The sequence below is a fragment of the Pempheris klunzingeri genome, chromosome 24 (assembly GCF_042242105.1).
Source record: "Pempheris klunzingeri isolate RE-2024b chromosome 24, fPemKlu1.hap1, whole genome shotgun sequence".
Classification (NCBI taxonomy): domain Eukaryota; kingdom Metazoa; phylum Chordata; class Actinopteri; order Acropomatiformes; family Pempheridae; genus Pempheris; species Pempheris klunzingeri.
This window is the reverse complement of record NC_092035.1, coordinates 3,794,520-3,857,935: the sequence shown is the minus strand read 5'-3', so window position 1 is coordinate 3,857,935 and position 63,416 is coordinate 3,794,520. Positions and strand designations below refer to the sequence as shown.

At 45.2% G+C, this 63,416-nt stretch overlaps 4 protein-coding genes and 1 long non-coding RNA gene across 6 annotated transcripts; 4 read left to right on the top strand and 1 right to left on the bottom strand.

The window, feature by feature from the left end:
• Window positions 1–3,714: 3,714 nt before the first annotated feature.
• Window positions 3,715–9,884, top strand: adamts1 (ADAM metallopeptidase with thrombospondin type 1 motif, 1). The gene is made up of 8 exons (XM_070855347.1): window positions 3,715–4,723; window positions 5,560–5,900; window positions 6,037–6,169; window positions 6,280–6,737; window positions 6,895–7,081; window positions 7,289–7,467; window positions 7,723–7,898; window positions 8,008–9,884. Exons 1-8 carry the CDS (start codon window positions 4,099–4,101, stop codon window positions 8,744–8,746), a joined length of 2,838 nt encoding a protein of 945 aa, XP_070711448.1. The 5' UTR covers window positions 3,715–4,098; the 3' UTR covers window positions 8,747–9,884.
• Window positions 9,885–12,699: 2,815 nt separating this feature from the next.
• Window positions 12,700–18,220, top strand: cyyr1 (cysteine/tyrosine-rich 1). Its single transcript, XM_070855881.1, has 4 exons — window positions 12,700–12,930; window positions 15,406–15,505; window positions 16,469–16,629; window positions 18,078–18,220. Exons 1-4 carry the CDS (start codon window positions 12,840–12,842, stop codon window positions 18,209–18,211), a joined length of 486 nt encoding a protein of 161 aa, XP_070711982.1. The 5' UTR covers window positions 12,700–12,839; the 3' UTR covers window positions 18,212–18,220.
• A 1,028-nt stretch (window positions 18,221–19,248) lies between these two features.
• Window positions 19,249–51,380, top strand: appa (amyloid beta (A4) precursor protein a). 2 transcript variants are annotated; one of them, XM_070855349.1, is made up of 17 exons: window positions 19,249–19,407; window positions 34,382–34,549; window positions 36,322–36,451; window positions 36,751–36,863; window positions 36,967–37,157; window positions 37,495–37,820; window positions 38,408–38,575; window positions 41,819–41,952; window positions 42,903–42,977; window positions 43,070–43,228; window positions 43,327–43,455; window positions 43,554–43,653; window positions 44,433–44,645; window positions 45,418–45,471; window positions 46,551–46,642; window positions 48,103–48,249; window positions 48,768–51,380. In XM_070855349.1, exons 1-17 carry the CDS (start codon window positions 19,348–19,350, stop codon window positions 48,867–48,869), a joined length of 2,361 nt encoding a protein of 786 aa, XP_070711450.1. In that variant the 5' UTR covers window positions 19,249–19,347; the 3' UTR covers window positions 48,870–51,380. The 2 variants fall into 2 exon arrangements, with proteins under 2 accessions (XP_070711450.1, XP_070711452.1); XM_070855351.1 differs by lacking the exon at window positions 38,408–38,575.
• A 741-nt stretch (window positions 51,381–52,121) lies between these two features.
• atp5pf (ATP synthase peripheral stalk subunit F6) lies at window positions 52,122–54,458 on the top strand. Its single transcript, XM_070855738.1, has 4 exons — window positions 52,122–52,171; window positions 52,595–52,764; window positions 52,908–53,032; window positions 54,360–54,458. Exons 2-4 carry the CDS (start codon window positions 52,595–52,597, stop codon window positions 54,386–54,388), a joined length of 324 nt encoding a protein of 107 aa, XP_070711839.1. The 5' UTR covers window positions 52,122–52,171; the 3' UTR covers window positions 54,389–54,458.
• A 4,550-nt stretch (window positions 54,459–59,008) lies between these two features.
• Window positions 59,009–60,261, bottom strand: LOC139223892 (uncharacterized). The gene is made up of 4 exons (XR_011586048.1): window positions 60,224–60,261; window positions 59,579–59,627; window positions 59,176–59,223; window positions 59,009–59,083 (listed from the first exon to the last, which is right to left on the bottom strand). It is a non-coding gene; the product is annotated as an uncharacterized lncRNA (long non-coding RNA).
• Between the last annotated feature and the right edge of the window lie 3,155 nt (window positions 60,262–63,416).

Here is a 63,416-nt window from a genome sequence, read left to right as displayed (position 1 = left end):
AACTATCTGCATCACTAGATAGCACTAATCTTATGTGAGGAAATTAGCTTTTTTTGTAATTTGGGTGAACTCACCCTTTAAAATCCTTCACCAAATCTCACAATAACACGCTTTAATTTGGGTATTTTATCAAGGAGACATTCAGAGAGTAGACAATGAACATTACCTCAGCTCTCCTGAATGGGCATCATGTCCCAGCATTACACACCTAATGTGCTTTTTAAAATCCCTTCCAGTTATTGTATTAACATTTCTGGCACGTTGCATTTTCCTGTGTGGCAAATCCCACCCGTCTGGCACCTATGCAGGAGCAAACAAAGCATGAGTTTTCAGATACGACACGACCCGGGTCAACATACCACTCACAAAAAGTTCTCTCTTCTTCCCACACATTCAGATTTATTTACACGATGTAGACATTTTTTTTTTTTTGTACGACGAATAGATCTTTCATTTATGTGTTAGTATACAACCATATTTACACACATTCAGACACAAACACCATTTTAACAAACCATCAGTTAAGCAGTATTTGAGTATTGTAGAACCCCCTCACATACTCCATACATACTCACACACACACACACACACACACACAACCTACTCTGACTCTTCCAGTGGGGAAACCCCTCTCGGTGAACGACAGAAACACAGCACTGAACTTGTAATTTATTGTTTGTACAACTGGTATGTGTGAATAAAAAAACAACGAGATGAGTTTTATTTATTATAGTAATTTTGTATCAAATTACTATTTAATTTAGGAATATGACTGTGCTGAATCATTCCTTTGTAAGAATATAGTGTTTCTTTTCTAGTCATCCACATGAATATATGTACATAAAATCTATATATTTAAATATCTTTTGTGTCTGTGTCGTTCATTTTGCCACAGCATCAATACAGTCATATTATATTCATCTTACATGTGTTTTAACTGTGTCAAACTATATCGCCACACACACACACACTGTGAGCTAAAGGTTGACCAGAGCGATAAAGATGATGATCTATGAATAGTGACATGCCTTTTCATGCCACTGATAATACGGCTATGTCAATATATAAGTTTACAAGTAAAGGAATTTCATTTGTGGTGGTGACTACTTTTAAAAAGGACATTTAAACTTTTCAGCAGAAACTTGTAAGTGTCTCAGTCACTTCACACAATCCCAAATGTCAGTTTCCTTGCAACTACTTTCTACCGAAGAAATAGTTCCCATGGCTGTGGCTCGTGATGATTCAAAGAACGTTTTCTGAAATACACGTGTTTGCTTTCTTGCTGAGAAACTCTCGTGTCTGTCCTTTAAACATGAAGTTATGAAAATGATCAGCATAGCTTAGCATAAAGACTTGAAGCAAAGGGAAACGACTAGCCTGGCTCCGTCCAAAGACTAAAACAAATACGACCAACAGCACCGCTTGAGTTAATTCATTAACACACCATATTGTCTGTTTATTCTGTACAGAAATGTGTAAAAATGGCACTTTGGCCATTGGTAGTCTTAATGCCAAGTGTCATGTTGGAGTGGTCAGATGTGGGTGTGGTATCAGTCTTTTCCTCCTTTGATCAAGAAAATTAATAACAATGTTGAACTATTCCTTTAAGTGAAAAAAAAAAAAAAGCATCTGCAGGTTTAAGTGAGGAAATATGATGTTTTTTTGTAACACTGGTGAACTCACCCTTTAAAATCCTTCATCATATCTCACAGTATCACTTTAATTTGGTCATTTAATCAGAATATATACATGCATGTGTACATAGATGACACGTATGCAGCATTTTAATGTTTCTTTTTAACAAACGTAGATTTTTGAGATGGTTAATCTATAAAAATGCAACACATCAAAGGATTCAAAGTAACTGTAGCCGTCAAGTAAGTTTAACGGAGTGACAAGTGCAATGTTTCCCTCTGAGATGTAGTGAAGAAGAAGAATAAAGAAGAAATACTTGAGTAAAAATACCTCTAAATTGCACTTGAGTACTTGAATAATTGTACTTATTCTCCAGAAGATACATAAAGGCATCAGACTTGCTATTGCAGTTCTTCTGGTGTCACTGGTACAATTTTAAAAACTCACTTAATTAAGGATCAAACCGTAAAAGAGCAGATTTCACTGCCTCCAGTTCCAACCTGAAGCTTCTGTTAAAATCTAAGCTGAGCCAATGGAGTTTGGTGGTTTCCTTACACCGAGAGGATCTCAGCTCTGCAGATTTAAATGGATTCAGACGTAAAATCAAAGATGCTCCATCACATTTCAGTGTCACCTGGTCATCATCCCCTAAAGGTTCAGCGCTGACCCAGGATCAGCACCCATTCTCCACTCAGCCGCACCATTGCTGCCCCCTTGCCTGACAACGTCTCACTCCTTTCACCCTAAAAAGCTCCCAAATGTGATGCTGAGGCGCCACCTGTCGGCTACACTTGAGCTCGGCCCATCAAGTGATGGAAAAGCTCCTCAGCAGTCTGGGGACTTTCCTAAACTCGTGTCTACCATCTATTGGGAAATTAGGAAATTACAAGTATTCACTTTATCAGAGCTGTTGCTGTTAAGGTGGACTTCCAGAATTTGTCCCCTCAGAGATGCACCAATGATGTTTGGTCCTGTCAGTCAAAAGTTAAACTCTGTATGGAGAGTATGCCAGTAAGCTCTGTAGAGGCCATGTACATTGTAATGTACTTAAAAAACACCTCACCACATTTCTATTGTCTTTCTCTTACTGTGTGATCTAATTATATTCTATCAGGATTAAACTGCTGCACTTTTCCTTAAAACTCTGTGCCAGAATAGAGTAAACACAGTTTCTCCAGTGTGAAAGGTCTTTTATTTATTTGTCAGTGGACTGTTGATCACAGGGTTTCTGCTTTGCCAGTTATTTTTAATGAAACTCCAGCGTGAACTCTTCCTGTCTGTTGGAGAGGGCGCACGGGGCGAGCGGGCGGGGGTACGAAGCCGGAGGACAGGGGCTCTGTCCGCCTTGGTTTCACCGCTGAGGCAGCCCGCCGGAGGACCCGCTCCACCTTAAGACCTCAGCGGCCCCTCTCTGCTCCCTCTCCCCGGGGAGCAGAGCTGCGGAACCCGGCCACGGCGCACCACAGCCGGCTTGGCACGGGGGAGGTGAGTACGGCTCCCGGAGCCTCGGCCAGCGCGATATGGTTACCATTCCCGACCCACTGCCATCTCCCCTCTCCAGTTGCACTGACACTACAACACTGCTCCACATCATCCACTGCTGCTGTCATCCTGATTTATGTCGGAGTAGGCACGAGTTCAATAAGTAATATATAGCTCAGTGATGAGGTGACAAAGTAGAGCGCCAAAGTTAGAGGTTTGGTTTTTATTCATGTGTAAAAAAATATATTATGAAAGATAAATATAAGATATTATATATTAGATTAGACATTACAAATATAAAATATTATAAATGTAAATGTATAGCTCGTGTACGGCGCTTTGGATGAAATGATAATATTATTAGAATATATTGAGTGATAATATTGGTGGGTGAATATGTTCTTCTTGTAACAGACAAACAGAGTCTGACCAATGATGATGATTATTATGGCAACGCTCCAGGTCGCTGGTACGTTTTCGTTGCGCACGGGATTTGGCCCCTCTCAGATCAAACGGCTCAGGAAGGGGGTGGTCCCGAGGCAGGGGGATATATAGGAGGGACCTGCTCTGTTCTGACTGCAAGGCAAGAGCAGAGAACAGACTAAACGGGTCAGCAGAGAGAGAGAGAGAGAGAGAAAAAAACCTGCCCCCAAACTCAAAGAGTGAAGCGGAGACATCTGCTGAGTTTTGGAGAGAGAGACCTGTTGGATTTTACTGCCGAGACCCAGCTTTTATTTTCATTGAATGAAAGGACTTTTTTTGCAACAGCCAGACCTGCACATAACTTTAAATGAGTTTTGCACTGGATTTGATCCCTTTTTAGATTTTTATGCGCGTGCGTAATTTTGGGGACAGTTTTGTGGACGTTCAAAGACTTGGGGTTTTGTAGCTTATAGTGGAAAACCTTTTAAAGGATTTACTTGCTACCCGTAGACACTTTATTATCATTTTCTTTGTCCACTTGTCGGATTTCACAGTTTTATGATGTTGTTTTTACACGTTTCCATCAGCGTGATTGCCGCTCTGTGCGTCGGCACGGCGCGCAGTGCCTGGGAAGAGAGCACCGTGGTGCCGGTCAGACTAGACCCAACAGCCCGATCGGAGAGCGAAACCGAACCGTGGCGGACTCTCTCCGCAGAGGAGAAGGAGAAGGAGGCGGAGATGAGGGAGTACCGGTTGGACGCATTTGGTAAGGAGCTGGTCTTGCAGCTAGAGCCTGACCAGACCTTCTTGGCGCCGGGTTTTGTCTTCCACATTGTGGGGAGTCCCGATTCCGAAGCCACGCAGGAACCCAAGACCGGAGCCGAGCCGGGTTGTTTTTTCTCGGGCACGGTGAACAGAGAGGAACACTCTGCCGCTGCGCTCAACCTGTGCCACGGGCTCAGGGGCGGATTCTACTTTCAGGGTGAAGAGTACTTCATTCAGCCCCTTAACTCGAGTGACTTCCTGGGCACCGAGGAGGATGTCCACATCATCCGCCGTAGAAGCCGTGCGCCTTTGGCTGAGGAGGGAAGCTCCAAGTGCGGGGTCAACGAGGACGAGGAGAGGGTGCCAACGAATCTGGAGAAAGAGGCCAGACAAGGAGCCGCTAACGCAGACCAGACAGGTAAGGCTGGCGCATAGTGCAGTGCGCATTTTACAAGAGTGAGCTGAAATTATGAGCCCATTATTAAAAGTGACTAAAAAACACGAAGAAAGTGGTTTATTTACTCTAAAGAATGCCACGAAAAGAACTCTACAGCTGCAGACAAATAAGCAAATCACTTATCTGCAATAAATATAAATATCAAATAAATCATATGCAGATCAAAGTGCTGTCAGCTGGAGCTGTGCGTGTGCCAGAGCGCACAGCATGCGGGGTGGACTCAGCTACCTTTTTTGACAGCGCCGTCTACGCACTATCAGATATGAGGAAGGAAGGGGAGGGGAGGAGAGGAGAGCACGGGGGTGGGGGGGCTTCTCCAAGAAGAGGAGGAGGAGTGGCGGAGGAAAGGGGAGGGGTGCAGCGGGGTTGGGGCCAGCCACAGCCCGGCAGAGCTGAGACGTGTAAACTCGCCTCCTGGTACAACTCGCACCGGCAGACATTTTTCCCCAGAAAGGATTTTCTCCCTTCGCCCTTTCTCTCTCGCATAATTTTCCACCAGAGAAGGTCAATGTAGGAATGTGGACCCTGAGGAGGAGGAGCCGCCGGTGGTGTGACGCTGAGTCACAGCCAGGCTCCTCCAGGCACATCCGGAGCTCTCTTGGAGCCTCTAACCCTCGGAGAAAATGAGCCTTTGTATCTGCTATTTAGAGCACTGGCAGAATTTTTAGTGTGCAGACTGACCCAGAGAAACTGAATCATTTCTAGTTAGTGCTGTAAAATTAGGACTGAAACCTGATATCAGCTAACAGGGCCTGTGAACCTACTTTGGTCTGACCTCTCCCTCTCTCTCCCCTCAGCCCACCACAGAACCAGGCGTTTTGTTTCCACCCCTCGCTACCTGGAGATCATGCTGGTGGCAGACCAGTCCATGGCTGAGTTCCACGGCGCCGGGCTCAAACCCTACCTGCTGACCATCATGGCAGTGGCATCCCGCCTCTACCGCCACCCAAGCATCCACAACTCCATCAGCCTGGCGGTGGTGAAGCTGCTGGTGGTGTACGAGGAGGAGCGAGGCCCTCAGGTGTCATCCAACGCCGCCATGACCCTCCGCAACTTCTGCCAGTGGCAGCGGCAACACAACCCACCGAGTGACCGCCACCCTGAGCATTATGACACCGCTGTGCTCTTCACCAGGACGGTAAGTTGGAGTGGAGGAGGGAAGCAGCATGTTAGGAGAGAATGAGTCAGATCAAAAGAGGAAGAGAAGTCACATAGAAGAGCATTCAAACATTCGTTTTCTCTTCATTCATTTTGCTCTCTGCCTGCCTCTTCAGGACCTGTGTGGTGCCCACTCTTGTGACACTCTGGGCATGGCAGATGTTGGCACAGTGTGTGACCCTGATAGAAGCTGCTCAATCATTGAGGATGATGGGCTGCAAGCAGCATTTACTGTGGCACATGAACTGGGTAAGTAGGAAAAAAAGAAATCCATGTTCTTGTAAATACAAAAAGTTGAAATGTATTCAGTCAGAGATGGAGCTTATTCTAGAGGTGGTCTTTTCATCTCTGTCCTCCAGGCCACGTCTTCAACATGCCTCATGACGATGCCCAGCTGTGCTCCGGGGTCAACGGTGCCCACTGGGGCTCCCACATGATGGCCTCCACCCTGTCCAACCTGGACCAGCAGCAGCCGTGGTCCCCCTGCTCCGCCCTCATGGTCACCACCTTCCTGGACAACGGCCACGGTCAGTGCCTGCTGGATAAACCGGTCAAACCTCAGCCGCTTCCCCAGCCCCTGCCCGGGACGGTCTATGACGCCGACCATCAGTGTCGCCTGACTTTTGGCGAAGAATCCCAGCACTGCCCTGATCTGAGTACCACATGTGCAGCTCTGTGGTGCACTGTGACTACATCCAATGGTTTGCTGGTGTGCCAGACTAAGAACTTCCCCTGGGCTGACGGCACGCCATGCGGGCATGACAGCTACTGCCTGGCTGGACAGTGTCTCACAAAGAGCCAAGCCGCCAAACATCAGGTAGGACCGACACCCACTGGAAATACACTTCAAGCACCTAAAACACACTGTATGATACAAAAGTAGTTAATATATTGCAGCATACTGGTTTAACTCTCAGCTTTGAATCAATCAGCTAAGTTAAAAACTGGAATCGTCTTGTCCCTGGTTGTTTCAGACTCCTGTCAATGGTGGCTGGGGAGTGTGGGGTCCCTGGGGTGACTGCTCTCGGACCTGCGGAGGAGGGGTGCAGTATTCCTTTCGTGCCTGTGACAACCCTTTGCCCAAGAATGGGGGAAAATACTGCGAGGGCAAGAGGATCCAGTACCGCTCCTGTAACACGGAGGCCTGCCCTGATACCAACGGTAGGAGATGTCTGTTATCACAATCAGTTAATTAATCTGAGATAAGATTTGAGAAATGGTCTAAAGACTTTCTTGAAAGTTTAGCTCAAGTTCAGCTTGAATATAGAAGCCGTGTTTTGATGTACTTTGCACGTTGGTGTGAAAGTTAGCACGTGGGTCAGGCTGAACAAGCAGTAAATCTGACCTCTGTGTCTCTCTCTTTCTCAGGCCTGTCATTCAGAGAGGAACAGTGCCTGGCCCACAACGACATGTCAGCCCAAGTGTCGCTGGGTTCAGGGGAGGGTGTTGAGTGGGTGCCCAAGTATGCTGGAGTTTCACCCAAAGACCGCTGCAAGCTGGTGTGCCGTGCCAAGGGGACTGGATACTTCTTTGTCCTCAAATCTAAGGTGAGATTTATTAGATGCTGGATGATTTCAATGAAGCCTGTGTTTTATTCTGGTTCAGAACAGTGTTACTACATTCTGAGGGTCTTACTTCATCTCACAAGAGTCCTCTTACCTGTGCAGACCTGCTATTGTAATTTTTCTCAGCCTCTGGGCTACTGCCTTGCTGAGGAAGACTTTTTTTGGCTCAGACTCTTGTGTAACAGTCTTTCAAGATGCAACTTTTAAATTCCATTTGTGACTCGTTGTTGCCCCCAGGTGGCTGATGGAACACCCTGCAGCCCAGACTCCACCTCGGTTTGCGTTCAAGGCCAGTGCGTCAAGGCCGGATGTGATCGTGTCATTGGGTCTAACCGGCGCTTTGATAAGTGCGGTGTGTGTGGTGGGGACGGCTCCACCTGCAAGAAAGTGTCAGGCTCTCTGGAGCGTGCCAGGTAAACATCTAACAGCCATTTTGTCATATACAAACCTGCTGTCTTTATAGTATACACTGAAAACCCATAGCATGTATGTGAAAATATTTTCTGTCTGTCTCTGCTTCAGGCCTGGTTACCAGGATGTTGTAACTATCCCTGCTGGCGCCACCAACCTGGACGTCAAGCAGCGCGCCCCAGGCAACGGTCGTCATGATAACAGCTACTTGGCAGTGCGTCGCCAGGATGGAAGCTATCTTTTGAATGGCGAGTACAAGCTGATGACCATGGAGACGGACATCTCGTTGCAAGGAGCGCTTTTGCGTTACAGCGGCTCCTCCGCCACCCTGGAGCGCATCAGGAGCTTCGCCCCACTGCCCGAGGCCCTCACCATCCAGGTGCTGTCTGTAGGGGAAGCCCCGAGGCCTCGGGTTAAGTACAGCTACTTCGCCCCAAGACCCAACAATGCTGCTTCAGTCTCCAGCAATGGAGGCCGCCGCCAGTCCATCAATGCCATCCGAGAGGTGGGTGGAGCCGAGTGGACTCTGAGGGAGTGGGGTCCGTGCTCCCAGACCTGTGGAGGAGGTACGCAGCAGAGAGAGGTGGTGTGTCTGGATCCCCAGGGTCGTCCCTCCAGAGACTGCCCAGAGGAGCTGCGCCCCTTGGCCTCACGTTCCTGCGCCACCCAAACCTGTCCCTCCTGGCTTCTGGGAGAGTGGTCGGTGTGCTCCAAGACCTGCGGCCGAGGCTTCCGCAAACGCCAGCTGCGCTGCATCGGCCATGACGGGCGCACGCTAACCCATGACAGCTGTGACCCCAAAGACCGGCCGCGGCCCCTGCTGGAACTTTGCAATCAGGGCGCCTGTTAAGGACTGCTTCCACAATCTAACCTCCTTTCACACACCCAGCTTTCACAGAGACATCAGATGAAAACTCTGACCTGCCTCCTTTTCCCCCGCGGACAATCTACAGAGGCCTATGAATGTTTACATCCAGAGCAAGACTGCTGCAGATTTTCATGGGTTCCAGGCAGTCCTGCATGTCAATGGGTCCACAATGACTGTGACTGTAAAGGCCGATCTTTACCCATTCCCTCCATACATAACGCGGCCAGATGTTGGTCCACAGCAGCACTGCCACCCAGCTGCAGCAGTAAAGACTGATCACAGCTTGCTGCCTGTGTAGCCTCAGCGCAGCAGTGGCACCCTCTGCCTCTCATCAGGGGAAGAAAGCATGGACAGTCCTGATTTCCAGAAGGAGCATGCTGCTTACCGTGCCAATGTCATGCTTGTGTGTGTGAGAGTGTAAGACTGTGTGTGTGTGTGTGTGTCAAATTTTGAATGCATGTATATGATGTTTGTCCAAGCTGGGCTGGACAGACGCATAAGGGTTGGGGTGGGGGAGGTTATCGCAGAGTATATAAAGAAACAAATGAAAGAGAATAGCTCATATTCTACTTGTTCACCCCATCAGGTATGGAAAATAAGATAGTCGTAGTGTTTATGTTCAAACTTGCCAGTCTACATTTATTTATCACAGATCTGTAGCACTTCATCTTTGTTTTTGCCAGCGGCACATTATAACATCCAGTTGTCTCTAAATGCCTCAGTACACCGTACTTTGTCCTTTAGCCATATCTTGCCCTCGTCTACACAGCCTTCAAAGAGGGAACTCTTCAAAGACCAAAGAGGAGTGTGTGTGTGTGTGAGTGTGTGTGTGTGTGTGTGTGAGTGTGTGTGGAGACCTGAAGAGGGACTTGTCTCCTGCTACTACTTCATAAGTAAGTCTCTCCTGCCTTCTGCGAAGGCATCTTGTTTTTTTTTCTATCGAGTCTTTTCCTTTTGTACAGAATATCCAAACATTATTTATTTTTGTACAGCCTGTTAAATATAATCATGTGGCTTTTTTAATATTATTTTTTATTTGTTATTGAGATCACAGAAGGGAGTAGAATATATAGAGTATTTATACAGTGATATATATAAATATATATATATATGTATATATATATATATATATATGGTCCTAGGTTCATGAATAAAGAATCACATTGAGTTGTGCAGCTGATGTGTCCAGAGTGGTTTGTCTGTTTGACGTTGAAAAGTCACACACACATTTTAAATGCATCCAGCAATTAGATTAACAATAACTCAATGACCCCGTCACTTTGTGAACATCAGTAACACTAATCTGCATTCATGTCGTAGCCCACTGATATTTGCTACCAGGTGCTTGATCAGTTTATCAGAAAAAGCTTCATCCATGTACAGGTCAGACACACAGAGTGTCTCTGGGAACAGTGTCAGGAGTGTTGGACGTGTTACAGAACAGGTCACGATGAGGGTCGTTGATCCATCCTGGTTTGACATGGAAGTGCTTGTGAGGCTCTTGTGCACCAGTAGCTGCACCTCTTTAACTCCATGCATCATGTTTTACTGGCGTGAATGAGGCAAAGACAATATTACCCAATTACCAAAGTCATACTGACATTACAGCAAAAACAAAAAGACACAAGTACAATTCATACAAGAAAATAATGAACACTTGCTGTGTGTGTGTGTGTGTGTGTGTCTGTCGTGGTCTAGTGGTCAGCACAGACACACACTCACATTTGTCTTTCATCACTTGTGAAGTCCCTCATTCCCATAATGCCTCACTGAGCCCTTTAACCATTATAACAGACATGCCTCACTCCAAGCCAAACCCTGACCTTTAAATTAAAGCCTTACACAGAGCTTTGAAGCAGCGCACACGTGTAAAGTCAGGCTCTGTCCACTAGGTGGGAGTGTTTCAGCCTGTCACCAAGTTGGAGCCCTTCTCCAAACAAGAAGAAGGGCAGTGCAGTCATGGCCGCTTTAAATGAACTCGTTGGCCCCCTTTTGACTGCATCCCTGCTTCACTCTCTTCTCTTTGTACTCTCCATCCCATGAACTCTCTGGAGCCCAGCTGGGACCAGAAATGACCTCAGCACTAAAAGTCGTGTGTGTGTGTGTGTGTGTGTGTGTGTGTGTGTGTGGCACTTCCTGTCGGGCCCTGAGGAAGATGATCTCCTTCCCTTTGGGCTCCCAGTGCAGCACAAAGGAAATCATTATCCTGTAATTACGCATGGTTAAAAAGAAGATTGGCCATCTCTGTAATCTGCATAATAGCGTAATGTGTCACCGCACTCTGCAGGCCTCAACAACTGCACCCTGCACGTCGTCCTCTGCTACCTTCAGACCAATGGAGAAAAACACACAGTCGTGGAGGAAAACATCATTTATTGATACGTTCGCCTGCACGCCGACACTTTTTCACCTGCTTGTTTTTTCACGTCTCGGCCTCGGTCGGCGTTCCGGCCTAGAAGAAACATCTGGCAGGCATTATGAATCATCGCTGCTCCATGTGGGTGGCATTTCTGAGAGCTAAATGATCTTCATCCGTTTGCCACCCTCGGCGTCCCATAAAAGTTACAATGGCGGTGAAATGGGTCCACTTTTCAAACTTCAAAAAAAGCATTCGTGTATAAGAATTCTACATCCATCATGGCTGACGGCTTCTATCTATTTATCTGTCACGTATTCATCTTTAATGCCCACCACTGTTAGGTCATGAACTGTTATTTGCCCCATAGTGGGGGGCTTTTTAGAGCTGTAATTCACCTCCTTAATCATCACTTTTATGACTGTGTTTAAGTCCTACAGGTTAGTACAAGTGGCGGTTTTGATCCAGAATATGCCAGCACATATGGGGGAGGGAGGGAGGGAGGGGGGGGGGGCATCCTTTTAGTGGTAAATCACAGCTCTTTTCTACTTTTAAGTTGCCTGATGAAGATAATAAGTGTAAGAACTGGAGTATCAGCAGCTGAATGACCCCTGTGATCTGATCTGAACATAAAGTAACATAAAGTAGGGCCCGTGTTGTCGTGGCGGATGTGTTGTCACACAGGTGTGAAGCGGCCCTGACTCCGCTGTGATCCCGGTGGGTCGTGACGTGACGTGACGTGACGGAGCCGTGAGAAGACTCAGAGGGGCGGGAGCGCGCGCGCGCACACGCGCAGGCACACACGCACAAACTTTCCTCCTCTCGTAGAGTAAAGTTGGACAGACATAACAAGAGTAAAACCGGAAAATGGCGTTTGAGCCTTCAAAATAAAAGCACACACAACAACTACTACTAAGACTAAGGTCAACAAATATTTTGACATAATATGATAGAAATTAAGTCCTGAGGTTTAAAGGGGCACTCCACCAGTTTTACACATAAGGTTTAGTTTATTAGTCATGGGAACACAGCCTGAGGAAGCAATGCTGCCTGAATTACAGCATTTTTTAAATTTCTTATAGACAATAATAGGCCTATCTTATATTTGTCAAATTCAAATGGCTCCATCGGCATGGCTGTGTTTAGTGGCACAGATACTAACATTGACAACGTGCATAGTGACAAGAGGAAACAACAGGCCTACAAAGGTGTCATATTTAATAATTCAGAAAATGTAAATGAATTCAAACTGCTTTTTAAATCCTATTAACTATTATTATCGCCAGTTTGTAATATAGATAGATAGATAGATAGATATTCTAACATATTGTCCACTGCCATATGGGGATTAATTAGTCTTATTTTGAAAATATTGACCGGAAGCCAGTCTTTCACTGTGTGGCTGACTTCACGCCGCTCTCTCTCCCTCCCTCTCTCTCTCCGGGGTAATTTGAGCAAACGGGGGACGGTGGGGGAGTGTTAGGGGAGGGGAATAAAAAGCCGAGCCGTTGTCCCGGCGGAGGTGGAGGAAGTGGACGGAGGCAGACGCTCACACGTGGAGCAGCAAGCGGAGCGGAGCTTCACTTCGGAGGGGAACCGGCGGAGGAAGTCTGTCTGTGGGGAGGGGGGAGGACACGGCCATGGTCCCGGAGGAGGCGGACAGGTGACTGGTGCTGGAGCAGCGCGGTGTTGTTACCCACTGGTTGGGAGAGAAGGGTCATGGAAGAGTCCCGGAGGGGGACGAAGAGGGGGACGCAGGCGGAGAGATGGAGGCTGCTGAGGAGCTCACTGCTGCTTTGTTTCTTCACCGGTGAGTTGTTCTGCCCCGTGTCCGTCATTGACCTCCTTTATTAGCGATGCCACAGGAAGGAGCCGCTGGGGGGGAGAGGGGGGAGTGTGGTGGGGGGGCAAAAAACCCTCTTAGAGAGTCCTCTACGTGTTGGAACTACCGCTTTAGGTGCGTAAAACTCCAGTTTACGCGCAAAGCGGACGTGAAAACTGCTGGAAACTTGATGTGAGTCAAGGGGAGAGGGAGAGGGAGAGGGGGAGAGAGAGTGTGTGTGTAATGGGAGGGGGGGGGGTCAAAGGACATGGGGCCATTGTCTCCCAGCGTGTGGAGAGACAGGATCCAGGAGGACCACCCAGACTGTCTGCTGGTGGGACCTCCTGCAGGCCCCCCACAGGGAAACACCCCAGCTTTTTCCACAGGGCTGAGTGTTAAAGTGAGAAGGTGGGCTGACTGTGTCCACAGGAAGCATCCACTCAGACCTATTTGTTGTGAAATGCTCATTTTTCTCCATTAAAAAAGATGCACACACTCTGTGTTCTCCTCTGCATCCACACTCTTCATCAAAATCATCCTCCTGCAATGATTTCAAGGCAGCACTCTGCTTTCTCTTTACTTTTCTACCTGTGTGTGTGTGTGTGGGGGAGAAATGTGCATATTTGCCCCCCAGGCACACATCATTTAAGCAAGTGGCGGCTGAGAGAAAGCAGACACACACACACACACACACATGCGGAGGGGGGGGGTGCTTGTTTTCTTTGCAGTGTCCTTCATTTGAAGTGTGCTGACGCGCTCCGGATGGTGAAACACAACACAAATATCACAGATCACGGAGGGAGGAGGGCTGGCTGGCGTCGTGGCAGCAGGTTGAGACGAGTACACAGCTGTGTGTACAATGCTGGTGAATATGGAGGCTTAGGCTGGGCAAGAAGGGGTAGGTAGGTAGGTGTGTGTGTGTTTGAGATAATGAACCACATTAATCACACACAGACACACACACAAAGGCATGTCATAGATCCTGTAAATGCAGCATCTGTTCTGTAGCAGGAATAAGCATGTAGGCTGTGAAATCAAGGTGCTGGAGAGGTGAACCCTTGGCTCAGAGATCTGCCTGTGACCCCCCCCCCACCCCTCCAGACACTAACACGTGCCATTGTGGCCTGTTTTAACAGCCCCCCACTCAAAGGAATGAATGCAGATGCTGCTGGATCACTGTGGCTCACGTCTGTGCCCCGTTTTCACACTTCACACAAGTAGTTTAGCTCCCAAAACACTGGATCCTACACTTCCCATAATGCAACTGCCTGGTAAATGCAGGCAGAATGACTTTAATAGTCAAAGAGTCGTTTTTCATGATGGATTTGATGGTAGAAGGTCGACCCAGTGGATGTTTTTTGCTTGAAAAATGATGAACTGATTTCTTAGGTTGTTGCAGATTAAGTTTCTACAGATCGACAACTTGTTGCAGCTCTAATCTTTCTTTTTAAACGACCATCAAAGTGGTGTGAGTCCGATTGGGTAACTTGCTGCGGCCTTCATCTGATTCTGGACAGCGGATGTAACAAATTCTGCAGCAATCAAGCAAAAAAAAAAAGCCCTCCAGGCAAACGTCTCGTGTTCCAAACTCCTCGGTAATGGCAGGATGTCATAAGAAATGTGCTAATTTCTCAGGATGTGTCACACACTGATCCAGCCAGCTTACAGCCTACAGTGTTGGATTCAGCTGGTCCCCAGTCAGCCTGGGACACGGAGAAACAAGTCAAGCATGTCAACATGTCTGCTGTTGCCTGTCGCCATGAGATCTAAGGAGAAAATCACAAACTGAAGTCTTGGACCATAGAAAGTGCCACGATGCAGCTGGAGGGGGGAAATGATTTTAGTTTGCTGCCCGATCTGTTATTTAAAACCCCCAAATGCCAGAATACAGGCTGGCGTTATTGGAACAAAAGCCAAGGTCCCAGTATGGGTTCACTGGAGATCTTCTTTTTGTTTCCCCAGACGCTCCACAGGTATTGATTGCTCCTTTTTTAGAAAAAAAAAAAAAAAAAAGCAAATGCTTCTTCGGCTGAGCTCATAATAAATCGACTGTCTGTCTTTGAAGGTGTATAAATAGAGGCTGCTGGGTGAGGTTGTCTGCTCTGAGCTGGGTTTGTGAAAGGTTTCATTATAGCAGCATGGTTTTCTCGTCTTGGGAAAGGTTAATGTTTCCTGATAATAAGGCTTAAGTGTCTGTATAAGGGCTTCTTTTATCATAAGTGGACACTTGTGACTTCTTATAGACTTGAAGTAAACTAGTGCTAAGTTTTTGTTTTTTAATAACCACCTATTAAAAAAATAAACCTGGTGTTACAGGCTTTAAATGTTTCTAACTGTACTAGCTTTCAGGGAATTGTTGGTGTGTTTTTTTTTTTTTCCCTTTTTCTGGTTCTGCAAAATGTACCATCCTGCTTTAGCAGAATCTAAGGTGTGTGTGTGTGTGTGTGTGTGTGTGTTTTGCAGGTGGCAGCGAGGCCCAATGTGAAGGCTGTATAGAGTACTGCTGCGATGGATCGCCGCCTTTCTGCTGCTCCTACTACGCCTACGTTGGAGACGTCCTCTCGTAAGTTGGTGCCAATTTTACACTGGGGCCCACAAAGACTTCTTTCCACAGACCTACATTGTGAAGGAGACACCTATAAGTTAGTGGATACTTTTTTATTTATTTATTTATTTTTTTGAGTCACAACCTGCGAAATGACTTCACCATGAGGATTTTATCTGTTCACTCCATTTGGAAAGTTTAGCAGAGCTGCAGTACCCATCATCTCAAAGATGGTTTCTGTCATTGTCAGTATTTCTCATCACACTGGTGTGATTTGTTTGCTTTTAATTAGTTATTTTGACATATCAGCATCTTCTGGGATACTTTGGCTTAGTTTTTGTATAGTGGGAGGAAGCGGAGACGTGTCATCCATCTTTATGTACAATCTGTGGTTGATCACTCTAATCACCTCTGCAGTTGTCAGTGTTTTCAGGATTATCTCCTCACACACACCTAACAGGCTTGGTGCAGTAAAGATCTAACTGACACAGCAGCTGTCTTCTAACCCAGAGGACCTTTGACCTCTGACCTCGGCCTGCTTTGATTCAGCACAGCTGCTTTAACTTTTCCTCTCAGTTCTGAGCCGTTTCTCCTCTTAAGATGAACACGTCTCCGTCCTTGACTGACTCTGAAAGTTTGCTGCTCTCCGAGGCAGCGGTCTGGATGTGACGAGCTTAATAACGCCGAACACGGAACAAACCTGTTAATGATGAGTGTTCTGTTTTAGAGTTCGCAGACTCCTCTGCAGTGAACGCACCACACACTCTGTCATGCTGTCACACTCTTGGCGCAGACACACACACATGTATCACACAGCTGAGTTACATCAGATGCTGCAGTCCATCTCCATGGCAGCAACAGACATGGCAGCCTGTCTGTTTGAGACGGCTGTTTCCTCTCACACTTGACTGGGTGGCTCACGGTGTGTGTGTGTGTGTGTGTGTGTGTGTGTGTGTGTGTGTGTGTGTGTGTGTGTTCCAGGGGCACTGCCATCTCCGGTATCGTTTTCGGCGTGGTGTTTCTCATGGGGGCGGTGGCGGCCTTGTTCCTGTGCGTGTGTATGTGCATGAAGAACGGGCGGGGCGCACGGGTCGGCGTGTTCAGCACCTCCTACATCAACACGGTGACCCAGGGATACCCAGGTGGGACAACACACACACACACACACTCCTTTCTTTTCTCCTGCTCCATCTTTCAGTAATTGTGTGTGAAAATATGCTGTTGAGATTTTACTCCCCTTATGATGTCATGTAAAAACCTCACTGCTCTCCATTGTTAATTCCTCAGTAGGAGATGATGTCGGAGGCAAAAGCGAAGCAGCGGGCTGTTGTGTTCGCCTAAAATGGACCGTTCAGAAAGTGATGGTTTTTTTTTTTTTTTTTGCAAACCTGCTTCAGTCGGAGCTCCAAATAAAAGTCTGAACTTGAAAATGAGCACAATATGGGAGCTTAAAGAAAGTAGAACACTACACAGTGACAGTGGCTCCAGCCTATTTATTACTGTCTGCGTGATGATAATTAAGCACATTACACACACTGTGGGGGGCCGTTACACTTTGGGCCGCAGTGACACCTTATCTCCTGCCCTCAGGCGAGCATAAAAAAGAAACTGATGGAAAAAAAATGAACAGGAGGGTTATGTTACAGGATCCACCTTGGCCTTGAGCACAGACCTGTAGCTTTTCATCACTTCCCTTTTACCCACTGCCTCCCACGAGGCATGATTTGCCTCCCTCTGCTCTCACCGTATTACATCTGCTACACCCTGTTCCCACTTGAATGGAGAAAACTGGCAACAATGTTCCCTCATTGTACTCGCGGGTACTCTGTCTGCACATCACGGCCTGTACACGGCGACACTCTCCTGCACCCGGGAAAGCTGCTTTTTTCCGGAGCTCATCACTTATTTATCCCACGTCATTCTCCTTGGTGTATCGCCTTCGCGCCAAGCCGGACTGTCGCTCCCCGCCCGGCCCTGCGGCTCAGATCGTGTTTCATAAATGTGACGCACCATCAACAACACACATGCAGTATGAATGCATATGCATGTAGCTATTTCCCTGCTCCACTGTCACCAAGTATCTATATTCCAATATGCTTGTATATTATTCACTTGTGCTTTACACAGATAAAATAGTGAGTAGTTTCTTTTCTCATTATTAAACTTAACAACCGTGAGAGATCAGCACTGGACTTTTTCAAATAAAGCTTCTCCTGTTAGAGAGTCATTAACACTAAGTGTTAATAATGGTGTAATCTGGAGTGTGGCTCGACTGGCTCTGTTAATCTTCTCTTTCATCTGTGCTGCTTTTGATGTTTCACTGAGTAATACAAGTTTCTCTGAGACCGGTGCATTGTGATCATTAAAATGAGTCTTCACGGCCATATTTTTGATGCTGGTCAGTCCTCCAGCGTGCAGTCTCTCAGTCCGCCCACTAGAGGGCAGGACTGCCCCATCAGTCCTCATAGAATGGGGGCAGACTTCCTGAGCTTAATGGGCCTCATTCCCCTTCTAGCATGTGAAGTTTGTAATTACAGAGAAGTGCTTCTGAGCTAATGCTTCTTTATCTCCCTCTCCTTCCTGTGCGCAGGTCCTCCACCTCCATACACCTACGACTACGAGATGTACCCTCCCTCGCTGCACCCCCCACCGTACACCCCGGCTGAGCCTCGGCCGGCCAGCTACTCCCCTCCTCCTCCGTACCCCGGCTGCACCCGCAAGTGACTCCCAGCAGCACGGGTCGTGTGGCGGGCAGAGCCCTTTCAGGTTGCACTGTAAAGACCATTTAAAGGCCCCTCATCTAAATGAAAAGGGGGGGTGGTGGCCCAGTGCAATATTGCTCAGCAGGCCAGAGTTCCAGGCTACAATCCTGCAGGGTGTAAATGTCTGGAGCAAATGGCGGGGGGGGGTGAACACCACTGTAGCACCACGTTGGTCAGGACGCCCCAACACGTCCACATTCTGACAGACTTAACCATCAGCAGCCTGCAGCTGGATCCCGCTAATATCCAATATCCTTATCCCTCCCCGTCTGTGCACATCAAAGGCACCGCACCGCTTTGATGAAGGTGGAGACCACTTTTGTCAGCATGGAGGGGAACCTCACATCACTGGAGGAGAAGTGTCTTTCCAGGACACACTATAGACTCTGCTCTCACTTATCTTACAGTTTTTAAGAACTTGATTCACATCAGTGACTGATGTGGAAGTTGATGATTAAAGCCAGAACAGGTCAGGTGTGTCATGATGCTGACTTGAATATAATGCACAATAACACTGACCTTTAAATGGCAGGAGTGTTGCTAACGAACTTGAAACAACGTGAGGGTGAAATCTGCTCTGCTCATCGCATCACGTTCAGCTGGACTCTCAGTAAAACTCTACATCTTTTTTTTGCCTTTCGCAAAGTTTCTAATTGGAAGTGAACTGCCCTCACTGTGCTGTGACTGATGCATGTGGTGGATGGCTGAGGTTGATATAAGCCATTTAACTAATTAAGAAAAATGTGTCATATGAATGATTTTTGTTATTTTTTTTTTAATGGTTTGTTCCTGTTTTCAATGGCCGTGTTGTAAATTAAAGATGTGATTAAAAAAACGTTTTGAAAGTATGAAGACTATTGTCTCCATTTAGTCGTGCGCGTGCGTGCGTGTGTGTGTTTTTCGTGTGTGTGTGTGTGTGTGTGTCCCACTCCGCCGTGGTCAGGTGATCGGGCTCTGAGCAGCTGTGCAGCCTCGGTATCGCTCCCCATCAGACAACGGGAGTCACCGGCGCCGAACACACTGTTTCCCACCCGACGCTAAACGTTGAAACTGCCCGGTGAAACGCCGCCTTTCGGAGCGTCGTGTCAGCCAACCGACATGGGGGACCGAGTAGCTTTACTGCTGCTGGCCGTAGCGGCTTCGGCTCTGGCTGCCGAGGTAAGAAAAATCCGCTTTTGTGCGAGAATTTGGAGTCTTTTCCACCATATTGTTGCTGTCAGCGGAGTCGAGCTAGCTGCAGTTAGCTACAAGTAGACCGGAAGCCGAGCGGTTGTCCCTCCAAAGCTAAAGCCTGGGATGGTAGATATTAAGAAAAACAGGCAATGCCGTTTAAATTCTCTAAATCTAGATGACTTAAATTGTAGCCACCGATTGAATAAGGATGGCTTGTGTGAGATTTGCGGTTTTAAGTTGCTGTTTGGCGTTTTAACTTTAACATAACCCCACTTCAGATTAATCTGCTCTGTTTGGTCTATCGATATATCAACGCGGAATTTACCCATGAAAACCAAAAACAGTAATCTCATTAGCACTCAAAATCTTCCTTGTGATACTTAACATACTGTACTATGAGAAAATAGTGTTTTCTTTTTTTGCTCATCGTTTTATTTTGGGGTCTAACCGGAAGTCTTGTGCACAAATCCAGTAAACTAGACACAGATTGTGAACAGTAAGCGTTAGATATGTATAAACCAGAGAACATTTAGGTATTTAGTACCCATTAAGATAATCTGTTAGTATTTATTGTAAATTAATTAATAATTAACCTCCATGTGAGGGTGAAATGTACCTTTAAACCCCCTGTTCTGATGCTCCGTAACGCGTTTTCTCAGGCGAAGTCTCCCTGTTGGCAACTGATTTATTGAAACTGTGATAAATGGGGGTTAACGGAGATAAAGCTACACCCATAACGTCGTCCCCCCTTCTTTTCTTTTGTCTGAACCCGACAAGCGAGTTGCTTTTTCTCCTGTTTTTAAAAACGCCACTAATAAGTTGTGGTCCGTTAACGAATTATAATAATATTGCGCAAACGGCTGTGAACGAGGCGGTTATGTAAGGCGCGTTTACGGGTCGTTGGGTCTAATTTAATCCAGGTAAAGTCACTACAGTGGATACATGAAACGCGTATTGTCTCATTTTCCACATCCCGGGGCTAATTTTAAGGGAGTGGGCGTGTTTGGGGAAGGAAAATAAGTCAATAAGGCGTCTTGTTCCCTCTTAATGAATTATTGACGCCGAGTTTTGGTGCTAACTCAGTGTTTGAACCCGCTGAAGGCGACAGTAGTGTTAGAAAATAAAGGTTTTTAAGGCTCCCAGTCACATCTCAGTCAGATGGTAGAGAGAATAGAGAAGTAAGATGGCGGCGGTGCACTGCAGCATTTATCCAGGGTCGGTGAAACTGGGAAGCCAACAGGAGCTCTGCCGACATCATTGTTACCTTCCCAGCTATTTCCTCTACCTGTCGTACAGTTTTGTGTCAGAACAGTCCCACTGGAAACATCAGGTGTTGTTGAATAATGCCTTTTTTATAAAAATCAAAATGGACCTAGTTTAACAAAAATCACTGCTCATCCATTTTTCCGAGCGTCTTTTAACGTGTCATGTACACGGGCTTGTGCTGTCACTCCAAAGAGAAACAAACAGCTGATTCCAGGTTTGTTAAAATGTCACATTTGCATTGGTGTGATGCTTTACTTCCCCATTTTCATAGCAGGCTGATTACAGAAGCACCATTTCTAGCAGGGACTCTCTCTCTCTCCCCCACTGGGATTTTTTTTCTTCACCTTTTTAATGAGGGATTTCAACACTTAAGGTTGTGGCTGCTGCTGTGAATGTAGATTGGCCTTGACGGGAGAGAGATGACAGGTTCCTGTGTAGTCACATTGTTTCACATGGTACCTGCAGCTGCTGTTCAGTGTTATTTGTGGGCTCTCCGGCTGTAACAGTACCAGCCTGCATGCACGATAAAGCTGCTAGTTGGAATAGATGGATAACCAGGCCTCTTGTTTGTGCCGCCTTTGAGTTCTCACATGTATCAGGTGCAACGTAGCGGCCGACCTTCAGCGTTCGCCCCCACGTCGCAGCCTGTAATCAGCCTGCTTTGAACCAACGGTTATGGATGCTCATCAAGCAAAAGCTCTGGCTTTGTTCACAATCCAAAGCTTGGGTTACTTCGGGCGATCTTAACCCTACGAGTCCTGTGTTTACATCGCAGAAATCAAAGGCCGAAGCGATGCAGCGCGATAGAAGAAGTCGTTTAAAATTTCAGGACTAATATGAGCGAGATTAAATCAGATTTGAAAATGAGATGTTGCAAGTTTTTGATCCTGCTTGGGCTTGTTTATAGCCCTCACGACTGAATCACACACACATTTCTAAATACACAGCTCCAGGAGGATGCTTCTCCTAGCGGGCCCGCGGTGTGGAGCGTGGGAGTTGGATGCCAGCCTTTGTGTGTTTGTAAATCCTTGGAAAATGGCTCTTGGATGGGTGCAGGCAGTCTGTTTGTGTGCATACTGCAGTCTTTCAGCCCGGGGCGGACCAACCCTCTCCCCTTATTAGCGAGTTTAATGCCATTATGCCTGTTGGCTCTGCCAGTGTTTCTCTCTGGCACCTTCTCTGCTGCTCACGCTGCACTTTCGATTCTTTGAAGGAGAAATCCACTCGACGCTATTATAGCTCCCCTTGCTTTCCACTTCCTTAGTTTACTTTTTATTGTAGCCTCTTTCGCCTGCCTCGCCTGTACTTCTATTCCTAATTTGCATTTTGCAGAATGCCTTTTGACAACCTCCACAGAAAGAGTTTGAACTTTGTGCTCAGCTCAGGGCCTCCAGTGTGCAAGTAGATAGAAAAACAAAAGCAAAGACGTTTTGAGAGTTAAGAAACCTCTTAATCAAAAGGCCACTTGTCGTTTGGCCGTGCAGGCCTCAGGTCATATGGCTGTGCTGGAGCCAGTGTTGGTGAATAATTCAGTTTCTTAATTGTCGCCTGTTGTTGAACTGACCTGCTATCAGAGAGGCTCTTCTGAGATTTGCTGTTGTGTTTTTTTTGTGCAGTCGAACTCTACAGTGGCCGTACTGGACATATCCTGTGATGTCAGCGGAAACAAAGCGTCAGTCAATTGATTTGGTGTTCAACAACTGATTTTTCTTTTCCATGCAAGCTGTTCTAGCTTCTCAGCGGCAGATGTTTTGGTTTTCTTGGAGTTTGGAGTCATACCTGGACAAAATTTGGTGTCATAATAGTCACACTGGGAATTTAAGGTTGTCTTTCATAATGTCTCCTTGGTTTCTGACCAAAAGATGAATTAATTAGTTGAGAAAATGATTGGCAGATTTATCAATAATGAAAATAGCTCTAGTTACGTCATCTTCATTTGAACATTTATCCGTGTAAATGCTGAAACAATACACTGACTAATCACCTCTGATAACTGCAGTAAATTTAAAGCATATAAGCTGCCGAACATGCAGGTTTCATATTCTCAAATGTGATAATTTGCTGTTTCTGTCTGCCGTTTCTCATTACAAGTTGATTATCCTTCCGTGTCGGGCTGTTGGTTTGATAAAATGAGCAATTTTAACATGTCGCCTCAGGCTCTCAGGACTTATCAGCATTTTTTTTTGACATTTTGACCAAATGATTCATCATTTAAACGAGAGAAAAAAAAAATCAATAATGAAATTAATGATAGTTGCAGCCAGAGAAATAAGAACAGCAGTCACCAGTCACTGTGGTGATATTAGTTTGTCGTTCTCCTCCTGTGTCATCTCAGTAAATGGAGGGTATTGTCAAATGGTAGGACTGGATGTTCTCTCCATAATGACACATGACAGGTTTGTCTCCAGCTTTTTTTTGTCTCTCTCTCATTTCCTCTTTTTAACCCCACATGCCCAACCAGTGGTGCAGAGAGTCGGCTATGGAAGGTCCTTGTTCAAACAGTGCACATTGTCCATCTTGGTGGTGTCACCAACAACAATGACTCCGCAGCGCTCCCAATTAATGTTCCCCCTGTATCCCCCTCTGTCTGTCGCGGAGAAAAGAATTCCTGACCTTTTGATACTGTTGTTTCTGTTGTCATGGTCCCTGGAAACGGGGAGGACGCTGATGTGCTTGCTGTCTTTTGAGCGCCCATCGCTTCTCCTCTCTGTCCACGTAATGAAACTTCAGACAGCGAAGCTTCCCCGGTGGTGACGTTAATCAGCTGTTCAGGATCCCAGAAAATGCTTTTCTTTACTGTTATTCTTTGCTTCCTCCTCTGTGTTGTACTTTTTCTTTTATCGGCTTCTTTATGTGCTCATAATGTTTTGTCCCACTGAAAGGTAGCACCCCCCCTCCCCTTTCAAAGCATGTCAGGAATCTGTGCTGATTTCAGTGCTAACAAGCCAGAGCGCGGCTCAAAGGCCTGCTTTGTGCAGTGCAACCTGGCCTCTGAGTGGGACACCGCAGGTTTGATTAGATCCTACAAGTATCTGATAGCATAAGAAACCAGGTTCCTTCGCCTGTTGACTCAAGAGAATAACGTGGATGGACATTTCACACTCTACTGCGAGTAGCCCGGTGCATTTAAAGCCATGTGTTCATCATTTGAGAAGAATCTTGAGCTAGTTTGGGGATCAGATCAAGAATCCAGTTTGATGACGGTGCTGAAGTCTGGTGGCACCACCCACACCTTGACAAAATGTGAATTAGACCCCTTACAAAATATTCAATTCACTAATGGAGCCGTAAGTCTGTCCTTTTGAAAAGCCTCCTCTTCATCTTGCTCACCTCCTCCTCTTCACGACTGGCTCATAATTAGCTTTAATAGGTCAAACATGCACACACCCCCGGCTTTACTGCCCGGTAGTATTCAGGGAAGACAACACGCTCCCTCCCACTTCTCATATCCCACCAGGCAGCGCCATTCATCACCATTGGACCGTTATTTCCATCTGTAAATATCAGCAGTGCGCCACGAAGACACACTCTTCATCCCACCACTGCTGAGTAAGCAGCTGCTTGGTACAGAATCTAAATAATAAGCCGAGAAACAAGCCGCCCTGGCCTTGCACAATTACTCAGCAGCAGCGCGGAGCCCATCCAGCATTCACTTCATCAGGAGGACGCTGCTCACACACACACACACACACACACACACACACACACACACACACACACACACACACACACACAAACAGTATTCATACACACATAGCCTCCATCTGAAAGCATGTTCCTGCCATTACTTATTAAGGCATCAGTGCTGCAGTGCTTTCATAGTCACATCTCCATCATAAGTGCCGTGTGTGTGTGTGTGTGTGTGTGTGACTGACCTTCTGCTGAGATACGACATCGGCTGTGGTGATCTCTCCCACGTGTTCGCCGTCACACATCATGACTCAGCTGTTTGACTTAACAGTGCAGCCGATCCAACAGGCTGTTCGCGTCCCGCCCGCTGGATCCCAAGACCCAGAGTGTAATGAACCAAAGAAGCTCCCAGCTCGCCCAAGAGGGGAGACCAGTAGAGGTGCCGCCTCCGCCTGCAGTGCCTGCGAGGTTTGACATTTATTTTGGGTCGAGTGCATTAAGCCTGATGTGAAGCGGCAGTCAGGAAAATGCTCAGAGAAACCAGAGTGGCTCACAGCATATGTGGTAGCTCCGTCCTTAAGAAGCAGCTCTGTGAGAGGCCTGGCAGTTTAGTTGCAACATCCACACTCCCTAAGAAGTGGGTGTATCCAGTCAGCTTTTACACGTTGGACTATGGCACCCATCAAAGTGTGGAATGAGATTAGTGCCCGCAGAGATTGTATTTAATTGTCATGAATTTGATACTGTCGTGCATTTATGAGTTGGATTTGTTCAGAAAGAACATGTACTTCTGCTGCTGTTGCTGTTTCCAGCTAAAAGGTCAGAAAGCTTTCAAAAGAGCAGAAATGGGGTGAAAAAAACTTTAACTCACCCGCAAACACCAACGAGACCATTAGAAGTATGACTTTTAATGTTTTTGGATTAAATATTTGCTTGGTTTTCAGTCTATGAGATGCATTTTAAACCCGAAGACATCTTTATTTCATCTCAGCAGTTTGATATGACCGGACATAACAGAAGAATCCACAGACCCGATCTTTCCTTGGAAGTAAACCACAGAAATATTTCCTACGACCACAGAGGAGCTGGGCTCTCTTTTTCCTCCTCTAGTTTCCTCGTTCTCACATTTTCATCCTCCCAGCTCTTATTTTTTTCATTAAATGGACGCACGCTAAGAGCCTGCTCTGGCTCAGCGCATCTTTGATTCCTGCAGAGGCTGCTGACTCATTATTTTAAAGATGTGTAATCTTCTCCAGAAAGTTTCTCCTTAATGATGAAGTTCTTTCGTTTCACCCCCCTCCGTCAACACACAGAAATACCCATGAGGGTCCTTGTTTTCGAAGGATATATTCCTCCACTTACAGAAATGATCTCATCCCCTCATCCTCTCTCTCCACCCAGCGTCCTGGGTGTTCGGGGTTGCCATAGCGCTACAGTCTTCCCCAGGTGCCTGGTACTTGGACTATAATTAGGCCACTGTGTGTTATTCCCGTCTTTCTTCTCACCCATTCCTCCCTCCTTTCACCATTTTCCACCAGAACAATTTCTCACACTCTTTTCCTCTGAAACGCTGTGTCATCCCTACGGTGTGTTACTGATGTGCTGCGTGCCCTCGGCCTGAGATTCACAGTTCAGAGGGTTTATGAAACCAATGCCTCTTCGTGGCGGGCAGCACACTATCAATTGTAGATGACAAGTTGTCTCGGAGTCCAAGTGTGAAATTGGAACACTTGTTTCAAATGCCAAGTTCTGTGTGTGTGTGTGTGTGTGTGTGTGTATGTGTGTGCAGATGAGAGACGGATGAGATGGAGCATTGCGTCAGAAAGTGGACGGGTATTCGTGCTATTTCTGGATCTGTTTCGTGTTTGGTCTCCATTGTAGAGGTGGACTTCCTGTGTTTGTATAGTCGACAGGACAGATGCAAAGCTAGCCGTGTGTGTGTGTGTGTGTGTGAGGGAGGAAGCCATTCATTGTTTAGAAAGTCCCTTATGTTTGAATTGACAGCATGCTTTAGGAAAGCCCCTGGTCCCTTAAATCTTCAGCTGGGATTTTTTGTAACCCTTTTAAGACAGTGCAGTATAAATGATTAGTGGATGGAGGCTGTGCTCGTAACGATTCACGCACCCATCAGCACCCCAGGGCCCTGATCCACAATGACTCCTCCTAACAACCCTGATGAAAGATTACCTCATCTCACAATCAGCGGTAAACTTGTTTTTATGTAGTCGTACACATGTGGGCACACACTTAATTTAAGCCTTGAATGAAGTTCTGCATTGTTGATAAGGACAGTTCAAACAGTGAGGCTCTTAGCTTCACTGTTTGCAAACGGACACGAGGATAACATATGCAATGTTGAACCGAGTTGCTTGTTTTGTGTTTTTCGACGATATGTAGCTGATGCAGATGGCGAATTATGCAAAACATGTTTTGATCATTTCCTGTTGGAAAAGTCAACATGGTTATAGTTAGAGAATGAAGATGCCGCTGTTATCGTTTTGCTGAGAGCAAGAGTATTGTTCACATGCATGCATCCAATCAATAGCATTTTTGTGACATAACCCATTTAAATAAAAAAAAAAGATGATGCAACATGATGCAAAAGGGTCGAGGTACAGCAAGACTGCATACATTCTGATCTGAGTCGCCATAGTCGATGTAGTGATCACTGAGTGCGTCTCAGTGTGAGCACAGGCGATCACAGCTCCATCTGTGTGTGATGGCAGCCCACCTCAGGGTGCCTCCCTCTCCACACACACACACACACACACATGTTTCCTTATGAAAGAAAGCCAACCTGATGATGAAATTCCCACTCCCAGGTGACTTGGATACCGGTGTTGCCTCAGGTTGCCACAGCGATGACTTAGGCAGGTTATAACAAGGCAGTTCCCCGAGGTTGAGATGCTCCGTATCCATGGTGATTATAACCAAGGAAACCAGCCATCCTTAAGTCCCCTCCATCACGTCTAGACAAATTAAGTGGGCAGAAGTCAGAACTATTTTTCTTACACACTTCTAATCAGATTTTAAACAGATTTGTCTGAGATGCTAATTTCTGAGGAACCCCCCCGAGACGAGGCTTAATCGCATTGAATGTGAACAAAGATAATGCTTCAAACTAACTTCAATTTTCCTCACCCACACCCAGTGCAAACTTCTGAGGGTGACTGCTGGGATGAGGAAGAAAAAAAAAAAAAAAAAAAAAAGATGCAGTGTGCACATGAAGAGAGCCTGGGTGTGGTGGATCTCACATGTGAGGAAAGTAGTCAACATGGACGGGCGCGTTTACAGTTTGAAAGGCTTTTGGCTCAGAGGAAACATTTTATCGTGTTCGTTTGACATTTTAAGCGCGATAAGTCAGGAGATCAGGATTTACCCCGGACTGCATTGGGTCTATTGATTTAATGAACATAATGCGATGCAGTCTGAGTTTCTTGAGGTGCTCGGGATTCATCATAACCTGATTCAAGTCAGCCTGAAGCCTTGGCAGCGCTGCTCAGAGGATGCGCCAGGCAATCAATCCCACACCCAGTTTTTTATTTTTATCTTCCACATTTCCAAGCCAGTGCTTCTGTTTTTCCCCCGGTGTTTGTTTATTTTTTTGATGAAGGCAGTCTGTCTGGTTTTACGTCCGGTCTTTCATTGAACTTTTGGCGAAGGGAAGAGGGCCTGTCTGCCCGGTAATCAGCGACACACACTACCCACTAGATCTGCTTCCCAAACATCAGGCGCGGATAACGTTACACACACACTTAAAGTCCAGTCAAAGAAGATCTGAGGGGTTCAAGTAACAGCAGGGCCGGCCAAGGTGACTGTGGAGTGCGCGTGTGTGTGTGTGTGTGTGTGGACGTGCACGCGCCTTGTGCAAAAGCGCCGTCGCTGTGTGCGAGAGTGTTTCTGTCACCTCGCCAGTCTTATCTAATTCAGCCGTCACATATCCTCCCAAGCTCAGCGAGCAAATTCCCACAGCGATGCATCCTTGTAAACAACCCGCAGACAGCCGCGCTTCTGCTCCCGTCCACCACAAGTGATTGATTAATGACTCAAAGGAAAGCAATCTAAGTTTATTATATTACACGATGCCTTATCCCGGTCATAAACGTTTGAAGGCTACCAAGGATAACACAATTACATCTTTATTTGCATTGTGTTATAGGAGACGCCTTCTCTTTGTTCCTCTTCACAGCGACTGTGTATCTGAGCCGCTGTTAACCATCTTCAACACCCAGCGGTGGACATTATCTGGGGTGTGGTACATTATGTCCCAGACTGGACAATAAAGCCTTGTCTTGTTAGCTACTAGCTTGGACGTAGCCAAAGATGTGTGCCAAAGAGAGAGAGAGTCAGAGAGTGTGTGTGTGTGTGTGTAAAGCTCCTGTGACACATCTTGCTCTCCAGGGAGTCTCCCCCTGGGATGAGAGCTGATCTAAGACACCCTCCCCCCCTTATCCCCCCACCCCGCTTCCACCACCTTCACCCAACTCCCCATGGCAGGCCTGGGCCACTCAGATAAGACTGTACAATTAATAGCACCGTAGGACGAGCACCCATGGGGACACTTCAAAGATTATGTGTGTGTGTGTGTGTGTGCTGTGCACTGGAAAACATTAAACTGTTTCTCAGCGTCTGTGTGAGCGAGAAGATACATGGCGCGCGTGTGTGTGTAAGGACGGACTTATTTGCAGTTTGGAAGCGTGAGATGCAATATTTCCCTTTCTGACAGCCCCTCATTTACATCTAATGGGTAATAAAACCTTTTCCTGCTTTTTAGTGTTGCTGATCACATCTATGAATTTGGCAGCCGTGAACGCGATCGTTCACACACATCAGTACATTATACCACACACAATGACTCTGAGATGGGAATGCTTCGGCAATTTACATAAAGGGGGAAGACGAGTTATTATGTCCTACAAAGTCCCACACATGTGGAGTGCTGTGCAGTTGCACACATCGATGAGAATGCCTTCGGGCTGAAATTCCAACTATTAAATGTTTTCATGGCAGAATATTTTGAGCACTGGTGTTGGTGTTTCCTCTCATAGTCAATGGGGAGACGAGCTTCTACAGAATGATCATCACTGTAGTCTGATTTCTGCCAGGTATGATAACACTGTACTCTCTAAGGTCATTTCTAAGAACAGGGAGCAAGAATCATGAGAAGCAAGATGATCTGACCTTAGGCTCTGGTTAATTGATTATAAAATAAAATACTTGTTTCATCAATGTGTTTTAAATGAAAGATATTCAGTGTAATGTAATACAAAGAAAACAGGAAATCCTCATAGTTCAGACGCTGGAACTTGAAAAGTAACCGGACGATTAATCAAACGATTCATTAGTTGAACATCAGCACCGATCTAAACCACTTCATTAAGCCGCCTGAACAATACAAGGCTACGACCTGGTAATAAAGCTAAATGATCCTTTAAGGCAGAACACATGACAGCCAGGCACGGGATGAAGACACAAAGATCACGTTGCATCTGTCTAAGGTTTTCCCGGATGTGATTTGGGTCGTGGTTTTTCCAGCTCTGGAAATGGGTCACCTGTCTGAGATGGGAACTGTGATTTGTATTGCGGTGTAACAAAATCACACACACACACACACACACACACACACACACACACACACACACACACACACACACACACACACACACACTGTCGCTCACACATGTGGACTGCTGCAGTGAGCTTGTCTCCCTCATCATAAACCTCCTTGGGTTAGAAAACCACTCTATCAAATTGCAGTGGTGAATAATCTCACTTTAATCGCTTTACTACTACAAACTTGTATGTTATTGCATTACATTATTAGATTATTGGTTTGTCTGTGTGTGTTTGTCTTTCTTTTATATGCCTCCCTCGGGGCAAAACGACTTCCATTTCATCCTCAAATTATTCCGGGGATGTTGAATGTTTTGTAGAGTTTAGAAACCAACATCGCATGCCCAGCTTTAACAACTTGGACATGGGCTATGTGCAACTTAATTTTGTGGTTCCATATGGGTCAGCAGCCCCAGCAGCTTAAGTCTGTATTTTCTTTCCCTGACTGACTTTATTTTGGACCCAACGTCGTCTGTGTTCTGCAAATAAAAACGCAGGCGCCGATTTTACCCTACAATTCTCTTTACTGAGGAGTTTGTTACGAGCTTCCTCGACTGCGGCCTTTTTGGTCTGTTGCTCTGATTTTTGTTTAATACAAACAAGAAGCTGGAAAACATTTTTGATGGATGACTTTGGTCACATTACTTGTAATTTCTTTTGGGAGAGAATTAGCACGCTAGGCCACATGTGACTGGGCTTTCTGCTCACTTTAATTGAACTATCTTCTTGGGGTCAGGCCTATAAAGCATCAGCCTCCTTTCCCATGGCTTATTCCCTGTCGCTACGGTGACGGCTATCATACCAGATTGAGACCAAAGGGGGATATTTCTCCTGACCAGGCTGTTGTCCTAATCCTCAGTGCCCAGATTACTGCTCCCTCCCCTCCCCTCCCTGCAGGATGACCGGCTGGCAGACTGGCAGAACCATGAACCCGAGCTGAGACGGGATAAAGACAGAGAGATGGAGAAGGAGAAGGAGGGAAGCCTCGTATCTCCTCACCCTAATATACATTTGTCTAACACCACTCTGCCGTCCCTCCATTTGTCAGTCTGCCTTTCTTTCACTCCATCTGTCGCCTGCTCAGGGTAGATTCTAGCTTCTCAGCGTTGCCAAAAGAAACCAAAAAACAAACCGGTTTCTCTTACTGTTCTTATCTTTTCTTTACAGGGAGGATTTGAACAATGCTAATTGTATGCAATCCCTTACTTCTCCAGCCGTTTGAAGTAGTAGAAAGGGAGCGCCGTGATTATTTCTGTACACAGTATAATCAGTGGCGTTTCTGTTTGCCAGGAGGATCTTTCATGATTTTTGCGTAGCTGTAAATTCCTATCGCTTTCTTTATTAAGCTTTCCCCCAATTTCCTTCAGCCTCCATCTCTGGCCCTGCATCCCCACATCCTCTCTATTTTACAGAGCGCTTGGCCTTCTGCTTGAGCCCCAAGGCTTATTGTCCAATTCATCTGCTCTGCAATCTCTCCCCGTCGCTCGCCATTGTGGTTATTGTTCTTTCTCTGACTTTCTCCTCCCGCTCCTGCCTCCGCCATCATCCTGGGACGCTGATTTATAAGCTTGTAGCGAAGGCTTGGCCGACCCCCACCCCTCTCCTCCTGCAGAAGCCAGAGCGGTGGGGAGATAGCAGTGGCTGAGGGGCAGGAAGGAGAAGAGAGAGCGATTGGCGAGGGCTTGATTTGCCAGCCAAAGGAGGATGACACAAAGAATTTGAATGTCAGCGAGCAGTTGGCACAGATTTGCCTACCTATGCCTCAAGCAAAGAGGAAGCTGGTTTATCTCCTTCACTAAGGAACAGGGAGAGGCCAGAGGGGGGGCAGATAAGGTCAAAATGAAACTGGGCACCCAGAAAGTGAGTTAATTAAAAGATAGCACACATGCAAATGACTTTTTAAAGATTATTTGAAAACTTTCTACTCGTAGTTTGCCTTGGGTTTTACTATTAATGAGCAAGATGGGATTTGATCTACTCACTCACAGATGGTAGTGTGGGAATCAAGCGACAGACCCCTAAATAACCCTGCAGATGGCCCTGTGTCAAGACTGATGGCCACCAGTGTTAAGTTGCCATGTGTTGCAGCTGAGGGGCGCTGGGGGCAAGAGGGGATTGTACCTACTTGTGTGCGTAAGTTAGCGTGTGAGGGATTTACCCATTTCCGTGCTGCTCCAGTTCACGGATCATCATGCTGGCCCCTGAGGTGCGTGAACTTTGTTGGTGGACATTTGACCCGGGGGGAAGTGTAACCTGAGCTGCGTGTGTGCCGCTTTGACCCCCGTTTGACTGCAGCCAGTAGTCGGACCTCCAAGAACACATTAATGCACTCTTATTCTGACAGCTGCTCCCTCTATTCATAAAGAAGCAGAAATGGTAGTGCTTTCTCACCGCTCCAGGGTTGTCATACAAATAAACTTTACACTTAAATTCACACATGTTGGAATTGCTTCTTTTAAAGGCTTTAGTAAGCAGGACAACAATGTGACTGTAGTGTAAAAGACTAGAAAGACACTGTATAAGTGCAGCCCGTTCACCACCTCAACACTACTGTAATCATTTTACTGTGTGAGGCTCAAAGTGTCTCATCTAAAAGTCGATCAGGGGAGCCAGGACAGAGCCCGTTTTGTGATTGGCTGTCACGTTGGCCTAAATGAGTTGACAGCCAATCACATAACTGGCTCCTGCCGGTACTTACTGTATAAAAGAAGAAGATGCTACAGGGATACAGTTACAAAGTCATTACCTATAATGCAGTGTAGTTCATGTTGCTCTCACCTTTGGAGGCTGGACGAAATATTAGGTGCACCAAAATATTATGTAACACAGTAAAACAGCACCGCTTAATCTGAATTAGCACACACACACACACATACACACACATACAGCACAACCCATCATTACAATCTTCTGGTATGTAATCACATTGGATTGCTGTACATTGCACAGGTGTTGGTTTTATTGCAGTTACAGTGTGTGTGTGTGTGTGTGTGTGTGTGTGTGTGTACCTGGGAAGCTTTCTGTTCTGTGAAATAGAAAAAGAACCAACAGCCCCAGAGAGCTCCGTCTTCCTCCTCTGCCGAGTGTGTAAATACAGTCAGTGTGTATAAATGGAATCTAATGAAAGCTGATAGAGTTCATCTTTCCACCAGTACACCAGAAAGATGCCTCCAAAATCGATCCACAAATGTGAGTTTTCAGCTTCAGATTAATCCAAATTGACGGCCCCCACCAGCTATTTTCTTATTCGCAGAGGCTCAGGCCCCCGGCTGCTTGGAGAGAATCAACTCTGGAGGAAAAAATATGCTATCCATCTCACAAAACAACATTTGTTTGCCTGCCAGGGCCTTCAAAACCATTAACAAGATTAGGGAGCACACAATGGCAACAGTCCCTCTCCTCCCTCCCTCGGTCTCCTTCTCTTTTTTCCCCCCCTTGTTCCCTCCCATTTTGTTCTAGCTCATTTGCCAGTACAATGCAGACATTCAGTGGTTTGTCTGCACCTCCTCTCCTGAGGGAACTTCAGCACAAAACCTCCTTATGCGAGCTGACAGCGATGCCACACACACACACACAGAGGCACAAACCAACACGCAGGAGTGTAAATTAACACAAAAATTAATACGGTCATGCCAAAGGTGGACTTTCTCTGTCACACACAGTTACACACACACACACATACACACACACACAATCCCTTTGCCCTCCCAGCTAACCTGCCCTTGCTCTCACTATGTGCACTAAGAGAGAGAAGTGAACTCAAAATGAATCAACAGAGGGTTATATAAACACTATACTGTCCTGGAAAAGCTCAAAAAAAAAGCCTGCATGGACACAGAGATATGTACACCATTCCCATAAATGGTATTACAAAGGGCAGCTGAGTGGGTGTGTGTGCCTGTGCATGAACATCACAGACAAACAGAGGCTGTATTGGATCGGTCCAGGCCTGTTGTTTGAGGCAATTTATTCCTCTAAAGCTATTGATTTTTGTGTCCATCAGGTTTCTGCCTTCACTCTGCTCAGCTTTTCCAGCGTTTCTCAGCAAGGTCTTTTGTACATTTGACAGCCCCCGACAGCAGATATGAACAGAGGCGCTGAGCGTGGTGCTCGCACTGTCATGGTTAAGAGTTTGATTATAGGACCACAGAAATCAAACTGAAAACGGCAAAAGGAAATTTGTTCTCACCCTCCTTTCGCTGACTCCTCATCTTTGCTTTTCCTCTTCTTCTCCCCTGCTCCTCTCATCTTAAACCAGCTCACCTCATCTTACTTTTCATCTAACGCGCTAATCTCCTCTCCTCTCCCGGCCCCCTCCCCTCTACCCAAGTAATAAAATTTAATTGCATCCGTCTCGCATTTTTCAGCGCAAGTGCTCAAGGAGTTTAACTTGAGTGGTATATCTCATTAAATCTCTCTCTCCCTCTCGTCTGTCTCTCCCCTCCTCCAGGTGCCTACAGATGTTTCTATGGGTCTGTTGGCGGAGCCCCAGGTGGCCATGTTCTGCGGTAAACTCAACATGCACATTAATGTGCAGAGCGGCAAGTGGGAGTCAGACCCCTCGGGCACCAAGAGCTGCATCGGCACCAAGGAGGGCATCCTGCAGTACTGCCAGGAGGTACAATGTGCGGGGGTGTAGGGGGGGCTGTTTGACTTAACAGAACCTGCTCACCTTCTGTTTTATGTGCACAAGCGTTTGTTTCCCCTGTGGAATCAATTAATCCACCCATTAAAGCTGATATGAATCTATATTGTATGTACTGTAGTAAAAGGTCTCAGCCTAAAGGGGAAGCAGGGTGGGGGTTATAGTTATAGAATAGAAAATAATAACAGGTAAAATTTCAGTGTATTTTTCCAAGAGAGATTAGAGATGTCATTTCCTCCCAGACCATTTTTAATCATCTTTTTCATTGCCTGTCATGCCTGGAAAATGGCTCTCATTTGGCCACGTGCACCATGATATATGGAATACTTAAACTGTAATTACCTAGTGTTTATTTTTTCTGAGTGAGCAATAAGCCCAGATGATAAATTTTTATGGTTGTGACATTTTAGTTGGATTTTTGGGTCGGATAATTTGCATTTCAGCCATTAAGCCGACTCTCTCAGAGCAAATTACAATGATGGAGCAGCTACTTTATTGAGATGGGGAGTTCACAAGAAGCAAGATTGGACTGTCTGTGTTTATTTTTTCATTTTCTCGCAGATTTACAGTTTTATTTTGGTATGTTTGGGCAAATGAATTTTCAAATGTCGTTGATGTGAACTAAATACATGAAACTATTATGGAGGCAGATATTAGAGGCAGACTGAGGTATTTGTTCGTACTGGTTTGAGAGAATAGTCTGCAAGCAGATTTGTTTTTGTCAGCCAAAATCCCCAATTTGGCAGGGTGACATGGTGGCAAAACTCTGCTCCATAAACAAGCTGCTTAAGTCCATGTGACTTTACTTTAGAAGCTGGATGGCCACTGATTGGGCTCTGTGAAGCTAACCACACCTAACACAGGAACACAATTGGCCAAAGAAAACTGTAGCTTTAAACCCTGATGGCTGATATCCATAAACTGACTGTTGAGATGACTAAAAGTGTGATTTTTCAGTTGCTGCAGTCTCCTCCAACCACTGCTGCACTGCTTTGGGGATTAACTCAGCCGCGTACTGTATGCTATCTCTGCATAAATGCTCTGTGTAAGAAAAGTTGTCTGATAAGAGGAGGTGATGCATAATGAGATTTCTCTGAAAAGCATGTAAGACAGACTCAAAGGAGTCGATAAGCTCTTCTCTCCATCGTCACCGCTGATGACAAATCCAGAACAAACAAAGGCGCAGTCCCAGTTTTTCATATTTTGAACTTCAAATAGCAAAACGAAAAATAGAGATATGGAGAACTTGAGAGTTTTCATAGCCAAAGCTGAACGGAGGAGCCGATTTGCCAAACGCGAGAGTGACAAGGAACCAAGAAGGTTGTGGAGTTATTATCTGTATCCGGAGAGGCATGAGGGTACAGAAGTGGGGAAAGGAAGTGTCATAAAAATGAACGAGGGGAGAGGTATTTGGAGAGGGATGACATGTCGACTCAGAACATTATGCAGAGGCAGATGTCATATAGGAGGCTGAGGGGAACATAGAGGTAAACACAGCGGAGTCTGCCAAGAAACAGCATCAGGGAACACTGCAGTAATGTGGAGATTGAGATATGTTTACCCACATAAGGGAGCAGAATGTGTTAACAAAGAGTAATGATATTGTATTGAGGAAGAACATTCAAACCTGACAGTGTGAGAGTAGAAACTGGTCAGAACTATCCCGGTGTGTAAGGAGAACCTACTGTACTCTCTCTTTGTTGTGTTGTGACGCCGTTATCATATACAATACTGTGTGTGTGTAGGTGTACCCAGAGCTCCAGATTACCAATGTGGTGGAGGCCAACCAGCCAGTCAGCATCCAGAACTGGTGCAAGAAGGGCCGCAAGCAGTGTCGCAGTCACATGCACATCGTGGTGCCCTACCGCTGCCTCGGTGAGTCTCATATATGTTTGTTGTTGTTTTTTTACCACTGTACAGTTTTACTGCTTGCGGGCAAGCATTTCTAGAAAGAAAGAATTCATTTTTAGAAATTAAAAGCAGGAGGAACAGAAAGATCACTATCTCACTCTGGTTACTACTAGAGTTACCATAGCAACTAAGGAGTTAGTGTCAGCTACGCTTGGGTGTATGGGAGTTATCAGCGCTGAGCTGTGTCTTCAGTCAGTCAGAGGGCTGTGCTTAAGCTGCCCGTTGTGTGTGGATTATAAATATGGATATTGTCTGTGCTGCAGTGGGAGAGTTTGTGAGTGATGCCCTGCTCGTCCCTGACAAGTGCAAGTTCCTGCACCAGGAGCGCATGGACCAGTGTGAGAGCCACCTGCACTGGCACACCGTCGCCAAGGAGGTGAGGACACACACACACACACACCTACACCATCATAATGACCAGCAGGGACAGGTTCTGATCTGTTCTTCGTCTGCACCTTCCTCCCTCTGTGCCTCCGCAGTCGTGTGGAGACCGCACCATGAACCTCCACGACTACGGGATGCTGTTGCCGTGCGGCATCGACCGTTTCCGAGGAGTGGAGTTTGTGTGCTGTCCCGCGGAGGCGGAGCGTGACGCCGACAGCGCAGAACAGGATGCGGATGACTCTGATGTCTGGTGGGGTGGAGCAGAGACTGACTACTCTGACAACAGGTACACACACACACACACACACACACACACACAGATAAATGAGGACAAGGCAGCAGCAGAGTAATACATCAGCGCTCAGATGTTCATAGATACGGCCACTCTCATTTTCAACATTACCACGAGGATAAAATTTCTCTCCTTGGAAGCAAACTGCAGGCTGGTTACACATTAATGACTCCGTCCTTCCCTCCTCCCCATTCATCCTCCTCGCCTCCCTCATTTCCTCATCCTTCTTTGCTCTCTCCATATGTCTTCACTCTGTCCCTCCCTCACCTTCATTTTTCTCCCTCTCCTTCCCTCCTCCCCCCGTCCCTGTCCCCCCTTCCTCCTCTCCCAGCATGGTGCGGGAGCCAGAGCCAGTGGAGCAGCAAGAGGAGACCAGGCCATCTGTAGTAGAGGAGGAGGAGGAGGAGGAAGAGGAGGAGGAGGTGGCGGAGGAATATGACGAGGAAGAGGCGGAGGACGAGGACGCGCTCGACAACGACCAGGATGGCGACGGAGAGGAGGACGAAGACGCAGCTGCGGACGAGGAGGAGGAGGAGGGAGACGACGACATCGTGGACACGCTCGACGACAACGATGATGCCGACGAGCCCACCACCAACGTTGCCATGACGACCACCACCACCACCACCACAGAGTCTGTGGAAGAGGTTGTGAGGGGTGAGTAGTGTGTGCGTCTAGTTTTGACTCTCATTTTATGTTAAAGATAGTCTTCATATTTTTGTTTTCATCATCAGGAATCTGGAGGCTTTTAGACCAACTAGCTAACATCTTAAATACAGTAATCAGATGACCAGTTTCTTTACATTTAGACTGATGTGGAACAAGCTTATTAGCACCACATAAAAAATGTTTTTCCCTACATTTGCTATGCTTTGCTAAACACAATTGAACTTCGTGTTCCTCGTCAATTAATTTCCTGCTGTCAGTGTTCTTATTGTGCTCATTTATCATTTCATAGCCTCCATTAGCCACGTTCCATTAGAATCAGAATCGGTGGGCCCAGCTTTGTTTCTTCATTTTAGGGTTAAATTACACTTCAATTCAATTCCAAGTAGCATTAATAATGTTTAAACCTTCTCCACATGCCCTGTTATGTGACATGAAGTCATTTATTTTTAAAATGTGTCCTCAAAGTGGCTTATTTTCTAGCTGAGCACACGTTTCGACACATAGATGACACACTCACATGGTGTCTGGTGTACTGCTTCATGTATGATGACAAGTGCGTGTGTGTGTCCTCCAAGATGTGTGCTGGGCCAATCCAGAGACTGGTCCGTGCCGGGCCATGCTGGCCCGCTGGTACTTTGACCGCCAGGAGGGCCACTGTGCTCAGTTTATCTACGGCGGCTGCGGAGGCAACAGGAATAACTTTGAGTCAGAGGAGTACTGCCTGTCTGTCTGCAGCAGCGTCAGTAAGTCCTGCCGGCAGTCGGCTCTCTGGCCTGAGCGCCAGTCGCTTTCATCTCTGGTGTGTCTCTAACCCTCAGTTTTAGCCGCCGCCTCTCCAAGCTGTCCACTAGCTGCCAGATATTAACAGCTGCTCAAAAGTTTCTCGCTTGGTGTGCTTCTCTTCTAGACGTGTCAGCTCCATTTCCTAGCTAACCTTTGCTTTTCCCCCACCGTCTCTGTGTGTGTCCGTCAGACAAATAAATGTGTTTGCACTAAAAACAGATTTTACCTTTACTGTAATCCTTTGCGGATCCTTACAGCCTCCAAGACAGATGTTCTGTGACATTTACATTTTGCAATACACTTCAGTTTGAGCTATGCTGGACCAGGTGTTGTTTGGAAAGCTGTGGAGAGGTGCCTTAGCAGAAATCCTATATTACTACATGGCTTCTCTGAATCCGCAGAAAAGATACTGCTTCGTTTCTGAAATTAAAGTTGAATCAATCGATTTCAACTCAAATTAAGTAGTGAAACAAGGTGCCAAAAACTGTATTCTCCTACAAAACAAGTCAGACACAGAGGATTCATTTGTATGTATAATTTGCTGCAGAGGCAGTAGATTTGCCTTTACGTTGCCATGGTTACAGCGCTGTTTCCCTATAGAGCATGTATGATAACTACTGTAATTTCTAAGATTACAGCAATTTCACGGGCATCATCTTACATATTACTTTAACATGAATACGAGCTGTAAAATCATCCAGGCAGGAATCATTTTGCAATAATCCTCACCTCGCTGCACATATTATCCCTCACATCCCCGACACATCGCAGCCTTGCTTACATTATACCGCCCTCCTATCCACGGAGGAAATAAGCTCTGGTTAACTCATTACATTCACTTAAATCAGATGCCAAATCGCCCCGCTGCAGTTTTGAAAATGTGAGGCGTTTCCTAGGATGTGGTGAGAGAGAAACTCATCACTACGTCATCACACACACACACACACACACACACACCTGCCCTCTACAGCACGACGACGATGGATTGTCAGCAGTGACTCTGATAGTGAGGAGGATTGCTGGATGATTTTCACACCATGTTGATATATTTAGTTATTAGGATTTTTGAATAATGATATGATTTCCTGCTACTTCCTGCTGAATGAGACATGATTCAGTCCCACACTTCAAATTCAGATTTCAAATAGTAACTCACTCCTGGATTGCCATCTTATTTTCCCCTGCCATTTTTTACACAGCCAGGAGACTGTGTCTGTGTCTGTGTGTGTGTGTGTGTGTGGTTGTGTTGTGTTGGTCTGTCTGTGTGTGTGTGTGTGTGTGTGTGTGTGTGTGTGTGCAAAGGGTGGCTGTGTGTCATAGATGAGGAGGGGAAGGCGGTTTAAGTGTTTGGCTCTGATGCTGATTTCAGTGTTGTGTAAGGTTCAGTGACCGTGGCTGGTGTGTGTGTGTGTGTGTGCGTGTGCGCATCTCAGTCACGAAGTGCATGATCTGCCCTGCAGCAAAATGGAGTCATGCTATCTCCATCTCCCTACATTTGATCTAATTTTATCCACAGTTTGTGTGTGCGTGTGTTTAGGTGTGTGTCTGTGTTTCGGTGTGAGAGTGCTTGTGTGTTTTGGTGTGGGATTTCTGCTCTGCTGAGCATATTGGAGGTGAGAAAGTGCTGCAGTGTTTTCTTTCCCTTCTCCACGCTAGCACACAAGACCACAGTCACACACACAGTCACACACACACTGTACTCGCTTGTGTGGTCAATTAAGTCTGGTATTTTTTCTAATGGCAGCTTTTTGTACATAGAAAACATATGATAATTACAGCAATAACCCAAGTCCTTTTCATCCTAACAAGCGTCTTTTTTGTGTCTTTGTTCTCTGTGAGCATTTGGTCTTACAAAATATTGATCTTGTGTTTGTCCAGTTAATGAAAGCTTTGACAATTCTCAAAGATTGTACTTGGAGAAAGTCCTTCAGCACTTAGAGGTGATGCACTTTATATCTGGGACAGCAACAACAGCAGTTTGTCTGTAAAAACCCAGGCGTTGCCCCCAAACAGCAGGAAGTTATGCACATGCTATGGATACAGCATGGGAATTTATAGGGGACTTTGTATGCACTTCTGGGCACTCAAATAAAATAGTGCAAAGGTAATGTAGTGTGCTAGGTAGCTAATAGGGGATTTCTAAGGAAACAAAGTCCTTGATTATTGAAAATGCACAGCCTAGAAACCCTACAACAGCAAATGCTCAATTCAGCAGCAACAATAAAAGGACATTTGAATATGGAAATAAACAAGGAATTAGTGGATTACCACTTTAAGTACAGTGCACTCTAGTTAAAGGGTCAGTTCATCCAATTACAAAAAAGAGCACTCTCACTATGCTCTAGTGTCATCAAACCATGCAGACAGTTTTATTCACTCAGAAACGTTCCTGTTGCTCTGGATAATCTACAGTCCTGATCAGATTTCACTGGAATTACTTTCCACCAAAGGAATGGCCCCTTTGAAAAGTGTTGAGAGTGCATTGTAGTGGAGTTAATATCACAGACAGATATCTCTAAACCTGGATAAATAAAACCAGCACTATCCGCCTGGTGGGAAAAATGCTTTTTTGTCATTTGGGTGAACCGATCGTTTAAATGATTTGGAGGAATAAAGGCTCAGGTCAAAGTGAGTAACATCTCCCCGATGTTTTTTGTGTCCTGTGCAGTCATGCGCTCCCATCAGACATAACCAATTTCACATGACGAGCGACCTTCACGCGTTTGCGCGCACACACACACACACACACACACACACACCAATAGCACACTTGTGAAAGATGATGAACTTTCCACTGATTAAATCCAGGTTTTCACGCAATATGTGGTCTATTTCTATTTCTCGCCGCTGAGTCGGCCACAGTCTGAGCCCACAGGGTGAGTTCTGCTCTGAATTAAGTTATATAAGTGAGAGAGGGGTTTTGTCTGTCTTCTACAAAGGACTGCGGGTTATCTGAGGCATCCACTTGTTTGCTTTTGGAGGGTACTGGCTTGCGGCTACGGCTACTATCTTGTTTTCTGTCTCTCCCGATCTCCTACTAACCCTATTAACCCATTTCGGACTCTGTGTTTTGTGTGCGCCGAGGCAACACAGCCTGGGACTGATCCACTAGATTAGAGTGTGCAATAAAGAGACGCCTCACCGGAAAGTCCTCTCACCTGCCTGCCTCCTCTTTTTCTCTCCCCACCTCCATTTTCACGCAGTACCCACAGCCACGCCCAGCTCCCCCGACGCCGTGGACCACTACCTGGAGACGCCCGCAGACGAAAACGAGCACGCTCACTTCCAGAAGGCCAAAGAGAGCCTTGAGGCGAAGCACCGTGAGAGGATGTCCCAGGTACTGCAGGTGAAAGGGACTAAAGAAGGATTTTATATGTTTTTAAGTTCAGTAGACTGAAAGCTGATCAGCAGTCACCACATACACACGAGTAACTGTAGCTAAGCAGGGAGAACAGAGAGGATTTTCTTTGTTGCAGGGAGAGGACAAAGATATTCTATGAATAGAAAATGGAGGGAGAAAAGGTGTGTCAAGGAAAACGAATAGGTGCGTTTGTTAATCCCTCCCGGGTGAGCCGACCGAGCTAATTCAACTTTAATTGTATTCTTTAATCAACCGGCTCGCTCTCCGGAAGAGAGCCAGATGGTCGGCAGCAATGTCACAGTTTTTAAAGCTCCAGACAAGAACACTAACAACCTTGTGTGGCTCTAAAAGCGCCCTTTTTTTTTTCGCCAGAGTTTGTGCGCCTCTGCGGTCTCTGTTTTGTGTTGGTTGCTACAGGCCAATCTGATTTCACACAGCTGACTTCCCCCTTACAGATGCTGTTAGGTCATGTCTTTGGTAAAAACCTGGGCTGAGTTAAAGGAATCCACCCAGTGAGTCAGAGGGGATGAAACAGATGTAGGACTACAGTCATTCCTCTAAAGCAGATGTCACCGATCGAAAAGGGAACAGAAACCGATCATTTGGGACTTCTACTGTCTTCACCAAGCGCGTAAACCCCCATGATTTAAAAAGAAGAAACACCCTTGTATCAACACTCAATCTGAAAGGATTTTTTTAGACACACTCGAAGGATCTGATGTTTGCCCCCTGTAGCCCAGATGTTATCCTTTCACAGCCACGTATAATGTCAGGTTTTCGACAGCCGTGGGAAGATCAGATACATGTCACAAAGAGCAATGAGACGTTTCACTCGACTGTAAAATCAACCTGTTATGGAAAATGCGGAAAGATCAAGTAGACTGACAAGTGTAGTTAATGTTTTTCCTCCCTTTTCCCATGCTCAGGTGATGAGAGAGTGGGAGGAGGCTGAGAGGGAAGCAAAGAATCTTCCACGCGCCGACAAGAAGGCGGTCATCCAGGTGGGTCCTGCGAGCTGCACGTATGCAGAGCAACTCTGGTTTTTTAGAGGCGTTTCATTGACTCTCATGCTGTGTTTTGTGTGTGAATGCAGCGTTTCCAGGAGAAGGTGGAGGCGCTGGAGCAGGAGGCGGCCAGCGAGCGGCAGCAGCTGGTGGAGACCCACATGGCCCGGGTGGAGGCGCTGCTCAACGACCGGCGCCGCCTCGCCCTGGAGAGCTACCTGACCGCGCTGCAGCAGAACCCTCCCAGGGTACTTCGCAATCCTCCGCATCAGAGTTTGTTCTCCACGTCACCCTGTCCTCCTCCTGCTCTCAACCGTCTGGCTTCCTCTCTGTCTGTCTCTCGTAGCCCCGCCACGTCTTCAGCCTGTTGAAGAAGTATGTGCGCGCCGAGCAGAAGGACAGGCAGCACACCCTCAAACACTTTGAACACGTCCGCATGGTGGATCCCAAGAAGGCTGCGCAGATCAGACCTCAGGTAGGACCAGCACACATCATAATTCATGTCATGTTTCCTAAGTAAAATCATAATATTTGTTTGAAGCAGCTGATTTTATTTGTACTTGTGTGTTAAAGGTGCTGACCCACCTGCGTGTGATTGAGGAGCGTATGAACCAGTCTCTGGGGCTTCTCTACAAGGTGCCCGGAGTGGCTGACGACATCCAGGACCAAGTTGGTGAGTAATGTTTGCACCCAAAACGGCCCATTTGTCTTGCAGTGTTGGTGCCTGAAAATGAGCTCAAAAGCAGATGAGTTTTAGATGGCTTTCATGCTCACGGTGTGGCCGCTGAGCCGGGCCCTGAGAGGGGTGAGGGGGAAGACACACTGTCCTGATTGTGTAACATGTAACAGAGAGATTGAATGCTCTAAATTCCAGCCCTCCTCAAAAAAAAAAAAAAGCAATTTTGTTGTTGATATGGGCATTGGAGCCATTTGGCCTAATTCTTCTGTTCAGAGTCAAATGAAACTGTTTGCTGGGAGGATAAATCCCGCTCCCCTCCCCTCCCCTCCCGTCCCCTCCCGCCCCAGCATTTGCTAGGTTTCTGTGGGTTTTTGGGTTTATTGGAGTTGCATGCGTCACACAGCCATCTGTGTCTGTGTCTCGGAGACCGTAACAGTCTGTGCCGCCTGGTAAAACACACACACACACACACACAGGAACAAACATACATGGAAGAGCCAGGTCTATTAAGAAACTTAGCTGAACAACATTTCTTGGAGCCCAACTGTCCCTTCTGATAGAGAAGCATTTGTGTGGGTCATTACGTAGGATTTAATGGGGGTTTTTTAAGCAGTAATATAAACACACACAAAACTGTCCTCATTTTTAGTTCTAATACCAAAGAATGATTCTTTTATCACCAGCAATATTTTCATTATTTTATGTTGAAGATAACTGAAAACAAGAAGACACATTATGAATGAAGTGAAGCTTAATCACCTTCCTTCTTCCAGAGCTCCTGCAGAGGGATCAGGCGGAGATGGCCCAGCAGCTGGCCAACCTGCAGACGGACGTGAGGATGAGCTACGGCAACGACGCCCTGATGCCCGACCAGGAGCTGGGAGATGGCCAGACCGACCTGCTGCCCCAGGAGGACACGCTGGGCCTGGGGGGAGTCGGCTTCATCCACCCCGAGAGCTTCAACCAACCCAACACTGAGAACCAGGGTACTAACTGAAGCGCTGCGTTGTTCATTACATTTTTTAAGTGTGTATTGATTTCAAAAGCATAAAACAATGAAGGCTAATAGACCGTGGCAGAAATGTGTCCCCTCTTTTCCAACTTACACACAACAAAAAACACATTCTCCATATAAACAAAGGAACTAAAAATTACCAAAGAAAGAGAAACAAACTAGTGGGGAACACCCACTAGGACAGAAGAGAGAAGTCCTAATAATGGAGTAAAGTGGTATCAAACACAAAGAACTAGATAGCAGTGTTCTTTCTTCAGACCATGCTAGTCCGTAGAGACCCCGAAGAGCCTGGGCCCTGTCATCTCCAATATAATCCAGAAAGGGTCTCAAATATGGAAGAACTTAAATGGTTTGTCCTTGAGCCAGAAGCTTTTAGCTGCAGAGGGATGAGGTCCATAATGAAGAACACATCTTGCACTGACAGAAGCTCCTTAAGCAGCTGCAGTGAAGACGGGCCAGTGCTGGTGATTATACTCCCAAAATACAAAAAATAGGTTCCAGGGCCAGTTTCTTCTTAAATATGATATCAGTGTCCTTAAACACTTTTACCCAGAAATCATCAACAAGAGGACAATCAAAAGTGTAGAAGTGGAAATATGAACCTTCACTTGTACCATTATTTTGTGAGCAAAGGGTTGAACTTGTTTCGTTTTAATTTGGTTGTTGTTTGTTTTACACTTTCTGTGCCACAAAATGAAATGGAAATTCTATTTCTCTCTCCGTCTCTCTCACTCGGTCGCCAGTTGAACCAGTGGACTCTCGCCCCAATCTTGACAGAGGCATTCCAACACGACCAGGTTAGTGCCGTCGATCAAAGGTCATCCCGATGTTGTGATTTTCAGTATCAGTATCTGTTTGTATCTGTATCGGTTTGTGGCCTGCAGAGGTTATACTGTTGACTTTGTCTCACCCTGCCCACCTGGTTGCTAGGCTACCAACTCTATAAGTGTTTGGAGAGCCTTTCTTCTAGGTCCCTTATCAATGTTTGCTCAGTTGTGTGTAAAGTTGGTTCTTGGTGAAGGAATACACCCTCTGGTGGCTCTTTGGTTTGGTTTTATGACCATGTATGAGCCGGTGGGCAATAAGAGTTGGAAACAGTGTAAAATTTAGCACTAGAGTCCTCATGGAGCTAAATATTATTAAAGGCTTTAATAACTGCTGATGAAAGCCATTAACATGTATTAATTACTTTGCCCCTCTTATTAGGCACTTATTAGCATTGATTAAAAACTTCCCACTGAAAGGTGTTTTTCACAACCTTGTAATCCAAAAGCTGCTCTTAGTCACTTATAATGCTCCATAAAGCACCAGTACATTATTTAGTAAGCAAGCCTAAATAAAGGGTGGCACATATACAAGCACAGGCAGTTAAGTACCCATTGTAAACTATTATAGATCATGTGAACTAAATCAATGATTGATTTGTAAAAGTAGCCTCCAGGCTAACAAAAAGCATTTGTTGTCAGGTTAAGTAAGATCTCATCTTAAAACTCTCAAGATCACAAGATTGTTTTAATCAGAGACTTGAAGGAAAGTCAAAACGGCATTCTTCCTCTTTCTCTCAGCCTTTATTTGCCCACGGGGAAACTCCACTTGACCTGCATTTAGGCACCAGCTGTGGTTGCTTTGGGGATTTGCGATGCAGCTGCAGGCTCTATGTGCCCTATACTATACATCCTCTGTTCTATCTATATATAAATATATGTGCTATTTCCAATTCATACTGCTGTTACATCCAACACTGCGCTGTCCGTCCCGCTTGAGCGAGTGAGTTTGATTCAGCAAGCGCGTATGTGTGTGTGTGTGTGTGTGTGAGAACAAGAAGCGGCTGAGTGTCACCATCCATAATAGATAATACTTTTCCTTCCCTCACCAGTGACCGGAATGAAGATGGAAGCTATTCCTGAGCTGCGGATGGAGACGGAGGACAGACAGAGCACCGAATATGAAGTTCACCACCAGAAACTGGTAAACAAACACAGACACAGACAGCAGCTCCCTCTGAAGCAAGCAGTGATATGCAGACTCATTTGAAATTCATGGATTCATTTATACGTGCAGGCGGGTTAACAAACAGAGAAATCTGCACACGCGCACATGGAGATGCATTCACTGACACGTGCCAGTTTGCACACTCTATGCACACTCACAGTCCGGTCCATGTCTCCACTTTGTCCTCATGTTAAACTCCCAAGGTTGTCACCATGGAGACAGGTGTCCATGGAGACTAAGCGCGATGATATGTGCGTCACACGCTCTTCTCTAAATACCCACTGACCTCTGATCAGAGTTAAGTTTTATGCTCTTTCTATCTGTAAGTCTTCTCCTGGTCAGCCACGGGTTATTGTATGAAACATCATGAGCGCACAGCCCCGTTCCGCTTTCATTCATTAATCTCATCCAATATTGTAATACCAGCAGAAAAACCTCAATCCACCCTCAAATCCAAATCCGCGTACCTTCTTCCTCTCACCTAAAGGCTTTAATCTCTTAATCCTTACATTTTATTACATATCACGTTTCTTGCATTTACAATGAGCAGTCAGTGTGTCAGCCTGCCTCAACTCAGCTCCTTAATTTGATAGCGTAACCCCAATCAGCCGGATTATTCCGGAGGAGGCTCACCGGGCTCTAATGAAGTCTCCACTCGCCGCAGTGTTTGACTCGAGCGGGGGCAGCACTGCCGAGACGTCAAGACGTACAGCAGCGTGACGGTGTTCAGAAGTTTGCGCCAGCTGACTGAGTTTGTGTCCCATCATCCCCGCCGGCGCCCGGTGTCATCACGGGTAGAGACATCAGGAGCTGTTTTCCTCCTCCCCGAAGATACCGTTTCTTTGTTCCGTTTCTTTTTTCTGCGTGAAATTGAGTTCCACAGAGCAGCAAGATCTGAGAAGCTGCAACCTCCATGTCTTAATCACATGTCTTAGTATTGTGTAGGAGCTTCAAAGATGCTTGATGTTGTGCTGTCAATCACCTGAAAGCAACACGAAAGAATTGAAATCTCCATATGGAAATTATCCCTCAGCTCACAGTCATTGTAACGTCCATGCGTGCCTTTGTTCCCCAGCCGCACACCACTTATTTTCAAGCTAAATTTGACCCTGTAGTGGTACGGTTCTTAAAAAATGACAAAGACAGCAGATGTAATTACACACAGCAGGCACTGCAAAGCGATTTGGGGAAAAAGAAAACTGGAAAGCAACAGGAGTAAATGGGCTGTAACTCCTTTGGCCACATTCAAACACACGGGAAGAAAGAACACAATAGCTCATCATTTCCGTGGTAGACAATGGGAGAGAGACGCTAACCGTGCGCAGAAAAGACGCCGTTTCTGCTCTCACAACATGAAAATCATCACGCCGGTTGTGATCAGTCGCCGCCACGTGACCTGACCGCCTGACCGCTGCCTGTCCCTCCAACTCCCGCAGGTCTTCTTCGCAGAGGATGTGGGCTCCAACAAGGGCGCCATCATCGGCCTGATGGTCGGAGGCGTCGTCATAGCAACCGTGATCGTCATCACCCTGGTGATGCTGAGGAAGAAGCAGTACACCTCCATCCACCACGGAGTCATCGAGGTGAGAAACAGCTGACCGGGTTATTTGTGTGTGTGTGTGTGTGTGTGTGTGCTGTGTACAAGCTGTTCTATGCGGCAGTCAGTCTGGTGTGTGGGGGGGGATGCTGTGCACACACCTGCACGTGTGAGTTCAAGCTGTTTATCATGAGTGTATGTATGGATGTACGCTCACGTGTGTTGGTAAAGTCTGACAAAGCTGTAGAAACTTTAAGCTGGGATTGCACTGTACACTCATAACTAAACATAATTGGATTTATGCCCTTTACAAATTAATTTCCTGCTTTCCTTTTTCTAATTATCATCATTTATCATCTCAGATCTTTCATTAGCTGTTTAATTAAAAAACATGGAAGTTGTGGCAGCTTTGTTTCTTTCTTTTTGTCAATTAGTCTTAAAAAAATCTCTTCCAGGAATCATTAAAAGGTCTTAAAATGTAGATTATCTTTACATTGTACACCTGATGTGTGTGTAACCCCGCCCCTCCTCCTCACCCCCCCCCTCTCTCTGGCTCCCCTCCAGGTGGACGCCGCCGTCACCCCTGAGGAGCGCCACCTGTCCAAGATGCAGCAGAACGGTTACGAGAACCCGACCTACAAGTTCTTTGAGCAGATGCAGAACTGAGGAGAACGTCATGCGTACACACACACACATACACACACACACAAGCACACACACACAAGCACACACACACATACGCACACATAAACATCTCCTCCAACACATCAAGCACCTCCCCTCTCCCTCCCCCTCCTCCCCTCCCCCCTCTCCTCCCCCACCAGACTAGTCCCACGCCTCCAAAGAGGCTGTGAGATAGTCGGTTAGGAGCACACGGAGCGACTGTAGCCTCGGGTTTCTTTCTCTGTCTGCACGGGCGAACTCACCGGCCGAGACAAGTTTGCACCAAGTTTGTTCACTTTACCGGAGCGAAGACGCCTTTTTAGTTAAAGAAGGTCGTTTTTACACGCTGCTCCATCCGGGCCTGCTGATGAAGGGGAAAAGGCCCCGCCCAGTGCATGGAAACAAACCCACCCTTTGGGGAAAGCCACGCGTTCCCTCCACACTGATTCAGGGTCAGTGTACAGCCGGGGTGCTCTGGCTTGGGACGGTTTTTAGGTGTGGACTTGCATGTGTGCGCAAATCTGACCACTGATCAGTGGGATTCAAGGGCGCGCGCTGACCTGGGCCTCATTTCCAAAAATCAGCTGCATCATCAGTCACTCTCAGATCATTCTGCCACTCATGGATGTATTCACTCGTTCCCATCATATTCTTTGTAATGATTGTATAATGAAATATATGCTCAACATCAAGCAGCCTGGTTTTTAGAAATGAAGCCCAGTGTTTCCCCACTAACTGCACCACTACTGCACTCACCCTACAGTCTACACTGGAGTACAAGTGAGCCTCCTCTCCTCTCCCTCCCCCTCCTCCTCCCCCACCTCTCCCTCCATCCTCTTTTCTTTGCGCATTCTTACGACAGCTGGGCTGTGTTAAGTCACACAAGGCTCTTAAGGATATCTGGAGACGCTGATGATGATGATGATGATGAATACGTTGACGACGATGGTAGTGATTATGTATTACGAATGAGCTGTTTTTACTTTGGAGTTTTTTTCTCTTTCGTTTTCCAATTACGTTTTTCAAAAAAGAATGAAAACGGAGAAAAAAAAAAGAGTCAACCGATGTAAAGTCCTTTTTTTAAATTGCGTGTAATGTTACTGAAGTAATGCCGAAGTCTTAGCTGTTCCTATGTAGTGCATGACGACAACAACAACAGGATTTGGGGGGGAAAAAAAACAAAAAAACAAACCAAGATCTTAACGCTGCTCTCTCTTGAGATCCTTTCTCACGTATAGATTGTCATTCTAGCAAGATTGTACATTTAAGTATCTTCTCGTGATCACGTGACTTCAAACAATGATGGAAAAATATATATAAATCTAGATGAACAGGCTCTGCTTTGATATCATGTAAAATACACATTTAAAAGAGATCTGTGATTTTGGAATTTCAGTGTGTTCCTCATCTCTTTTTTTTTTTTTTTTTTTAATTTTGATTTTGAAACCACGCTGCGTTCCTGGAGCTACAGGAGGGGGGCTGGCTCCATCTCTGTTTGTACATTATTCTCATTCACTGAAATGTATTGTGTTCAGAATCCTCATGTGTAGGGGCTCTCAGAAATCACCCCCTTTTTTAATTTCTCGCTTTATGTTCAATTCATGTTACTGTGTTTTTCTGAAAAGGGCATGTGGTGGGCGTGAAGGTTGAAGGGGGAACAGGAGGCGTGGGGGGAGGGGTCGGGGTTATCTGCGTGCGTGTGTGTGTTGTCATTTTCCGTCTGGTGTTTTGTCCAGTTGTAAGCCGGCACCGCTCTTTCTTTTTGGTTTTTGAATCATTTTGCTGATAGAACAGGTGGAGTGCAGGGAGGAGGAGGAGGAGGAGGAGGAAGGAGGGCGAGGCAGAGAGGAAATGACTTACAGTTCCGGATGGATAGCCAGCCAGGCAGGCAGTCTGTGTATATATAATGGATTTTCACTCCCGAGCACCTCCCTCCTCTCCCTCCTTCGCCTCCCTTCCCCTTCAGGCATGCTGCTCACCTCTCTGCCATCAACGCACACTTGACTCCTCAGAGGCAGAGCACTGTAGTCTGTATATAAACGATAGGCGTTCACCACAGAGAGAGCTGACGGAGAGTCAGGGGACGAGAAAGCAGGGATCAGACGTTAGTCCGAGGTAAAGCCAAGCCAACAGCAGGCAACGATCTCTCCCCCGTCCATCTCTGCACTGTCAGCTCGTGCTAAAGGTTCGTCACCTCCTCAGCATCACGGCGAAAGAAACGCAGCGTGACCTCTCGCTCTGTTCTGAAAGCTAACGTGTGAGGGAGTGGTGAGTGGAATGTACATATGGAGGCTGCAGTGGGGTGGGTGCTTGGTTTTCAGAGGGTGCTCATTAGAAGCCCGACAGAGGGCAGTAGAGTAGAAGAGGAAGCAGGATTTTCTTTCTATCTTTTTTTCTGTGGATTATATATCGGTTTTGTTTTCCACTGTGTAATATTGTGCAGGCCATTTGCATTGACTGGGAAAACGCTTTCTACACTGTATTCCATAATAAAGTTTTGAATGTACATACACATGTTGTCTCTGTGTTCTTTGTGGTGTTCAATGCTCACCTGGTTTCTTCATGCATTACGGGTTAATCCGTGCTGTGGTGCTAAATATCAGACGTGGAATGATGAGTGAAAAGTGTTGGTTTCCTGCCTTTCCTGTGAGGAATTCAGAGGTCACTCTCAGACAGGAAACAGCTGATTCAGTGTGTTGCTCAAGGACACATCGGAGGGCTTCATGAACCCAGGTCATCATGCTAAAGGCTGACTTATTTTGCATCAAACTGAAACCACACCACATCCACACTGATACAATAATCTTAGAGGAAATAAAACCTGAGGATTATGGGGGAAACTACAATCCCCTTGACTGCCAAGGTCATATTAACAATAGTGTAGTGGTATTGACTGATTTGCATAACAGTGAGAATTTTAATCTGCACTTGTGCTTTTTTGCATTATGTACCATTATGAAAGCACGACAGTGCAAATCCTAAACTGAATTTAAGTGAAATTACATGTACTCTTAGAATTATAATATAATCCAAAAAGTCAAAAAAAAAAGTTAAACGATATATTTGTACTGTAATCTTCTGCTGTCATTAACAGCTGATGATACTGGCAAAAACAGAAGCTTTATTCTTTCATTTTCAAATTCATTAATTGATGCTATTTGAGGTCGTCCATAAAATGCGCATCTCTGCGCAGCAGCAGCGCCATCTTGACCTCCGCGAACACTTCCCCCTTTTTCCCCACCACTTTCCCATAAACCACCGCGTCCACCAGAATTAGCTCTCGTGTTGTGAGTGTCAAACCCAAGGTGAGTGCTGGGCTTGAAAACAAATGCTTTTAAACATGTAACTCGACCGTCTGCCATAGCAGTGCATGCTCTTAAACGCGTGTTCTTTATCCTTAGTGGCTGTAACGCCAGCATAAGTCACTGCGGCGCCATTAATGACGCCATTAAAGCTGTGCGCGTCAGTTAAAATTAGCTTAGCAGGTTAGCATTAGCTTTTAGCATGTACGGGCTACACTTAAACCAACCTTGTTTAGCTAACGTCATTGTCTACTATTGGAAGTTAGAAATAAGGTTAGAGTGTCTGAATGTCCTACCATTAATGGCATGTAGCTAACCCAATGTCATGTGAGTGTCATGTCGTTAATGAAAGCGTACACTGGAGGTGACCGCAGCTAACTTATGCTAACATAGATTAGCTTTAATTCGCTGCTTTGCCTCCGTCAGATGGCACTTCACAGGTTGTTCCAGCTGTCCTCAGTGCTGCGCTCCGCCGTGAGCCTGACCCTGCGCAGGAACATCGGCATGTCTGCGGTCCTCTTCAACCGGGCTAAGGAGCTAGACCCCGTCCAGAAACTGTTCCTGGACAAGATCCGGGACTACAACACCAAGAGCAAGTCAGTAGAGGATGCACATGACATGTTCCTCTGCATAATGTAGAGATTTGGCTGATCAGACTTCAGCCTCTAGTAAAACATTAACTTGGAACTAATGAGTGAAGCAACTTTCCTAGCATGCTGTTTAATTCTCTGGCTCTCAGGTCCTCAGGTGGCATCGTGGATGCAGGAGCAGGTTACGAGAAGAACATGTCTGAAGAGGAGACCAAGCTGCAGAGGCTATATGGAGGAGGAGACCTCAACAAGTTCCCCAACTTCAAGTTCTCAGGTCAGTTGTGTTCAGAGTGTTTTTGCTTCTATTATTATCAATCACCCAATGAGGTGTTTTAGGCCGTAGGAATAAATCAGAATTACAGGTTAATTCAGACGAGGTTTCTGTTCTTAATCGGTGCTTTTTAAGTAATCAAATAAGTGAATCACACAATGTTACAGACTATTAAAAAATAGAGATGCACAGAGGAGCTTTTTCAGGACAGAGTGACCCAGACCGTGTGTTTGTTAATCGCCTCGGCCCGAGCTGATGGATGCAAATGCCTTAAAACAAGATCAAAATTGTCCATCATGTCTTGGAAATCATTAACTTTGAGCAGCGACAGTGCTGGAATGACAAATGTGCCTATAATGGCACGACAATGTAACAGTTCTCCCTCATTAATATTTATTCCTCTGCCACTGCAGAGATGCACACTGATTTTGGGCTTTGCCAGTTTCTGTATGTAGTGACAAAACTCACTAGTTGTGACAGATGGATGGATAGATAGAGTTAAGCCTGAAATTATTCATACCCCTGTAAATTTGAAGGAGGTTTTGATTTTTCTAATTTATACAGTAGCTCTTCACCCCAAAAACATCGTTGACAGAAAATGTTGGAGACCCTTCAGCCATGCACAACTTATTTTGGAATTACAACTTAAACAAACTTTAACAACTCAAAACCAAAAAATCAGTGTTCAGAATTATCCATACCCTGTTTCAGTAATCAGTTGCAAACGATTACTGTAATTGCTCCCAAGGTTATTATAAAAGTCCTTAGGAAGTTTTAACCACTCTTCCTTGGCAAAAGCTTCAAGATCACTTTCACATGCCTTGGTTGAAGGAGAGGAGTCTTTCTTGGTCGACGTCCATGGAGGCCACCTTGATATGTTCACACCAGTTGAGCCTTTGTAGTAATTCTTGGATTAATCTGGACTTGAGTTGACACCCGTCTGTTACAATTTGTAACTTAGTTGACACAATCAGTTAATATTTCCTCTTATTTAACATCATATCCAAAATCAGGAATGCTTAAGCTTGGCAATTACTAAAACTTTTTAATTAGGGGAAAATATATGTATTGGCAAATATGAACTTTTTCCCCAAAATTTTGCAAGTCAGAGTCCAGAAATGATATAATGACCCTTATATTATCTACCTGTCTGATTTGTCGGGTAAAGAGCTCCAGTATAAATAAGAAAAAACTCAGGGCTTGACTGTAGATGGATAACGCTGTTGTCTTTGTGGTCCATATTTAATCTCTTGTAATGTAACATTCAGGGAATTGCACTCACCAACAGCTGTCACTAATGGTTCTCTGTTTTGTCTTTTCTTTTTTCCAGAGCCCAAGTTTGACGAAGGGGCCAAGTGAACGCTGTCCATGTTGTATATCTCCTTCATGTCACCAATATGTTGTATTTAATAAAAAGGTAGTGGATGAAGCACTCGTACACTGTGGTTTTCGATGGCGCAGCCCCTGATGTCCTGACACACTCCGCTGTCCAGTGGAGATGGAATCAGCTCTTAGAAAACTGGTAGTACAGGTATGATTTAGAGGTCTCATTAAAGAACCAGAACCCCAGTTGGGTGTGGGTGGTGGTGGTGGTGGTTTGCACAGAAGGCTGAGACTGGCGGGCTTTGAATATAAAATGTAATTTATTGAGACACCAATAAAACTCTGAACAAGTCACTCAGATCGTAAGGATCTTTGGTGGTTTCAAGATGAAACCCTGGCGGATGCTGAGGTAAACTGCATTTATGTTACAGCAGAGTGACAACAACACTTTACCTATGGCTTCAAGGAAGACTCAACCTTTTTAAGAGCTCCTCCAGAGACGGAAGAGTGTTGGCACCTTATCACAAGGCCAGCTTCTCAGAGCATGAATGACTGGGTGTGTTTGAAATCCTGGGGCTGAGGGACACAGAGAAACAAGTCTCAATAAGTGATGATTTCAATCAAGAACACAGCTACATTCATTAGGTGAGTGTGAGCAGCTCATGCTTAGGTCAGCACTTGGGGGAGAGAATAGAAAAAGAAAACCCTTACTTCTTGGGGCGGAGGGATGTAGTTGACATTGGACCTGAAACACAAAGACACAGTGAGCACATGGGACAGTCTGACACAGTCACAGAGAGGAGAAGACACTGGAGGCGGACAGCTGTATCCTCAGTCATATCTTGCCCCACATAAATAATGCACATCATACACAGAAAACCTCCCATTGGGTAAAAAGGAGAGTCTGGCTCTGACCTCACAGGAGTGTGTGAGGAAACTGTGCTTCCTGTGCTGGACGCTCAGTTTATTAGGCAAAACCTGATGCAGTCTGATTTAATCATCCTGCAACAAATCCAGCCCTCATGAAGGTTTAGTGAGGTGCATCTAAAGAAGTGGCAACCAGCAGACTGAGAAGAGGAAGTAGTCGCTGTATCCAGACAATAGTTTGGCAAATAATCAAATAAAGGGGTAAGTAAGCAAGTTTTTTTTTTTAATTCTTACATTTGGACAGAAGCGGGCTAGCAGTTTCCCCCTGTTTCAAGTCTTTATGCTAAGCTAACTTTTCATACACTTATTTCTACTTCTGTTATTTTTTCAGTTTTTATTTTGGTGTCTGGTTTGGAATGTGAGCAAGACAATTTTTGACCAGAATTTTTAGAGCACGTTTGCCTTGAAATGTCCCCGTGGACATGTCAAAGAAGGACGTTAAAATAGAAGAGTGTATTTACTTTCTTCAGTTGGCCTTTTCTGCCTGACGGTGCTGTCAGCTGTATTAGGTTAAAACATTGTTGTCTGCTGTTGGTGGACTTTAATCTAGTGTAGTCTGCTGCTTGCAGTTACACAGCAGCAGTGTTTCTAGTTTTGGCGCAGTTTTATTTGGCCTCTTAGCGCATGTTGTGTCTGTTTGTGTTAAATATCAATGTCCTGTTTCACTTGATTTGTTTTAATACTGCTCTTGTTGAGCTGAATGATTTGATTTTAGCAGGCTATATGCTAATAAGTGCACCTCAGTTTTACTCTGTGATTTTTGGTGGTTTCATTGTGGTTGTTTGGTCTCAACCTGATGTCATTATTTAGGTCATCTGTGCAGATTGGAGGTCTGAGTGTGTCCAAATATTCCAGAGTTTATCCACATCCACTCCTCTCCAGTAATCCCCTCCATCACTCCTGGGACAACATGTTTAGTGAGTATTTGTCTTTATTCAAGAAACATTTCACAGGCTACAGCTAGTGTCAGAGCATCTGTTCCTGTCGGATACAACTGTCCAGTCTGGCTGTTATTGTAGGCAGACTTCTGATGATGATCACCTTTAGGATCAGAAATAGATCATTCAGTGTTTCCTTAAGCTCATTTGCATTGAAATGTCAGTAATCATCATTAATGTCTAAATATTGAGTTACTGAAGTTTAACAGCAAGTTTCCAAATGTATCTCAACAGTGTAAATGTAAAGGGAATGAAATGAGAGAAAAGTCATCAGTGCAAATATCCACTTTTTAATTTCATCCATCAAATGTGTGCAGCCTTGTTCAACATGAAGGTGATCCAGCTGTAACTTGTGATCACTTATTGATTCATTCTTTTTCCTTTCATGCTTCAGGTGGGCTGGTGTTCACTGCTGAGGAGCCGAGGAAGATTCTTCAGGTTCGTCCACATCCTCATTACTTCTTATTCATCAGCATCCTGCAGTTCTCCACTTTCCAGCGTTGCTGCTGACTGTAAACACAACTTGTATAAAATGTAATTGTTGTACCATTTTCTCCCACTTGCAGATGTGCGGACTGAAGCGACGACACGTTTGAAGAAGAAGAGCCACTGAGGGAACACCTGCTCTGTGCTGAAGCTCTCAGGTAGATTTGTTCTCAGTGTTACCAGCAGCTCTGTTAAATGCTGAGGGAACATTGAAAACACTCAGGATATTTTCAACGTATTGATTTCTTGCTTAAGAAAAAGACTTAATGGCTCAAATGGTTGTGTAGTTTATTTCCTGAGTGTGGTTGCTGCTCGGCTGTGTTGTGTGTTTTAAAGCTGAAAAGCCGTCAGTGGAGCAGCAACATGGTTCACGCCTTGGAGAGCAGCAGCAGCAGCAGCCCTGGTTGGATGTCCATAGTATCGTATACTTAGGGAAAAGAAACAGTCAGGATTTAATCTCTTCACCTCAGACTTTTAGCCTGAACTACATGTCTGTCCCAGCTTAAGTCTTTTACCAGGGGAGGTGGTAACATGCACAGTCTGATCACTCTAACTCTTCAGGTAGTTTGCTCTGGTTACGTGACATTTTAAAACTCAGCTGATGATTGAAAAGCTGCTCTTGTGAAAACTCCTGTTCTTCATCTGGTTGTGGTTCAATATTTCATCTGTTGTGAATCGTTGAAAGCTGTCGCCTGTGGGATGGATTCTGTCTCCATCCTGGTAGCAGATGATAAGAGGCACATTAGAACATGCACAATACTAATATACAATACTAATACAATACTAATACAATGATCCACCTGTGGGTTTCAGGTCTTTCATGTTGCCTCTTATCATCCGTGACCAAAAACAAATGATGATGGAGACAGAATCCATGCCACAGGTGACAGCTTTCAACAATTCACTAACAGATGAAATATTGAACCACAACTGGATGAAGACCAGGAGTTTTCACCACTGATGGCTAAAAGTCTGAGGTGAAGAGATTAAATCCTGACTGATTTATTTATTATTCTTCCTCACAGGTGTGTCACAGCACAACGCTCCATGAAAAGAGCTGCATGTGAGCAGAGTGACAGCAGATGAGCAGCAGCTCATTGATGTTTGAGCCACCAGAGGGCAGCATTCACACTGCAACGTCTTCAGGAATTAGAATTTTTCTAGTTAGTAGAGTTTGACTGGTGACGTACAGAACAAAGTGCTGCACACAGGTGAGCTATTTTTCAGTCTTGGTACGATTTGATTTAGTTTTAATATATAAATTAAAATTATTTTTGGTCTTTAAAACTAATTTAACAGAGTCTGAAGTTTCATTAAGGCAAAAGTCCACTTTGTTGGACAGGAAACAAACAAACTTTGTCCCTGAACTGCACCAAGTGATGATTTACCTCAAAGGGTGCAGTGGAGCAGACACACCTGAGCTCCAGGTGACACCGCAGGGACCAATGCTACATGCTAACACTAGCCAGCATGTTAGCCACTGATTAGCCACATGGTGGAAGTGATCAGTGATTATTGACCCTGTAGTCCAGTCATTAGCAGCAAACTCACTGCAGACACTAAAGAAACAGAACTTTAACTAACATTACACTAAGTCTGAGCTTTAACTCTCCTGCTGCAGCAGCTGATTAACATGACCCGATTAACATCTTTTAAAATGTTGTGCTTTTTCTTTTTAGATTTTCCCAAATGAAGATGTTAAATGCGCCCCGAGATCATCTTGTAGTGCGACAGGTATCCGTGGCCTGGAGCGGAAAGGAAGGCGGCTTGTGAGGGCAACACTGGGGAGGCAGTTATCTCCCCAGCGTTTTTAAAGGGTGAAGTAAGGAGTTAATTTTATTGAAAACCCACAAAGAAACACTTGGATAAATTTTTAGCTGGCAATTTTGCACATTATGCACTTAATTTACAGGGAAAAGTATTACTAAGTGTTTTAGCCCACTTTGAGGCTCCAACAAGGTACTTTTGTCTATTTTCTACCTGCTTACAGTCCCAAAGTGGGCTTTTTTAGGGTTAAACTCACCTTGTTGTAATAAATCACTGAAGAGGGTTCACAAGTGATCAATTTCACATTACACTGAATCCAGGACCAGTAAAACAAGAGTCTGCTCCAAAATAAAATGGGGCCAGCTGTGGGTCATCCTTCACTCAGGAGGTCAGTGAATGAGGAGGTCATGTAAAGGTGCTATACAAATACTGACCATAGGTGGATCCACAGCTTTACCTTTTCAGCAGTGTAGTTCAGCAAATGCAAAAATCACTCACAATATAAAAGACATAGGAAACAAGATTTAGACAAAACCACTTTTTATTTAAGATTTAAGACAGTGAAGGTGCTGCGTCGCTCACTGGACATCCAGCAGGAACATGGAGACGGATCCTGTCAGACAGAAGAAGACAAGTTTTAAAAAAGGCAAAACAACTTTCACTACTTTTTATGTAGAAATCAGTGCTAAACTGAGGCTCTCATACAAACAGTTCTGTTTGGATCCACGACTGATTCAGGTTCTCCTGCTGCTCCTGGGAAAACACAAACACAGCACAGCTTTTAGCAAAGAGTGACCAGACAGAAGGTTAAACTTGTCATCTGTTCATGGATCATTTGGAAATTGTTCTCTTCATTTTAAATAAAGTTTGACGTGACGACATCCTGTGTTGATATTTACTGATTCCTGGATACTTTTACTTTAGATTCTACCTTTACAAACAAGCACCAAGAGAGACAATTATCTACTGCAAGAGTTTACAAATCTTCAATGTTTATTTAGAAATCAGTTGGATGAAATTGATTAGTTTGCTCTGAGGAGAAAATAAAAGCTCACATTTCATGTCTAAACATTCATCTGATGTTGGAGGTAAAGTTGAGCGTTCTTACCAAAAGCTGTTCCTGTCACAGGTTCTTCAGTCCAGACAGGAACCACCACCTGCAACGGAAGAGATTTTCACAATAAAACTACAGCTCTTTACTCAAGTAAAAAGGAAATAAATGACAGATGAAGTTCACCTGAAAAACACAGACTAAATGTGATAAAGCTGCTGGTTCACCACCTGATCTCAGCCACAATGAACCACTGATATTAATACTTAGCTTTTGGTCTTTAAACTAATTTAAGAGAGTCTGAAGTTTCATTAGAGCAAAAGTCCACTTTGTTGGACAGGAAACAAATAAACTTTGTCCCTGAACTGCACCAAGTGATGATTTACCTCAAAGGGTGCAGTGGAGCAGACACACCTGAGCTCCAGGTGACACCGCAGGGACCAATGCTACATGCTAACACTAGCCAGCATGGTAGCCACTGATTAGCCACATGGTGGAAGTGATCAGTGATTATTGATCCTGTAGTCCAGTCATTAGCAGCAAACTCACTGCAGACACACTTACATTCAAGCTTTAACTCTCCTGCTGCAGCAGCTGATTGAGTAAAACTGCTGTGCTGTTATTAGCATATACAAAGATAAAAACATGTGTTTGTGTGGCCATTGAGCCTCAGACTGACCTCATTAACCAAAGCCAACTCACATCTCCTTGGTGTTTTCCTCCTCTCATCCTCCAAAGACCTCATGAAGCAGAAAGAGGACCTAAAGTGAAGCTTCCCACTCTTTATAGAGTTGGATCGTACCATTATGTGAAAGTAGGAGGGGAGATGCTCTGAAGACAGGTGGGTGAGGTGGTACAGTCCAGGTACAGAGGACATAGTGATGGCTGATGGAGGCTTTGTTGCTTTTCATGCAACCAGACGTGCCAAATAAGACACCATGAGTTCATGTTTCTTCTATGTTTCATTGTGTCGGCTTGAAACCATACAACCATGTAGTGTAGTGGAACAGGAATGATGGAGAATCAAATCCCAAACAGTCCATGAACCAAGAAATGACACGTCTCCATTGCACTTCATCTTATTGACCACTAGATGTCCTACTGGAGCTCTGTGTCATTGAAGCCTCCAGTCATGAACCATTTTTTGAATCAAGTGTCGAAGCTTCAACAAAGCCTCCATCAGCCATCACTATGTCCTCTGTACCTGGACTGTACCACCTCACCCACCTGTCTTCGGAGCGTCTCCCCTCCTACTTTCACATAATGGTACGATCCAACTCTATAAAGAGTGGGAAGCTTCGTTTGGGCTCCTCTTTCTGCTTCATGAGGTCTTTGGAGGGTGAGATGTGAGTTGGCTTTGGTTAATGAGGCCAGTCTGAGGCTCATTGGCCACACAAACATGTTTTTATCTTTGTATATGCTAATAACAGCACAGCAGTTTTACTCTGTGATTTTTGGATCTATTGGTGGTTTCATTGTGGCTGGTGAACATGTTTGGGAACAAAAGTACCAGATTACCGTTGTAATAAACACTGATGGTTCTAATGTTCTCTGTTTGCACTAGAACCAACAGAAGTTCCTCATCAGGCCTCGTTGATCTTTGCAGCTGTTTGCTGTTAATCAGCTGCTGCAGCAGGAGAGTTAAAGCTCAGACTTAATGTAATGTTAGTTAAAGTTCTGTTTCTTTAGTGTCTGCAGTGAGTTTGCTGCTAATGACTGGACTACAGGATCAATAATCACTGATCACTTCCACCATGTGGCTAATCAGTGGCTAACATGCTGGCTAGTGTTAGCATGTAGCATTGGTCCCTGCGGTGTCACCTGGAGCTCAGGTGTGTCTGCTCCACTGCACCCTTTGAGGTAAATCATCACTTGGTGCAGTTCAGGGACAAAGTTTGTTTGTTTCCTGTCCAACAAAGTGGACTTTTGCCTTAATGAAACTTCAGACTCTCTTAAATTAGTTTTAAAGACCAAAAGCTAAATATTTCTAAATAAACATTGAAGACTTGTAAACTCTTGCAGTAGATAATTGTCTCTGTTGGTGCTTGTTTGTAAAGGTAGAATCTAAAGTAAAAGTATCCAGGAATCAGTAAATATCAACACAGGATGTTGTCATGTCAAACTTTATTTAAAATGAAGAGAACAATTTCCAAATGATCCATGAACAGATGACAAGTTTAACCTTCTGTCTGGTCACTCTTTGCTAAAAGCTGTGCGTGTTTGTGTTTTCCCAGGAGCAGCAGGAGAACCTGAATCAGCCGTGGATCCAAACAGAACTGTTTGTATGAGAGCCTCAGTTTAGCACTGATTTCTAAATAAAGACATATCAAAAGTAATGCAAGTTGTTGTGTCTTTTTTTTACTCTTCTGCTGCTGCTCTTATGCAAAAAGTTGATAATTGTCAAACTGATTTGTGGTAAAAGTAGACCAGCAGCTCATCTGACATGTTTGTATTGGTCTTCATCATCAGTCTTCCTGACAGGATCTGCCTCCATGTTCCTGCTGGATGTCCAGAGAGCAAAGCGGCTCCTTCACTATGTCTTCTATCTTAAATAAAAAGATTTTGTCTAAATCTTGTTTTCTATGTCTTTTATATTGTGAGTGATTTTTGCATTGGCTTAGCTCTTGATCCCCCTATGGTCAGTATTTGTATAGCGCCTTTACATGACCTCCTGATTCACACACTGACCCATAGGAGCTGGGGATTAAACCCCCAACCTTCTGATTGAGGGATGAGCCACAGCTGGCCCCAATTTGTTTTGGTGCAGAATCCTGAGTATAATGTGAAACTGGTAATTTTAGAACCACCAGCAATGGTGTGTGATCCCAACTAGGTTAAATTTAACTGTAGAGAAAAGGCCCTGGTTGGAGCCTGAAAGTGGGCCAAAACATTTAGCTTTAAATGAAGTGCAAAATGGCTGCCTAAAGTTTTTGTAGAATGCTTTTGTGGGTTTTGAATAAAATGAACTGCATAACCCCTTACTGGGGAGAAAAGCTTCCTTCCTGCTGCAGGTAGCAGCCACACACTGGGATTGAACCTGGCACGTCAGATCCTCATTGCCTCTTCAGGCTGCGACGTAACCCACTACACCACAAGCCCTGTCACACTAGAAGATGATCTCGGGTTGGATTTAGCATCTTCATTTGGGAAAATCTAAAAAAAAAAAAAAAAAAAAAGCACAACATTGTGAAGGTGAAAGATGTTAATCAGGTTATGGAATCACTTTTTTTTTTTTTGAAAGGCGCTATATAAATGTAAGCTATTATTATTATTAACAATAATTTACAATATATCAAATAGTACAATGATGCCGATGAATAAGAAGTAATGAGGATGTGGACGAACCTGAAGAATCTTCCTCAGCTCCTCAGCAGTGAACACCAGCCCACCTGAAGCATGAAAGGAGAAAGAATGAATCAATAAGTGATCACAAGTTACAGCTGGATCACCTTCATGTTGCACACATTTGATGGATGAAATAAAAAAGTGGATATTTGCACTGATGACTTTTCTCTCATTTCATTCCCTTTACATTTACACTGTTGAGATACATTTGGAAACTTGCTGTTAAACTTCAGTAACTCAATATTTTGATATTAATGGTGATTACTGACATTTCAATGCAAATGAGCTTAAGGAAACACTGAATGATCTATTTCTGTTCCTAAAGGTGGTAAAAATCCAGCCAAAACTAGAAACACTGCTGCTGTGTAACAGCAAGCAGCTTGGTTATTTCAATAAACATCATCCACCGAGTTACAAACTAGAAATAATAGTGAGTTCAGTGTTTAATGTCTGTTGCTGGGCTTTTCTTTCCTCATGTTTGTCACTGTAGTGAAGCTAATCCACAGGTGCTGCTGATTTCCTCTGATAGTAACAGTGTGAAATATAAAAC

What these genes read in the sequence shown, in the direction of transcription:
- appa (XM_070855349.1), top strand. Translation starts at nt 19,348, where the DNA reads ATGGGGGACCGAGTAGCTTTACTGCTGCTGGCCGTAGCGGCTTCGGCT. An exon ending in ACAAGAAGGCGGTCATCCAG is followed by an intron (nt 42,978 to 43,069) that starts GTGGGTCCTGCG and finishes GTGTGAATGCAG; the next exon opens with CGTTTCCAGGAGAAGGTGGA. An exon ending in ACCCAACACTGAGAACCAGG is followed by an intron (nt 44,646 to 45,417) that starts GTACTAACTGAA and finishes CTCGGTCGCCAG; the next exon opens with TTGAACCAGTGGACTCTCGC.
- atp5pf (XM_070855738.1), top strand. Translation starts at nt 52,595, where the DNA reads ATGGCACTTCACAGGTTGTTCCAGCTGTCCTCAGTGCTGCGCTCCGCC. An exon ending in GACTACAACACCAAGAGCAA is followed by an intron (nt 52,765 to 52,907) that starts GTCAGTAGAGGA and finishes TCTGGCTCTCAG; the next exon opens with GTCCTCAGGTGGCATCGTGG. An exon ending in CCCCAACTTCAAGTTCTCAG is followed by an intron (nt 53,033 to 54,359) that starts GTCAGTTGTGTT and finishes TCTTTTTTCCAG; the next exon opens with AGCCCAAGTTTGACGAAGGG.
- cyyr1 (XM_070855881.1), top strand. Translation starts at nt 12,840, where the DNA reads ATGGAAGAGTCCCGGAGGGGGACGAAGAGGGGGACGCAGGCGGAGAGA. An exon ending in GCTGCTTTGTTTCTTCACCG is followed by an intron (nt 12,931 to 15,405) that starts GTGAGTTGTTCT and finishes TGTGTTTTGCAG; the next exon opens with GTGGCAGCGAGGCCCAATGT. An exon ending in TACGTTGGAGACGTCCTCTC is followed by an intron (nt 15,506 to 16,468) that starts GTAAGTTGGTGC and finishes TGTGTGTTCCAG; the next exon opens with GGGCACTGCCATCTCCGGTA.
- adamts1 (XM_070855347.1), top strand. Translation starts at nt 4,099, where the DNA reads ATGATGTTGTTTTTACACGTTTCCATCAGCGTGATTGCCGCTCTGTGC. An exon ending in CTGTGCTCTTCACCAGGACG is followed by an intron (nt 5,901 to 6,036) that starts GTAAGTTGGAGT and finishes CTGCCTCTTCAG; the next exon opens with GACCTGTGTGGTGCCCACTC. An exon ending in TACTGTGGCACATGAACTGG is followed by an intron (nt 6,170 to 6,279) that starts GTAAGTAGGAAA and finishes TCTGTCCTCCAG; the next exon opens with GCCACGTCTTCAACATGCCT.